Source organism: Eleutherodactylus coqui, chromosome 4, assembly GCF_035609145.1.
Source record: "Eleutherodactylus coqui strain aEleCoq1 chromosome 4, aEleCoq1.hap1, whole genome shotgun sequence".
Lineage (NCBI taxonomy): Eukaryota > Metazoa > Chordata > Amphibia > Anura > Eleutherodactylidae > Eleutherodactylus > Eleutherodactylus coqui.
The window spans coordinates 288,378,304-288,450,392 of NC_089840.1; the positions used below are offsets into that span (position 1 = coordinate 288,378,304).

At 47.8% G+C, this 72,089-nt stretch overlaps 2 protein-coding genes across 6 annotated transcripts; one reads left to right on the forward strand and one right to left on the reverse strand.

Moving 5' to 3' along the window:
* The first annotated feature begins 8,569 nt into the window (after positions 1-8,569).
* On the forward strand, positions 8,570-24,524 carry RGS10 (regulator of G protein signaling 10). 2 transcript variants are annotated; one of them, XR_010792650.1, is made up of 6 exons: positions 8,570-8,935; positions 10,175-10,293; positions 21,217-21,303; positions 21,906-22,049; positions 22,157-24,259; positions 24,317-24,524. XR_010792650.1 is itself a non-coding variant. In XM_066601363.1 (5 exons), exons 1-5 carry the CDS (start codon positions 8,887-8,889, stop codon positions 22,304-22,306), a joined length of 549 nt encoding a protein of 182 aa, XP_066457460.1. In that variant the 5' UTR covers positions 8,570-8,886; the 3' UTR covers positions 22,307-24,524. The 2 variants fall into 2 exon arrangements, 1 of the variants encoding a protein (XP_066457460.1); XM_066601363.1 differs by having other exon boundaries at positions 22,157-24,524.
* A 6,358-nt stretch (positions 24,525-30,882) lies between these two features.
* GRK5 (G protein-coupled receptor kinase 5) lies at positions 30,883-57,513 on the reverse strand. 4 transcript variants are annotated; one of them, XM_066601364.1, is made up of 16 exons: positions 57,455-57,513; positions 54,691-54,786; positions 52,990-53,102; positions 52,720-52,797; positions 51,738-51,838; positions 51,118-51,210; positions 50,979-51,042; positions 48,293-48,433; positions 45,704-45,894; positions 45,207-45,244; positions 42,721-42,810; positions 42,437-42,645; positions 41,982-42,119; positions 35,243-35,380; positions 34,545-34,676; positions 30,883-31,378 (listed from the first exon to the last, which is right to left on the reverse strand). In XM_066601364.1, exons 1-16 carry the CDS (start codon positions 57,504-57,506, stop codon positions 31,280-31,282), a joined length of 1,773 nt encoding a protein of 590 aa, XP_066457461.1. In that variant the 5' UTR covers positions 57,507-57,513; the 3' UTR covers positions 30,883-31,279. The 4 variants fall into 4 exon arrangements, with proteins under 4 accessions (XP_066457461.1, XP_066457463.1, XP_066457465.1 ...); XM_066601366.1 differs by having other exon boundaries at positions 54,691-54,823; positions 57,455-57,498; XM_066601368.1 differs by lacking the exons at positions 52,720-52,797; positions 52,990-53,102; positions 54,691-54,786; positions 57,455-57,513 and having other exon boundaries at positions 51,118-51,214; positions 51,738-51,832.
* Between the last annotated feature and the right edge of the window lie 14,576 nt (positions 57,514-72,089).

A 72,089-nucleotide genomic window follows, 5' to 3' on the forward strand; every position in this document is an offset into this window, starting at 1 on the left:
GGGGCCCGATGGGGGCAGAACCCCATATCATGTGATGCAAAGTCCTGCGTAATATGTAAGCGCTATATAGGTAACGGTGCTTGCTTGTCCTAAAGGGGAAGGGTACAACGGGATCCGTCATCTTAAAAGCTGTTAGCTTTGCTTCACTGTAAGGGTTAATTAGGACAATCAATGTCCAGGCAGCCAACTGACATGAAGATGAGTGTACCGTATCATCCCTGACCCCAGGAGCCCACAATCTAATCTCCCCATCACACACAATGTATCACTCCCATCATCCCTGACCCCAGGAGCTGACAATCTAATCTCCCCATCACACACAATGTATCACTCCCATCACCCCTGACCCCAGGAGCTCACAATCTAATCTCCCCATCACACACAATGTATCACTCCCATCATCCCTGACCCCAGGAGCTCACAATCTAATCTTCCCATCACACACAATCTATCACTCCCATCATCCCTGACCCCAGGAGCTCACAATCTAATCTCTCCATCATACACAATGTATCACTCCCATCACCCCTGACCTCAGGAGCTGACAATCTAATCTTCCCATCACACACAATGTATCACTCCCATCATCCCCGACCCCAGGAGCTCACAATCTAATCTCCCCATCACACACAATGTATCACTCCCATCATCCCCGACCCCAGGAGCTCACAATCTAATCTCCCCATCACACACAATGTATCACTCCCATCATCCCTGACCCCAGGAGCTCACAATCTAATCTCCCCATCACACACAATGTATCACTCCCATCATCCCTGACCCCAGGAGCTCACAATCTAATCTCCCCATCACACACAATATATCACTCCCATCATCCCTGACCCCAGGAGCTCACAATCTAATCTCCCCATCACACATAATGTATCACTCCCATCACCCCTGACCCCAGGAGCTCACAATCTAATCTCCCCATCACACATAATGTATCACTCCCATCATCCCTGACCCCAGGAGCTCACAATCTAATCTCCCCATCACACACAATGTATCACTCTCATCACCCCTGACCTCAGGAGCTGACAATCTAATCTCCCCATCACACACAATGTATCACTCCCATCATCCCTGACCCCAAGAGCTCACAATCTAATCTCCCCATCACACACAATGTATCACTCCCATCATCCCTGACCCCAGGAGCTCACAATCTAATCTCCTCATCACACACAATGTATCACTCCCATCATTCCTGACCCCAGGAGCTCACAATCTAATCTCCCCATCACACATACAATGTATCACTCCCATCATCCCTGACCCCAGGAGTTTACAATCTAATCTCCCCATCACACACAATGTATCACTCCCATCATCCCTGACCCCAGGAGCTCACAATCTAATCTTCCTATCACACATAATGTATCACTCCCATCATCCCTGACCCCAGGAGCTCACAATCTAATCTCCCTATCACACACAATGTATCACTCCCATCATATCTGACCCCAGGAGCTCACAATCTAATCTCCCTATCACACACAATGTATCACTCCCATCATCCCTGACCACAGGAGCTCACAATCTAATCTCCCCATCACACACAATGTATCACTCCCATCATCCCTGACCCCAGGAGCTCACAATCTAATCTCCCCATCACACACAATGTATCACTCCAAACATCCCTGACCCCAGGAGCTCACAATCTAATCTCTCATCACACACAATGTATCACTCCCATCATCCCTGACCCCAGGAGCTCACAATCTAATCTCCCTATCACACACAATATATCACTCCCATCATCCCTGACCCCAGGAGCTCACAATCTAATCTCTCATCACACACAATGTATCACTCCCATCATCCCTGACCCCAGGAGCTCACAATCTAATCTCCCCATCACACACAATGTATCACTCCCATCATCCCTGACCCCAGGAGCTCACAATCTAATCTCCGCATCATACATACAATGTATCACTCCCATCATCCTTGACCCCAGGAGCTCACAATCTAATCTCCCCATCACACACAGTGTATCACTCCCATCATCCCTGACCCCAGGAGCTCACAATCTAATCTCCCCATCACACACAGTGTATCACTCCCATCATCCCTGACCCCAGGAGCTCACGATCTAATCTCCCCATCACACACAATATATCACTCTCATCATCCCTGACCCCAGGAGCTCACAATCTAATCTACCCATCACACACAATGTATCACTCCCATCATCCCTGACCCCAGGAGCTCACAATCTAATCTCCCCATCACACACAGTGTATCACTGCCATCATCCCTGACCCCAGGAGCTCACAATCTAATCTCCCCATCACACACAATATATCACTCCCATCATCCCTGATCCCAGGAGCTCACAATCTAATCTCCCCATCACACACAATGTATCACTCCCATCATCCCTGACCCCAGGAGCTCACAATCTAATCTCCCCATCACACACAATATATCACTCCCATCATCCCCGACCCCAGGAGCTCACAATCTAATCTCTCATCACACACAATGTATCACTCCCATCATCTCCGACCCCAGGAGCTCACAATCTAATCTCCCTATCACACACAATATATCACTCCCATCATCCCTGATCCCAGAAGCTCACAATCTAATCTCTCATCACACACAATGTATCACTCCCATCATCCCTGACCCCAGGAGCTCACAATCTAATCTCCCCATCACACACAATGTATCACTCCCATCATCCCTGACCCCAGGAGCTCACAATCTAATCTCCCCATCACATACAATGTATCACTCCCATCATCCCTGACCCCAGGAGCTCACAATCTAATGTCCCCATCACACACAATGTATCACTCCCATCATCCCTGACCCCAAGAGCTCACAATCTAATCTCCCCATCACACACAATGTATCACTGCCATCATCCCTGACCCCAGGAGCTCACAATCTAATCTCCCCATCACACAGAATGTATCACTCCCATCATCCCTGACCCCAGGAGCTCACAATCTTATTTCCCCATCACACACAATGTATCACTTTCATCATCCCTGACCCCAGGAGCTCACAATCTAATCCCCCAATCACACACAATGTATCACTCCCATCATCCCTGACCCCAGGAGCTCACAATCTAATCTCTCATCACACACAATGTATCACTTCCATCATCCCTGACCCCAGGAGCTCACAATCTAATCCCCCCATCACACAGAATGTATCACTCCCATCATCCCTGACCCCAGGAGCTCACAATCTAATCTCCCCATCACACACAATGTATCACTTTCATCATCCCTGACCCCAGGAGCTCACAATCTAATCTCCCCATCACACACAATGTATCACTCCCATCATCCCAGACCCCAGGAGCTCACAATCTAATCCCCCCATCACACACAATGTATCACTCCCATCATCCCTGATCCCAGGAGCTCACAATCTAATCCTCATCACACACAATGTATCACTCCCATCATCCCTGATCCCAGGAGCTCACAATCTAATCTCCTCATCACACACAATGTATCACTCCCATCATTCCTGACCCCAGGAGCTCACAATCTAATCTCCCCATCACACATAGTGTATCACTTCCATCATCCCTGACCCCAGGAGCTCACAATCTAATCCCCCAATCACACACAATGTATCACTCCCATCATATCTGACCCCAGGAGCTCACAATCTAATCTCCCTATCACACACAATGTATCACTCCCATCATCCCTGACCCCAGGAGCTCACAATCTAATCTCCCCATCACACACAATGTATCACTCCCATCATCCCTGAACCTAGGAGCTCACAATCTAATCTCCCTATCACACACAATGTATCACTCCCATCATCCCTGACCCCAGGAGCTCACAATCTAATTCCCCATCACACACAATGTATCACTCCCATCATCCCTGACCCCAGGAGCTCACAATCTAATCTCCCCATCACACACAATGTATCACTCCCATCATCCCTGATCCCAGGAGCTCACAATCTAATCTCCCTATTGCACACAATGTATCACTCCCATCATCCCTGACCACAGGAGCTCACAATCTAATCTCCCCATCACACACAATGTATCACTTCCATCATCCCTGACCCCAGGAGCTCACAATCTAATTCCCCATCACACACAATGTATCACTCCCATCATCCCTGACCCCAGGAGCTCACAATCTAATCTCCCCATCACACACAATGTATCACTCCCATCATCCCTGATCCCAGGAGCTCACAATCTAATCTCCCTATTGCACACAATGTATCACTCCCATCATCCCTGACCCCAGGAGCTCACAATCTAATCTCTCATCACACACAATGTATCACTCCCATCATCCCTGACCCCAGGAGCTCACAATCTAATCTCTCATCACACATAATGTATCACTCCCATCATCCCTGACCCCAGGAGCTCACAATCTAATCTCCCTATCACACACAATATATCACTCCCATCATCCCTGACCCCAGGAGCTCACAATCTAATCTCCCCATCACACACAATGTATCACTCCCATCATCCCTGATCCCAGGAGCTCACAATCTAATCTCTCATCACACACAATGTATCACTCCCATCATCCCTGACCCCAGGAGCTCACAATCTAATCTCCCCATCCCACACAATGTATCACTCCCATCATCCCTGACCCCAGGAGCTCACAATCTAATCTCCCCATCACACACAATGTATCACTCCCATCATCTCCGACCCAGGAGCTCACAATCTAATCTCCCCATCACACACAATGTATCACTCCCATCATCCCTGACCCCAGGAGCTCACAATCTAATCTCCCCATCACACACAATGTATTACTCTCATCATCCCTGACCCCAGGAGCTCACAATCTAATCTCCCCATCACACACAATGTATCACTCCCATCATCCCTGACCCCAGGAGCTCGCAATCTAATCTCCCCATCACACACAATATATCACTCCCATCACCCCTGACCCCAGGAGCTCACAATCTAATCTCCCCATCACACACAATGTATCACTCCCATCATCCCTGACCCCAGGAGCTCACAATCTAATCTCCCCATCACACACAATGTATCACTGCCATCATCCCTGACCCCAGGAGCTCACAATCTAATCTCCCCATTGCACACAATGTATCACTCCCATCATCCCCGCCCCAGGAGCTCACAATCTAATCTCCGCATCACACACAATGTATCACTCCCATCATCCCCGACCCCAGGAGCTCACAATCTAATCTCCGCATCCCACGCAATGTATCACTCCCATCATCCCCGACCCCAGGAGCTCACAATCTAATCTCCCCATCACACACAATGTATCACTCCCATCATCCCTGACCCCAGGAGCTCACAATCTAATTTCCCCATCATACATACAATGCATCACTCCCATCATCCCTGATCCCAGGAGCTCACAATCTAATTTCCCCATCATACACACAATATATCACTCCCATCATCCCCGACCCCGGGAGCTCACAATCTAATCTCCCCATCACACACAATGTATCACTCCCATCATCCCTGACCCCAGGAGCTCACAATCTAATCTCCCCATCACACACAATGTATCACTTCCATCATCCCTGACCCCAGGAGCTCACAATCTAATCTCTCATCACACACAATGTATCACTCCCATCATCCTTGACCCCAGGAGCTCACAATCTAATCTCCCCATCACACACAGTGTATCACTGCCATCATCCCTGACCCCAGGAGCTCACAATCTAATCTCCCCATCACACACAATATATCACTCTCATCATCCCTGACCCCAGGAGCTCACAATCTAATCTCCCCATCACACACAATGTATCACTCTCATCATCCCTGACCCCAGGAGCTCACAATCTAATCTCCCTATCACACAGTGTATCACTCCCATCATCCCTGACCCCAGGAGCTCACAATCTAATCTCCCCATCACACACAATGTATCACTCCCATCATCACTGACCCCAGGAGCTCACAATCTAATCTCCCCATCACACACAATATATCACTCCCATCATCCCCGACCCCAGGAGCTCACAATCTAATCTCCCCATCACACACAATATATCACTCCCATCATCACTGACCCCAGGAGCTCACAATCTAATCTCCCCATCACACACAATATATCACTCCCATCATCCCCGACCCCAGGAGCTCACAATCTAATCTCCCCATCACACACAATGTATCAGTCCCATCATCCCTGACCCCAGGAGCTCACAATCTAATCTCCCCATCACACACAGTGTATCACTGCCATCATCCCTGACCCCAGGAGCTCACAATCTAATCTCCCCATCACACACAATGTATCACTCCCATCATCCCTGACCCCAGGAGCTCACAATCTAATCTCCCCATCACACACAATGTATCACTCCCATCATCTCCGACCCCAGGAGCTCACAATCTAATCTCCCTATCACACACAATATATCACTCCCATCATCCCTGACCCCAGGAGCTCACAATCTAATCTCCCCATCACACACAATGTATCACTCCCATCATCCCTGACCCCAGGAGCTCACAATCTAATCTCCCTATATCACACAATGTATCACTCCCATCATCCCTGACCCCAGGAGCTCACAATCTAATTTCCCCATCATACATACAATGTATCACTCCCATCATCCTTGACCCCAGGAGCTCACAATCTAATCTCCCTATCACACAAAATATATCACTCCCATCATCCCTGACCCCAGGAGCTCACAATCTAATCTCCGCATCCCACACAATGTATCACTCCCATCATCCCTGACTCCAGGAGCTCACAATCTAATCTCCGCATCCCACACAATGTATCACTCCCATCATCCCCGACCCCAGGAGCTCACAATCTAATCTCCCCATCACACACAATGTATCACTCCCCTCATCCCTGACCCCAGGAGCTCACAATCTAATTTCCCCATCATACATACAATGTATCACTCCCATCATCCCTGACCCCAGGAGCTCACAATCTAATCTCCCTATATCACACAATGTATCACTTCCATCATCCCTGACCCCAGGAGCTCACAATCTAATCTCCCATCACACACAATGTATCACTCCCATCATCCCCGACCCCAGGAGCTCACAATCTAATCTCCCCATCACACACAATGTATCACTCCCATCATCCCTGACCCCAGGAGCTCACAATCTAATCTCCCTATCACACACAATATATCACTCCCATCATCCCCGACCCCAGGAGCTCACAATCTAATCTCTCATCACACATAATGTATCACTCCCATCATCCCTGACCCCAGGAGCTCACAATCTAATCTCCCTATATCACACAATGTATCACTTCCATCATCCCTGACCCCAGGAGCTCACAATCTAATCTCCCATCACACACAATGTATCACTCCCATCATCCCTGACCCCAGGAGCTCACAATCTAATCTCCCCATCACACACAATGTATCACTCCCATCATCCCTGACCCCAGGAGCTCACAATCTAATTTCCCCATCATACATAGAATGTATCACTCCCATCATCCCTGACCCCAGGAGCTCACAATCTAATCTCCCTATATCACACAATATATCACTCCCATCATCCCTGACCCCAGGAGCTCACAATCTAATCTCCCTATCACACACAATATATCACTCCCATCATCCCTGACCCCAGGAGCTCACAATCTAATCTCCCCATCACACACACAATGTATCACTCCCATCATCCCTGACTCTAGGAGCTCACAATCTAATCTCTGCATCCCACACAATGTATCACTCCCATCATCCCCGACCCCAGGAGCTCACAATCTAATCTCCCATCACACACAATGTATCACTCCCATCATCCCTGACCCCAGGAGCTCACAATCTAATCTCTCATCACACACAATGTATCACTCCCATCATCCCTGACCCCAGGAGCTCACAATCTAATCTCCCCATCACACACACAATGTATCACTCCCATCATCCCTGACCCCAGGAGCTCACAATCTAATCGCCCCATCACACATAATGTATCACTCCCATCATCCCTGACCCCAGGAGCTCACAATCTAATCTCCCCATCACACACAATGTATCACTCCCATCATCCCTGACCTCAGGAGCTCACAATCTAATCTCCCTATTGCACACAATGTATCACTCCCATCATCCCTGACCCCAGGAGCTCACAATCTAATCTCTCATCACACACAATGTATCACTCCCATCATCCCTGACCCCAGGAGCTCACAATCTAATCTCTCATCACACACAATGTATCACTGCCATCATCCCTGACCCCAGGAGCTCACAATCTAATCTCCCCATCACACACACAATGTATCACTCCCATCATCCCTGATCCCAGGAGCTTACAATCTAATCCCCCAATCACACACACAATGTATCACTCCCATCATCCCTGACCCCAGGAGCTCACAATCTAATCTCCCCATCACACAATGTATCACTCCCATCATCCCTGACCCCAGGAGCTCACAATCTAATGTTAACCTGAAATATAGATGTTGCAGATGTTGCCCCTGGGTAGATTTGGGCTGGGGGTGAGCGGTAAGCACGTGGCACGGAGGCGGCTCTAGGGGAGGATCAGTGAGGGAGTGCTGGGCTCCTCTGCTGCATCTCCTGATAGTCAGAGTCTCTACAAGTCTGCACAGAGACCTTCCGCTGTCCCCACCCAACTGCTTCTAGAGCCCGGGAAAAGGATACCCCGGGGGCAGCAGAGGGTGGAGATGTAATACCCCCATGTATGTGATCTGCCACCTGCTCACCCCCCATCACCCCACAAGAGTGAGGGCAGAGACTTGTCCTAGGAGGGAGGTGCAGACCGCTGTGGGTGGGAAGAGACCGTCTGTGACTCAGAAACTGGCACAGAGGGTGCTGGAGACATCCAGTAAGACGGGGGGCTGAAGGGAGGCTTTATTCATCCGCACTTGTGTCACCCTGCAGGACATGTTCACCCGGGCAGTCGGCAGATTGGGCAGGAAGAGACCCCCGTCAGGTCAGTGGCAGCGGCTCCTGTTTCTGCATTTCACAGAGCAGGAAAGAGACCAGAGATCCCGGCCAAGAAGTTACTGAAACTCCTGTGTGAGGTCCCCGGCTTCCATCTCTGCTGCCCGCGCCCCATCCTGCATCTATTCATCCTCTCTTTGCCCCCTGCTCCACCTGTCTAGTGCCCTCTTATCTCCTGCACCCCCTGCCCTCTCCTTGCTTATCCCCATCCATCCCCTGCATCCCTTATCCTGCTCCCCCATATCACCTGTACACTCCGGCCCCCAATCCCATCTTCACTTCCTCTCTGTCTCCCCATCCATCTCCAGTGCCCTCTTATCCCCATCCATCTCCTGAACCCCCTGCTGTTCCCTCTTATCCCCCTGCATCGCCTATCCTGCTCCAACATATCACCTGTATACTTTGGCCCCCAATCCCATCTTCACTTACTTCCTCTCTGTCTCCTGCACCCCCTGCCCTATGCCCTCTTATCCCTATCCACCGCCTGCACCCTCTGCTGTGCTCGCTTGTCCCCATCCACCGCCTGCACTCCCTGCTGTGCCCTCTTATCGCCATCCATCTCCTGCACCCCCTGCCCTGTGCCATGTTATCCCTATTCACCTCCTGCACCGCCTGCCCTGTGCCCTCTTATCTGCATCGCTCTCCTGCACCCCCTGCCCTGTACCCTCTTATCCCCATCCATCTCCTGCACCCCCTGCCCTGTACCCTCTTATCTCCATCCATCTCCTGCACCCCTTGCCCTGTGCCATGTTATCCCCATTCACCTTCTGCACCACCTGCCCTGTGCCCTCTTATCCCATCTACCCCTTGCCCTGTGGCACAGTGTTGGCGTGACTTGTTGTGTCTGTACAATCCACTCAGAACATGAAATGAGGAAGCGAGGTTTCTAGCAGCGGAAGTCACCGGAGTTTCGTGCTCTTCTGAACTTCTTGCAGCGTTCGCCTTTTCTGCTGACGGCTTCTCACTCTGATGCAAGAGCTGCGGTCGTGCGTTTCCTTCTGTCTGCAGCCCCCATTGTCACTCAGCAATATATTATCCTTCATACCTGAGTATCAGCGGGGTATGAGCGGCGCCCCCTACAGGTCTGCTGCATACATGCACCCCTCTCTGTTCCCCTCAGTCCTGATGGGCCCACTAAGAGCAGGGTCAGAGGTCGCGTAGCGTTCGGACTCGGGGTCATTCTGTACAATTATTGTAGAAGCTAAAAGTTTTTTCTATCATCTTTCAGAAATTCACAACAATGAAGGTTCCTCGAATGTCCAAGATCAGAACCTTGAAGGAACCCAGAGCTGGGCAGCATCGCTGGACAACCTACTGCAGGACCCGGCCGGGGTGGCAGAGTTCACAGTGAGTCACTGGAGAAGACGTTGTAGAATATTCTGCCACAGTGGATGTATTGTGCCCCGTGGCATGGAGACCGTCAGTATGGAGGCCCCAGGTGCCAAGTGTCGCCAGAGAGTAAGCTGAGAGGGTGGACCGATACGTTCTGGATCTGGTCGTTACACTAGTCACATAATGTGGGGGGCTCTTAGGGAATCGTTGTGTAGGATTCCACCACGGCCCCCCAACAGCGTCTCCGTACAATGACCCCTAATTTACAGGGGAGAAGATTCTACCTCAGGAAGCAGCCGGTGTGAAAGTTTACGAGAGCCATGCTCGATATGGTAGAACACAGTTCTGCTCTCACCTCACCCACCATCCACACTGCACTTCATCACCCATCATCCACACTGCACCTTATCATCCCCACTGCACCTCGTCACCCACAATCCACACTGCACTTCATCACCCATACTGCACCTCATCACCCATCATCCACACTGCACCTAATCATCCCCACTGCAGCTCGTCACCCACCATCCACACTGCACTTCATCACCCACCATCCACACTATACCTCATCACCCATACTGCACCTAATCACCCACCATCCACACTGCACCTAATCATCTCCACTGCAGCTCGTCACCCACCATCCACACTGCACCTCATCACCCACCATCCACACTATGTCTCATCACCCATACTGCACCTAATCACCCACCATCAGCACTGCACCTCATCACCCACCATCCACCTCATCACCCACCATACACTCTGCACCTCATCATCCCCACTGCACCTCGTCACCCACCTTCCACACTGCACCTCATCACCCATACTGCACCTCATCACTCACCATCCACACTGCACCTCGTCACCCACCATCCACACTATACCTCATCACCCATACTGCACCTCATCACCCACCATCCACTCTGCACCTCATCACCCACCATCCACACTGCACCTCATCACCCACCATCCACACTGCACCTCATCATCCCCACTGCACCTTGTCACCCACCTTCCACACTGCACCTCATCACTCACCATCCACACTGCACCTCATCACCCACCATCCACACTATACCTCATCACCCTAGAAGATTCGACCTCATGAAGCAACCGGTGTGAAAGTTTACAAGAGCCATGCTTGATATGGTAGAACACAGTCCTGCTCCCACCTCACCCATCATCCACACTGCACCTCGTCACCCACCATCCACACTGCACTTCATCACCCATACTGCACCTCATCACCCACCTTCCACACTGCACCGCATCACCCACCATCCACACTGCACCTCATCACCCATACTGCACCTCATCACTCACCATCCACACTGCACCTCATCACCCATACTGCACCTTATCACCCACCATCCACACTATACCTCATCACCACCCATTGACACTGCACCTCATCACCCACCATCCACAATATACCTCATCACCCATACTGCACCTCATCACGCATCATCCACACTGCACTTCATCACCCAGCATTCACACTGCACCTCTCCACCCACCATCGACACTGCACCTCATCACCGATCATCCCTGACCTCAGGAGCTGACAATCTAATCTCCCCATCACACACAATATATCACTCCCATCATCCCTGACCCCAGGAGCTCACAATCTAATCTCCCCATCACACACAATGTATCACTCCCATCATCCCTGACCCCAGGAGCTCACAATCTAATCTCCCCATCACACACACAATGTATCACTGCCTCCATCCCTGACCCCAAGAACTCACAATCTAATCTCCCCATCACACACAATGCATCACTCCCATCACCCCTGACCCCAGGAGCTCACAATCTAATCTCCCCATCACACACAATGTATCACTCCCATCATCCCTGACCCCAGGAGCTCACAATCTAATCTCCCCATCACACACAATGTATCACTCCCATCATCCCTGACCCCAGGAGCTCACAATCTAATCTCCCCATCACACACAATGTATCACTCCCATCATCCCTGACCCCAGGAGCTCACAATCTAATCTCCCCATCACACACACAATGTATCACTGCCTCCATCCCTGACCCCAGGAGCTCACAATCTAATCTCCCCTTGTCACCCACCTTCCACACTGCACCTCATCACTCACCACCCATACTGCACCTCATCACCCACCATCCACACTATACCTCATCACCACCCATTGACACTGCACCTCATCACCCACCATCCACACTATACCTCACCACCCATACTGCACCTCATCACGCATCATCCACACTGCACTTCATCACCCAGCATTCACACTGCACCTCTCCACCCACCATCGACACTGCACCTCATCACCGATCATCCACACTACCCCTCCACACCCACAATATACACTATACCTCATCACCCATACTGCACCTCATCACTGATCATCCACACTGCACCTCATCACCCACCATCCACACTATACCTCATCACCCATACTGCACCTCGTCACCCACCATCCACTGCATCTCATCACTCACCATCCACACTGCACCTCCACACCCACCATACCTCATCACTCATACTGAACCTCATCCCCCACCATCCATACTGCACCTCATCATCCCCACTGCACCTCGTCACCCACATTCCACACTGCACCTCTTCACCCACCATCCACACTGCACCTCATTACCCACCATCCACACTATACCTCATCACCCATACTGCATCTAATCACCCACCATCAACACTGCACCTCATCACCCACCATCAACACTGCACCTCATCACCCACTATCAACACTGCACCTCATCACCCACCATCCACTCTGCACCTCGTCACCCACCTTCCACACTGCACCTCATCACCCACCATCCACACTGCACCTCATCACTCACCATCCACACTGCACCTCATCATCCCCACTGCACCTCATCACCCACCATCCACACTGCACCTCATCACTCACCATCCACACTGCACCTCATCACCCACCATCCACACTGTACCTCATCACCCACTATCAACACTGCACCTCATCACCCACCATCCACTCTGCACCTCATCACCCACCATCCACTCTGTACCGCATCATCCCCACTGCACCTCGTCACCCACCTTCCACACTGCACCTCATCACCCACCATCCACACTGCACCTCATCACCCACCATCCACACTGTACCTTATCACCCACACTGCACTACATTACCCACCATTGACACTGCACCCCATCACCCACCATCCACTCTGAACCTCATCACCCACCATCCACACTGCACCTCATCACCCACCATTGACACTGCACCTCATCACTCACCATCCACACTGCACTTCATCACCCACCATCCACACTGCACCTCATCATCCACACTGCACCTCTCCACCCACCATCGACACTGTACCTCATCACCGATCATCCACACTACCCCTCCACACCCACAATCTACACTATACCTCATCACCCATACTGCACCTCATCACTGATCATCCACACTGCACCTCATCACCCACCATCCACACTATACCTCATCACCCATACTGCACCTCGTCACCCACCATCCACTGCATCTCATCACTCATCATCCACCATCCACACTGCACCTCTACACCCACCATCCACACCATACCTCATCACTCATACTGCACCTCATCACCCACCATCCATACTGCACCTCATCACCCACCATCCATACTGCACCTCATCATATACCATGCACATTTTTCGCCTGGTGTCACTCACCCCTCCGCCACTGTCCCTTGTCTCCTTCCCGGCTCCTGTGCTGGGAGTCTCCTTGCTACCGCCACAAATTGCAAGCATTATGCAAGGCCGGCAAGGAGACTAACAGCGGGTGACCGACTGCGGCGGAGCAGGGACGGGAGAAGGCAGAGCACTGGGGGCAGTGACATCGGGGGAATGCAGCAGAGAGGGGTGGTGGAAATGACAGTGCCGACGACGGCAGGGGAGAAGGTCATAGAATCATAGAATGGTAGAGTTGGAAGGGACCTCCAGGGTCATCGGGTCCGACCCCCTGCTCTGTGCAGGATCACTAAATCATTCCAGACAGATATTTGTCCAGCCTTTATTTGAACACTTCCAGTGAAGGAGAACTCCCCACCTCCTGTGGTAACCTGTTCCACTCATTGATCCCCCTCACAGTCTAATATCTAATCTGTGTCTCCTCCCTTTCAGTTTCATCCCATTGCTTCTAGTCTTTTCTTGTGGAGATGAAAATAGGGCTGATCCCTCTGCACTGTGACGGCCCTTCAGATATTTGTAGTCAGCTATTAAGTCTCCTCTCGGCCTTCATTTTTGCAACCTAAACATTCCCAGATCCTTTAACCGTTCCTCATAGGACATGATTTGCAGACCGCTCACCATCTTGGTAACTCTTCTCTGAACTTGCTCCAGTTTGTCTATGTCTTTGTTAAAATGGGGTGCCCAGAACTGGACCCAGTATTCCAGATGAGGTCTGACTAAGGAAGAGTAGAGGGGGATAATGACCTCACGTGATCTAGACTCTAAGCTTCTCTTAATACATCCGAGAATTGTGTTTGCCTTTTTGGCTGCTGCATCACATTGTTGACTCAGGTTCAGTCTATGAACTATTAGTATACCCAAGTCTTTTTCACACGTGCTGCTGCTTACCCCAATTCCTCCCATTCTGTATGTGCTTTTCTCATTTTTCTTGCCCAGATGTAGGACTTTGCATTTCTCCTTGTTAAATACCATTCTGTTAGTCGCTGCCCACTGTTCAAGCTTTTCTAGATCTTTTTGAATCCTCTCTCTCTTCCCTAGTGTTAGCTATCCCTCCTAGCTTTGTGTCATCAGCAAATTTGATCAGTTTCCCATCAATTCCCTCCTCCAGATCATTTATAATAATGTTGACCAACACTGGGCCTAGGACAGAGCCTTGTGGTCCCCACTTGATACATTCTTCAACTAGGATGTGCAGCCATTTATGATCACTCTTTGAGTACGATCACTCAGCCAGTTGTGAATCCACCTAACAGTTACCTTGTCAATCCCATATTTGGTCATTTTTTCAATAAGTATGGTATGAGATACTTTGTCAACTGCTTTACTAAGGTCAAGAAAAACTATATCCACCGGATTTCCTTAATCAACCCAGTCAGTGATACCTTCATAGAAGGAAATTAGATTAGTCTGGCATGACTTGTTTGTTACAAACCCATGCTGGCTCTGGTTAATTACTCCATTCTCATCCAAGTACTTGCATACATGCTGTTTAATAATTTGTTCAAAGATCTTTCCCTGTATAGAAGTCAGGCTCACAGGCCTGTAGTTTCCTGGATCCACCTTCTTCCCTTTTTTGAAGATAGGGATAACATTTGCCCTTTTCCAATCTTCTGTGACTTCTCCTGTTCTCCAGTAATTTTCAAAGATTATGGCGAGGGGTTCAGCAATTACCTCCGCTGCTTCCTTTAGTATCCTAGGATGTAATTCATCTGGACCTTGAGACTAGGTCGCCAGGGGAAGTATGAGAGCGGAGCAAAGAGGCCAAAGTGGAGCTGGCTTAAGGGGTTGCCGGGCGGGGAGTGCCGATGCCTGCAGGGAAGAAGGTCGTCAGGGGTAGAAGTATAAGAACAGAGCCAGGAGGCTAGAGCGGTGCCGCCTTCAGGGGTTGCCAGGCGGGAATATTCACAGCAGGGGAATGCAATAGAGGGGAGGGAACTAACAGCGCTGAAGCTGGAAGTGAAGAAGGTCGCCGGGGAAAGTATGACAGCAGAGCACAGGGCACACATGGGACACTGGCAGGGTACCAGCAGAGACAGCCTTGACCCATTCTTCACCCCAGCCAATCAAATTGTGGGCATTGGTTGTGGCCTTGCAGCTTGTCTCCACCCATTCTTCTGCCATCCTGAGCTTTCCTGGCATTTTAAAGCTGCATTGCACGTGAATAATACGTAATAAATGTGAGGTATTAGTTGGATTTTGACCACAAACCTGAGCTCACAAGCATGGTGGACTACATGTATCAGAAGGTCTGGCGCTTTGTATCTACTCTGTGCAGCCACCCACTCTATATTAAGAGGCTGTGTGAGTGGCTGTCTCATCGGTGTCCAGCACAGGTGTAATCGGCTCCCTCATTTGGCAGTATGGCCGCCTGCATGCTGAGGGGATGCAGTTATCTGCCCTCCTGTATTAGGAAGGATCCGGCCGTTCGCTGTGATTGTTTAATTGTATAAAATGAACGACGAGCAAAAAGTGACCGATTCTCGTTTATTGTTCAGTCATTGGCTGCGGTTAGACCGGGCGATTATCGTTCACTTTCACTATTTCAACAAGAATCGTTCCGTCTAAAAGTGCCTTAATTGGCGTGAAACGCAGAGACGTTATCAGATATGTGTTATTTCTCTGTGAGATCTGGAGACACAGCAGTACTGCTCAGTAATAGTGTGACGTAGTGGTGAGAGTACTAGTGATATTAGTACTGCTCAGTAATAGTGTGACGTGGTGGTGAGAGTACTAGTGATATTAGTACTGCTCAGTAATAGTGTGACGTGGTGGTGAGAGTACTAGTGATATTAGTACTGCTCAGTAATAGTGTGACGTGGTGGTGAGAGTACTAGTGATATTAGTACTGCTCAGTAATAGTGTGACGTGGTGGTGAGAGTACTAGTGATATTAGTACTGCTCAGTAATAGTGTGACGTAGTGGTGGGAGTACTAGTGATATTAGTACTGCTCAGTAATAGTGTGACGTGGTGGTGAGAGTACTAGTGATATTAGTACTGCTCAGTAATAGTGTGACGTAGTGGTGAGAGTACTAGTGATATTAGTACTGCTCAGTAATAGTGTGACGTGGTGGTGAGAGTACTAGTGATATTAGTACTGCTCAGTAATAGTGTGACGTAGTGGTGAGAGTACTAGTGATATTAGTACTGCTCAGTAATAGTGTGACGTGGTGGTGAGAGTACTAGTGATATTAGTACTGCTCAGTAATAGTGTGACGTGGTGGTGAGAGTACTAGTGATATTAGTACTGCTCAGTAATAGTGTGACGTGGTGGTGAGAGTACTAGTGATATTAGTACTGCTCAGTAATAGTGTGACGTAGTGGTGAGAGTACTAGTGATATTAGTACTGCTCAGTAATAGTGTGACGTAGTGGTGGGAGTACTAGTGATATTAGTACTGCTCAGTAATAGTGTGACGTGGTGGTGAGAGTACTAGTGATATTAGTACTGCTCAGTAATAGTGTGACGTAGTGGTGAGAGTACTAGTGATATTAGTACTGCTCAGTAATAGTGTGACGTAGTGGTGAGAGTACTAGTGATATTAGTACTGCTCAGTAATAGTGTGACGTGGTGGTGAGAGTACTAGTGATATTAGTACTGCTCAGTAATAGTGTGACGTGGTGGTGAGAGTACTAGTGATATTAGTACTGCTCAGTAATAGTGTGACGTGGTGGTGAGAGTACTAGTGATATTAGTACTGCTCAGTAATAGTGTGACGTAGTGGTGAGAGTACTAGTGATATTAGTACTGCTCAGTAATAGTGTGACGTAGTGGTGGGAGTACTAGTGATATTAGTACTGCTCAGTAATAGTGTGACGTGGTGGTGAGAGTACTAGTGATATTAGTACTGCTCAGTAATAGTGTGACGTAGTGGTGAGAGTACTAGTGATATTAGTACTGCTCAGTAATAGTGTGACGTAGTGGTGAGAGTACTAGTGATATTAGTACTGCTCAGTAATAGTGTGACGTGGTGGTGAGAGTACTAGTGATATTAGTACTGCTCAGTAATAGTGTGACGTGGTGGTGAGAGTACTAGTGATATTAGTACTGCTCAGTAATAGTGATTGGCGGTGCTGCGCTGCTGTAGTGGCGGTACTAGTGCTTGGTAATGGCGGTCTTGAATACTGACAGTAATTGTGCTTATCAATAGTGCATAGTGGTGAGAGTACTACTGGTAGCATTAATGCTGGAGTATTAGCAGTAACCCTGCATAGTAATGGTGCTCATCAGTGGTGTGATGGAGGAGTAACAATACTAGTGTGTAGTAATACTGCTTGGTAGCCGTGCGCTGGAGTACTGAACCGCAGTAGTGATGGACGCTACAAGCACCACAGATGGTTATACGGTATAGTGCATGTCACCTCAAGACCCAACACATTGACCTCAGCACTCTCCTCCAGACAGTCTCATCCCCGCTGAGCAGTCTCACTCCCACCATGCAGTCTCATGCCCACTGAGCACTCTCACACTCATCAGGCGCTCTTATCCCCACTGAGTAGTCTCATCCCAACTGAGCACTCACACTCCCACTGTGCAGTCTCATCCCCACTGAGTACTCTCACTCTCATGAGGCACTCTTATCCCCACTGAGCAGTCCCATTACCACTGAGCAGTCTCATCCCCACTGAGCACTCTCACTCTCATCAGGCGCTTTTATCCCCATTGCGCAGTCTCCTCCCCACTGAGCACTCTCACTCTCATCCCCACTGAGTACTCTCACTCTCATGAGGCACTCTTATCCCCACTGAGCAGTCCCATTACCACTGAGCAGTCTCATCCCCACCGAGTACTCTCACTCTCATCAGGTGCTCTTATCCCCACTGAGCAGTCCCATCCCCACTGAGCAGTCTCATCCGCATTGAGCAGTCTCATCCGTATTGAGCAGTCTCATCCCCACTGAGCAGTCTCACTCTCATCAGGCGCTTTTATCCCCACCACGCAGTCTCATCGCCACTGAGCACTCTCACTCTCATCAGGCGCTCTTATCCCCACTGATCAGTCTCATCCCCACTGATCAGTCTCATCCCCACTGAGCAGTCTCATCCCCACTGAGCAGTCTCACTCTCATCCCCACTGAGCAGTCTCTGGGCTGTGGCCGGGATGTTTATATGGAAGGGCCAAAAACGTCTCTTCTGTTTACTCCTGAACATAAAAAATCGTAGATTTTCTCAGCGCAAGTATTTCTCGCTCGCTCTGCGTCCCGGACGCCATCATGAGGGACGAGCAAATCTTATACCGCAGGCAGGACGGCGTGATAACAGCCCCTCCCCCACTGCTGGCCCATATTCACACATGGGGGCAGACGTATTTGCACAGGTTTCTGTCTACGGACGGGCGGCTGGTAAATTGCAGGGTGACTCAAGGCGTTTTCTGAGACGCGGCGATCATCAGGGTACGGGCTCTTACACGCAAACATAAACACGTGCAGAACGCAGTGAATAGAGATCATTGATTTCATTCACAGCTGCATATTTTTGACTTCTATCTTGAAATCTGCGTGTTCGCTGCGTATTTACGGGAAACATCAAAGCGTTTTTTTTTTTTAATTGCGTGTAAAAAAACTGACGATAGGCAGAAACGGGCAGGAAAATAGCTTGTTTCGATCCATGAATAAGCTGCGTATTCACGGACTGAAATACGCATACGCCCGTATGAAACGGTGTATTCCCATAGGCGAGCCGTTCACCAGAAGCGGCACATCACCGTCTACTGTTTGGTGGCCCGGAGTGGTACTGCAGCTCTCGTCCTTCCGCTTCAATGTTGTTCTGCTCCCAGCTCTGTCAAGCATCGGATCGGTGGGGGTGATGCGGGATGTTGGACTCCCACCAATCTGGTATTGATGACCTATCCGGAGGAGAAGTCATCAATGGTTTAGTAGCAGAACCCCCTTTGAAACAGGATGGGTCAATGGCATTCAATGTGAATAAAGTTTTCCATTGGGTACTAATAATCTGCCGCACCATCTGTCCAAGGGGGTTAAATTGGGAGGGGCACCAAGAGAGTTTAAGGACCCTTTTGGAAGGGCACCAATTGCCCATGCGGGCGCCGATCAATGATACAACAAGTCAATCGATGTTCATTTAAAACAATCAGCCTACCCCATACCAACTACAACTACCCAACACCAGCCACTGCCCACCACCAGCACACATACCTGCTTGGGGTGGGTAATACTAGCAGTTGTCGGAGGTTGGAGTATGTGTGCTGGTGGTGGGCAATGGCTGGTGTTGGGTGGTTGTAGTTGGTAGTGGGTATGCTGAATGTTAATGGCAGTGGTGGTAGGCAATGGCTGCTGAAGAGGTGGGTAATACTAGTAGTTGTTGGAGGTCGGAGTATTATCCACTACCACCACCCACCAGCAACACAACCACTACCATTTCCAACAACTACTGCCATAACCTGCTAGTAGCAGCTCTCACCCACTACTAGCTACGACCACCACTGCCATCACCCACCACCAGTGAGCATCACTCACCATGAAATCTAGCACTTCCTATCACCAGCCATTTCCCACCAGCATGCCAGTTACCACCACCTACCAGAAGCCACTGCCAACCACCAGCATACCCACTACCACATACAAATGCTGCCATTCCCCATCTTCAGCAGCCATTTCCCATCATCACTGCTATTACCAATTAGCATATCCACTACCAACTACAACCACTCAACACCAGCCACTACCCACTACCAGCACACATACTCCGACCTCCAACAACTGCTAGTATTACCCACCTCCAACAGGAATTATCCACTACCACCACCCACCAGCAGCTAGTGCCAACCACCACTGCCACCACAAACACACCCACTACCATTTCCAACAACTGCTGGCATCACCTGCTAGTAGCAGCTCTTGCCCACCACTGCCTACCACGACGACTGCCATCACCCACCATGCTACCACTTTGCACCATGTCTGCCATTACCAACCACAAGCCATTGCCCACCAGCATGCCCAGTACCTACCAGAAGCCACTGCCCATCACTACATCCACTACTTCCAACAACTGCTTCCATCAACCACCTCCAGCAGCCATTGCCCATCACCATTGCTATCACTCACAACCCATGCACCAGAAGGGGTCTGTTTTGCTCATATACCATCTGTAATATGTCATATATTGATATAATGGCACCAGCGGTTCTCTTACTCGTTTTTCGTATGCAGCTTCTGTCTGTTTCCTGCATCTTTGCTGTTTTCACGAATCTATTTCTGGCTTTTGCTTAGGATTTCTTGAAGAAAGAGTTCAGTGAAGAGAACCTGCTCTTCTGGTTGGCATGTGAAGATTTCAAGAAGATAGAAGATCAGGAGGAGGTAGGTGCACAGATTGTAGGCTAACTGCTTCCAACGATGACACCAGGTGGAGAAAAAGCTTTTCTTAGGGCTTACACCCCCAGAGCAGAGAGGGAAACCTACAGAGAAAATTGAGGGACCGACCTCAAAAGACTTTCCACCTGCCTGAGATGACCATGGCTGGACGTTGATTATTGCAAAGTGACAAGAGCTTGGACATCCATCCTTGGGATGTTTTCTCCTTTGTGTTGTCCATAACACATCATGATGATCAGCGGTGGAGGAAGTGTTGCCCCACACTCTAGGACACTCAACCTCCATGGTTCAGCCTTCGTTGGAGGATATGTGTCCATAGATAGGGTTATGGTTATTGTCCTTTGGTTTCTGGGCCTTGTCTTTACTGAGGTGGTGGGGAGTTCTCCTTCAATGGAAGTGTTCAAACAAAGGCTGGACAAATATCTGTTTGGGATGATTTAGTGATCCTGCATTGAGCAGGGGGTTGGACCTGATGATCCTGGAGGTCCCTTCCAACTCTACCAGTCTATGTTCTTCTTCCCTGACACCTCCGGTAGAAGTCGCATCTCACAATCATACGAAAATATTTTCTATTTTTCCTTGCTCAGATGCAAAGTAAAGCGAAACACATATACAGGACGTTCCTCTGCAGCAAAGCCACGTCTCAGGTCAACGTTGAGGGTCAGTGCGAGGTCCGGGAGCAGATGCTGAAGCAGCCTCATCCTCTGATGTTTGAGAAGCTCCAGGAACAGGTAGGAATCCTGCAGAACCCTTGGCCTCTCCTGGACATTACGGCTGTGGCATGGAGTCTGTTTTTTTTATTAATGGCTGCTGATGGTATTTTCTTCTATCCATACAGATCTTCAAACTCATGAAATATGACAGTTACAGACGATTCCTGAAGTCAGAGAAGTTTCAGAAACTCCGGACATCTGAGGAGGAATTGAGAGTGGCCTCTGGAGCTGGAGAATCCACACCAAAACGAGCATCGAGAATCTACAACACATGATTCCCCTCCGTCACATGATACCAGTCATGTGATTCCCCTCAGTCACATGATACACACTGATCACCTGATATGCGCCGATCATGTGATTCTCCTCTAGTCAGGTGATGCTGCTATTGGATCCTGTGCTCGGAGATCGTAGAGGACTGTAACTTGCCCAAGCACACGCCGTGGCTTTGCTTCCAGGCACATATGGGACAATGATTACACATATAAACACACGAAGGGAGAGTTATTAAGGCCAACATTTCATACACTGGTCCTAATATTATCCCTGCCGATGCACGCTGCCTCTACTATATGAAGAGGCGCCCGCCCCTCTTCATATATACTATGCTGACAAAAGTATTGGGATGCAAATAGAAGGTGATGAAATTCAGTTTGATTGACATTTTTCAATACAGTGTTGGGCCGCCTTTGGCCTCATTGACTATAGTAACCCTCTTAGGCATACTTTCCACAAATTCCCATAGATGTGTTGGGGGATTTGCCTCCATTCCTCAAGAAGAGCGGGGGATGATGGCTGTGTTGGGTGCACAGATATGGCGTTCTAGTTCATTTCAAAGATGATCGATGCAATTGAGATCCGGACTTTGGGTCGGCCAATGAAGTTTGCAGACGTTTTGCTCCTCAAATCAAGCCTCAACACTGCGTGATGTATGACATGGCGCTCGGTCATGTTGGTAGAGACATGGAGCTGTACCAGAGTATTGCCACAGGGCAGGTGATGCCACATTGTCCCGAATGTCTCTGTACCCATTGGTGTTGATGGTGACTTCACTATAACCAATGGCCCTAGTGCTTCCCAGCAGAAACACCCCCACACCATAACAGAGCTTCCTCCAAACTTCTCTGTTGGGTCGATGCAATCGCGTAGAAACAGCTCTTCAGGCAACCGCCACAGTCAAGGGCGCCATCCGATCGGAAGATGGTGTACTGTGATTCATCTGTCCACAACACTTGTTTCCACTCACTTACAGACAGTTGTTCCAAGCCCCATCGCAGGCGCCGCTGTGCATCCACTGCTGGGATGTTGTGTGCAGCCGCTCGTCTGCCATTCCCTACAGATGTTTCTGGTGCTAATGGATGTCCAATGGTCTGTGAGACCTCATGAGCGAGGACAGACGATGTGTTTGATGTCTTCACAGCTCCTACAAGGTTTCGTTGTCCACGTTCTGTCAGTTTACGAGGTCTCCCTGAAGGTGGCGGCACTGCACACACCGGATGGTCTCCAATTCTGAACAACATGGGCAGCAGTGGACTTCAGAAGGTCCAGAAGTGCTGCAATGTCCCTTTCTGATTGGTTGGTGACATTTCACCACCAGACCCCGTTGTCAGCTCTACACCTGGTGACATCCCACCACCAGACCCCATTGTCATCTCTACACCTGGTGACATCCCACCACCCGACCCTGTTGTCAGCTCTACACCTGGTGACATCCCACCACCAGACCCCATTGTCAACTCTACATCTGGTGACATCCTACCACCAGACCCCGTTGTCAGCTTTACACCTGGTGACATCCCACCACCAGACCCCGTTGTCAGCTTTACACCTGGTGACATCCCACCACCAGACCCAATGGTCATCTTTACTCCTAGTGACATCCCACCACGAGACCCCGTTGTCAACTCTACACCTGGTGACATCCCACCGACAGACCCCTTTGTCAGCTCTACACCTGGGGCATCTGATGGTTTCTGTACTAGGATCTCCTGTGTGATCCTCTCCTTTATACCGAATGTTCACACATCACCTGACCGCACAGGATGGTGGGGGGGCCAATACTTTTGTCATCATAGTGTATTAGCCATATCTCAGCTCCTCAATGTGCGCAGAGAGAAATCGATGCCAGCTCTACCTGGCATGGATTTCTGGTATAATTTATGCCAGGTTCCAAACAAGCTATTCCCTCTTTTCAGGAAAGTGGCGTAGAGTAGCATACGTGGCGTAGAGTAGCATACGTGGCGTAGAGTAGCATACGTGGCGTAGAGTAGCATACGTGGCGTAAGCGGGTCTTGTGCCACATTTTGCAACTTTTTTATGCCCAAAAAAGCTATGGTAAATCTCCCCCACAGTGCAGTATATGACACCGTCTAGGAGGAGGGCTCGGAGCTGGGACATCATAAGGTTATCCACCGCCCTGCCGTCTCTTCGCCGCCTGAGGCATCTATTATGCATCCAGACATAAAAGGAATTAAAATGTGTTTACTGCTTAAATAGTTGAAATGATCATTGACTCGTCTGCTGCAAGAACCACCCCGATACCAACCCAGCCACGGTATTATCTCTAAAGCCCAGTGGGACCCAAAACTCATACAGCACAGGTCACCGGACCCCAACACTAGTCACGTTATGCTCCCCACGGTCACATTGTCATCTCTCTAGCCGAGTGTAACCCTGACGTACTGCATGGGGCACACGGCCAATAATCCCCCCAGCCATAAAGTAGGTTATCAGTCCCACTATCCTCTCCTTCATCACGCTTCCCCCTCCTAGTCGCATTATCCACTCTCTATAATTACACTCTCCTCTCCACAGTCACGTTATCCTCTCTTTAACCAGACTTCCCTGCCTGAGTTCACAGTTTCCTCCCTACCGTCCTATTGTCTTGTCCTCCCCATGACCGCGTTACCCTCTCTTTATAGTTGCACTCTCTTCCCCACGGTCATATTACCCTCTCTTTATAGTTGCACTCTCTTCCCCACGATCACGTTACTGTCTTTTAATAGTTGCACTCTCTTCCCCACAGTCACGTTACCCTCTTTTTATAGTTGCACTTTCTTCACCACGGTCACATTACCCTCTCTTTATAGTTGTACTCTCTTCCCCACAGTCACGTTACCCTCTTTTTATAGTTGCACTTTCTTCCCCACGGTCATGTTACCCTCTCTTTATAGTTGCACTCTCTTCCCCACAGTCACGTTACCCTCTCTTTATAGTTGCACTCTCTTCCCCACGGTCATATTACCCTCTCTTTATAGTTGCTCTCTCTTCCCCACAGTCATGTTATCCTCTCTTTATAGTTGCATTCTCTTCCCCACGGTCACATTACCCTCTCTTTATAGTTGCTCTCTCTTCCCCACGGTCATATTACCCTCTCTTTATAGTTGCTCTCTCTTCCCCACAGTCATGTTATCCTCTCTTTATAGTTGTACTCTCTTCCCCACGGTCACGTTTCCCTCTCTTTATAGTTGCACTTTCTTCCCCACGGTCACGTTTCCCCCTCTTTATAGTTGCACTCTCTTCCCCACGGTCACATTACCCTCTTTTTATAGTTGTACTCTCTTCCCCACGGTCACATTATCCTCTCTTTATAGTTGCACTTTCCTCCCCACGGTCATGTTATCCTCTCTTTATAGTTGCACTCTCTTCCCCACGGTCATGTTACCCTCTCTTTATAGTTGCACTCTCTTCCCCACGGTCATGTTACCCTCTCTTTATAGTTGCACTCTCTTCCCCACAGTCATGTTATCCTCTCTTTATAGTTGCATTCTCTTCCCCACGGTCACATTATCCTCTCTTTATAGTTGCACTCTCTTCCCCACAGTCATGCTATCCTCTCTCTATAGTTGCACTCTCTTCCCCACGATCACGTTACTGTCTTTTAATAGTTGCACTCTCTTCCCCACAGTCACGTTACCCTCTTTTTATAGTTGCACTTTCTTCACCACGGTCATGTTACCCTCTCTTTATAGTTGCACTCTCTTCCCCACAGTCACGTTACCCTCTCTTTATAGTTGCACTCTCTTCCCCACAGTCGTATTACCCTCTCTTTATAGTTGCACTCTCTTTCGCACAGTCATGTTAACCTCTCTTTATAGTTGCATTCTCGTCCCCACGGTCACATTACCCTCTCTTTATAGTTGTACTCTCTTCCCCACGGTCACGTTTCCTTCTCTTTATAGTTGCACTTTCTTCCCCACGGTCACGTTTCCCCCTCTTTATAGTTGTACTCTCTTCCCCACGGTCACGTTTCCCTCTCTTTATTGTTGCACTCTCTTCCCCACAGTCACGTTACCCTCTCTTTATAGTTGCATTCTCTTCCCCACGGTCACATTACCCTCTCTTTATAGTTGCTCTCTCTTCCCCACGGACATATTACCCTCTCTTTATAGTTGCTCTCTCTTCCCCACAGTCACGTTATCCTCTCTTTATAGTTGCACTTTCTTCCCCACGGTCACGTTTCCCCCTCTTTATAGTTGTACTCTCTTCCCCACGGTCACGTTTCCCTCTCTTTATAGTTGTACTCTCTTCCCCACGGTCACATTACCCTCTCTTTATAGTTGTACTCTCTTCCCCACAGTCATGTTATCCTCTCTTTATAGTTGCACTCTCTTCCCCACAGTCACATTATCCTCTCTTTATAGTTGCACTCTCTTCCCCACAGTCACGTTATCCTCTCTTTATAGTTGCATTCTCTTCCCCACGGTCACATTACCCTCTCTTTATAGTTGCACTCTCTTCCCCACAGTCATGTTATCCTCTCTTTATAATTGCATTATCTTCCCCACGGTCACATTACCCTCTCTTTATAGTTCTACTCTCTTCCCCACGGTCACGTTTCCCTCTCTTTATAGTTGCACTTTCTTCCCCACAGTCACGTTTCCCACTCTTTATAGTTGCACTCTCTTCCCCACGGTCACGTTTCCCTCTCTTTATAGTTGCACTCTCTTCCCCATGGGCACATTACCCTCTCTTTAGGGTGGTTTCACACGGGCGAGAAAATCACGCAATTTTCAAGTGATGCGAGTCAGTAAAAAAGCAGGTTATGAAACCAATGATCTCCAATGGTCTCCTTCCCATTAGCGATGTTATCACTGATGCCATGTTGCGGTATGCCCTTTCTATCTGCGATGTGCGGTTTTTTATCTCCCCATCCCATGTTTCCCTATGGGCCTCCTTTTTATCGCATCACAACAAACTTGCATTGTGATGCGATTTTAACATTATAAAGTCCTACTGACTTTCACAAAAAAAAAAATTGCGCAATAAAAATGCGCGAGAAAAACGCGAGCGGCATCAAAGATTTTGTGAGAAAAAGCAGCAGCGCTGCCGCACAAATATGGTGGGGAAAAGACAAGATTCTCTCAGGGCAAAATCGCGATCGCCGGTGTGAAACCAGCCTTCCAGTGGCGCCATCGTCCCCACATTCACGCTATCGTCTCTTTATAGGTCGCACTGTCCTCTCATTAATCGCGCTTCCCAGAAAATGGAGTCACTGCATCTCAATAGGGCCAAGTGTCACCGTAGTATATGGGTTTCAGGGGCCACTGTCACTGCTGTGGGGGGCAAAATTGCTGCTAGGGGCGGCTGTGGAATGTCACTATTATACTGGGGGCCACTCTGGGGGATGTCACTATTATAATGGGGGCTGCTGTGAGGGACACAATTACTACTGGGGGCCACTGTGTGATGTCACTATTATACTGGGAGACGCTGTGTGGTCTCACTATTATACTGGGGGCCGCGCTGTGGGATGTCACTATTATACTGGGGGCTGCACTTTGAGATGTCACTATTATACTGGGAGACGCTGTGTGGTCTCACTATTATACTGGGGGCCGCGCTGTGGGATGTCACTATTATACTGGGGGCTGCACTTTGAGATGTCGCTATTATACTGGGGGCCACTCTGGGGGATGTCACTATTATAATGGGGGCTGCTGTGAGGGACATAATTACTACTGGGGGCCACTGTGTGGTCTCACTATTATACTGGGGGCCGCGCTGTGGGATGTCACTATTATACTGGGGGCCACTCTGGGGGATGTCACTAATATAATGGGGGCCGCTGTGGGGGCACAATTACTACTGGGGGCCACTGTGTGATGTCACTATTATACTGGGGGCCGCTGTGTGGTCTCACTATTATACTGGGGGCTGCGCTGTGGGATGTCACTATTATACTGGGGGCTGCACTGTGAGATGTCACTATTATACTGGGGGCCGCTCTGGGGGATGTCGCTATTATAATGGGGGCCGCTGTGGGATGTCACTATTACTGTGGGGGCTGCTCTGGGGATGTCACTATTACTGCGGGAGTTGTTCTGGGGGATATCATTATTATACTGGGGGCCGCTGTGGGATGTCACTATTATACTGGGGGCCACTGTGGGGGATGTCACTATTATACTGGGGGCCGCTGTGGGATGTCACTATTATACCGGGGGCCGCTGTGGGGGATGTCACTATTATACTGGGGGCCGCTGTGGGATGTCACTATTATACCGGGGGCCGCGCTGGGGGATGTCACTATTATAATGGGGGCCGCTGTGGGGGCACAATTACTACTGGGGGCCACTGTGTGATGTCACTATTATACTGGGGGCCGCTGTGTGGTCTCACTATTATACTGGGGGCCGCGCTGTGGGATGTCACTATTATACTGGGGGCTGCACTGTGAGATGTCACTATTATACTGGGGGCCGCTCTGGGGGATATCACTATTACTGTGGGGGCCGCTCTGGGGATGTCACTATTACTGCGGGAGTTGTTCTGGGGGATATCATTATTATACTGGGGGCCGCTGTGGGATGTCACTATTATACTGGAGGCCTGGCTGGGGAATGTCACTATTATACTGGGGGCCACTGTGGGGGATGTCACTATTATACTGGGGGCCGCTGTGGGATGTCACTATTATACCGGGGGCCGCGCTGGGGGATGTCACTATTATACTGGGGGCCGCTCTGGGGGATGTCACTATTACCGCGGGGGCCGCTCTGGGGGATGTCACTATTACCACGGGGGCCGCTCAGGGTGATGTCACCATTACCGCAGGGGTCACTCTGGGAGGTGTCACTATTACCACGGGGGCCGCTCTGGGGGATGTCACTATTACCGCGGGGGCCGCTCTGGGAGGTGTCACTATTACCGCGGGGGCCGCTCTGAGGGATGTCACTATCACCGCTGGGGTATGTTTACATGTGGCGGAAATGGGCAGAGCTGTTTCAAAATAGACAGGGTGCAGATTTTGGATGCAGAAATGCTGCAGAATTCGCCATGCACGCCCCTCTGGGTAATATACAAATAAGGGAGATGGGATAAAACCTCCACAGTGCCACCTGCTCTCACACCGGGCTTTCTTCATGGGCAGCAAGTGCTTTTTCTACCAGCTGCAGGAATATGGCGTTAGCGCACATGACCATCACTAGTACAAAGCTGTTCTGCTCTTTTGCTGCAACCCCTGAAGTAGTCGCCCCATCCTGCAGGAGCAGACAGCCGCCTCCTGTGCCATTGTGTCTCCTACAGCAATCCTTCTCTTCTCTACTGCTGGAAGGCAAATGGCAGGAGCCACAGGCTGAGTCAGTGCAAATAATCCCAGAGTAGGAAGTTCTCCAGCTAGAAGGTAAAACAATGGCACAGATCCCCCGCGATCTCTCATGTACAATCTTGTAAGAGCGGTGTGTCCTCTACAAAGGTGCAATCAGTGTAGTCCAACCATGGTGGCCAACCGTGCATCCCCCGCCTAAAGGTGACCCAAGACACAGGCATGTCCTCTACCAATGTGGCTGCCACTTGGTTCTAGCAATCAGCTGGGGTCCTAAAGGTCAGACCCCATTGAATAGATGTTGATCCTAGCAATACGTTATCATTGTCTGCATCTTAATCAGAGTGAGCCAAGAGCTAATAAGAATGCCCACCCCTCTAGACCTGGCTCAGAAGATAGTCTAGAGGTCCAGTAAGTATACACACCCCTCCAGAAGTGGTGCAGTAAGTATGCCCACCCCTGCAGGCCTGTATCGGAAAATGGTGTGGCGATCCAGAAAGTGTGCCCACCTCTCAAGACCTTTCTCAGAAGATGGTGTGAAGGTCTCGTAAGTATACACACCCCTCTGGACATCCATCTTTACTGCATAGAACCTAAATCTTTACAGTACATAGTCCAGGACCAGGGATGGTGTGGAGGTCCAGTAAGACTTCTCCTCAACCTGACTCAGAAGACAGTGTGTAAGTCTAGTAAGTAGATACACCCCTCTAGTAATGGCTCAGAAGATGGTGTGAAGGACAAACAGTATGCACACCCCTTAGGACCTGGCTCAGAAGAAGGTGGGAAGGACCAGTAAGTATACACACCCCTACGGACAACCATCTTTACTGTAAAAAACGTAAATCTCTACAACATACAATCCTGAGCCAGCAGTGGTGTGGACGCCCATAAGACCCCTCCATAACCTGACTCAGAAGATAGTGTGAAGGTCCAGTAAGTATACACAACCCTCTGGACCTGGCTCAGAAGACAGGTTGGAGGTCCAGTAAGTATGTCTACCCTTGTGGACCTGGCTCAGATGACGTCATGGAGGTCCAGTAAGTATACAAACTCCTCCAGACCTAGCTCAGAAGACAGGGTGGAGATCCAGTAAGTCAGCACACCACTCCAGACACGGCTCAGGAGATGGCGTGAAGGCCCAGTAAGCATGACTCCCCTCCCAACATGGCTGAGAAGATGATGTGGAAGTCCAGTGATTATACACAGCCCTCGGGACTGAAGACAGTATGGTGTTCCGGTAAGTATATACACCCCTGTGGACCTGGCTCAGGAGAAGACTCAGAACGCTGAAGAACAGACAAGAGATTTAAAAAAAAATAAACCTTTTTCTTTAGTTGTAGTAAAAGGACACAAAGTGAGATGCTGTGCAAGTCCAAGGCGGCAGCGCCTGAGGCGTGGGACCAGTCCTCCACTCACACATGACACTACGGGATTACCTGTTACATGCAAATAGCAATGTCCTATTGTAACGTCACGTGAATGTGGGAGGTATCACTGTCCCTAACTCACGCCATTGGTGATAGAAGGGTCTGGAACCCGCTCCCCTGAGCACATCTTACTTCTTCCCCTCAGGTGGTGTCTGTCATCCCATCTAAGACACAGACGTCTCCGCTGGAAGCCACCATGAGGATCTGGGCTCCCCCTCTCCGCTGGTGTCACCACACCTGACCATGTTTTCTCCGCTGGCCGGCACCCGCTGCCACTAGCTGCTCCCTGTGGAATTGGAATTGATGTGGTTCGTGTTGAGGTGATGGTTCAAGGAGGTCGAGGTGTCTGTGGAGATGTTGGAGTTATTCTGGTGCTGGGAGGAAAAAAGACAAGAACATTACTATAAAATGTTGCCCCGAAAACCATAACCCATCCGTGGAGTAACCGAGAACCCTCACTGCCGAGGACGGCGCACGGAACCGGAACCTTCTAAAACCTAGAGTGACACATGGATATGTGACCCCTGCGTGTTTGATCTGTTCTAGAGCCTGTTAGTTATACTGTCATGAATAGATGATCTCTACATGTCACTAGAACCGGTTCTAGAATGTTGTTGTTATGTAAAGGTCACATGTTCAAATATCACAATAACCGGTTCTAGAACCGCTCTGTCATATATCTAGTATCACATCTTGTATGCAAACTAGAGGCGGTACAACAGGCTCTAGTACCCTGTTGTACCGCCTCTAGCTTGGATACAAGTTGTGATACGGGCGGACATGGAGGTTCTAGTACCTTGTTGGGCTGCTTCTAGCTTGGATGTAAGATGTGATACGGGCAGGCATGGAGGCTCTAGTACCCTGTTGTACCACCTCTAGCTTGGATACAAGATGTGATACGGGCATGGAGGCTCTAGTACCCTGTTGTACCACCTCTAGCTTGGATACAAGATGTGATACGGGCATGGAGGCTCTAGTATCCTGTTGGGCTACCTCTAGATTGGATACTAGATGTGATACGGGCAGGCATGGAGGCTCTAGTACCTTGTTGGGCCGCTTCTAGCTTGGATGTAAGATGTGATATGGGCAGCCATGAAGGCTCTATTGGCGATAAATCTGGTGACTAGGCAGCCATGAAAGTATGACAATGTTTTGGGGGCTCCTGTGACCCCCTTGTGTGTGCGACGGAGCATTATCCTGCTGCCTCTTGAAAGCCCAAACTAAACTGGATTAATCGCTGAAAACAATCTGGTTCAACTCTATAGCATCCAGTTTCATCATTCATGACATCACTGCAAATGGAGGCAACGGCGGGGTCAGAAGTCGTACATGTAATGGGGTCCTCGAGACCAAATGTCCTTCAGCCAAGTGCCGAACAATGGTTTCAACAGACATAGGGGTGTAACGATTGCACCCCCAGTCTGTGCATGCTGGACAATGAAACAGTTGGAGCTGCTGGTGCTTGTTGGACGATCAGACACTCCTCTCTACTGGTGTTCTGTAGGGGACGTCCTGAGCCCGTTCACCTTGTGTCCCCTAACACATCCACCGGTCTCAACACCTCCTAACAGTCTGGTCAGACGCTCCTCTCTACTGGTGGTCTGTAGGGGATGTCCAGAGCCCGATCACCTTGTGTGCCCTCACACATCCACTGGTCCCAACACCTCCTAACAGTCTGCTCAGACGCTCCTCTCTACTGGTGGTCTGTAGGGGACGTCCTGAGCCCGATCACCTTGTGTGCCCTCACACATCCACTGGTCCCAACAGCCCCTAATAGTCTGGTCAGATTCTCCTTTCTGCTGGTGGTCTGTAGGGGGCGTCCTGAGCCCGATCACTTTGTGTGCCCCCATCCACTGGTCCCAACACCTCCTAACAGTCTGGTCAGAACGGCCGGTGGGGGACAATTCATCGATGCGACCATCCAGCATCTCACACCCCAATAATGCGCCCCCTCTGGTAACTGGGTGAAATCTCTTCTCTGCGTCGTAGAGGCATCTAGTGGTCAACAAGCTCTACACAAGTGGAAGAAGAGGTCACTGCACACAAGGAGCCTCCGAGAGCCTCTTTTAGGGCCTCCGGTGACAAGACCATTCATCCAATCACCACAACTCTCATCATTTACAGATCTGCCTGAGATGGAACTGCAGGACTGGTTTTGCAGAAATACAACTTCTTCTGGGGGCTTGACTTTATTTTTGACAAAGATTGTTTTCATTGGTCACTGTATGACCTCCACATGACAGAAGTGTTCTAGAGCCAGTTATGGTGACTTATGAATCTATGACCGCTACATGACAGGATTGCTCTAAAATCTATTATAGTAACAGATGAATATGTGGCCTCTGCAGAAAAGTACTATAAAGTTTTGCTCCAAAACCAGAACCCGTCTCAAAGGACAGTTCTAGAACCTGTCAGAGTGGTATATGAATGTCTGACCACTATGTGGCAGGTATGAACCCATGATCTCTGCATGACACAAATGTTTTAGAACTTTCTGTCATAGGCTAGGGATACATGGCGACTTCGGCTGAGATGGCATGTAGCCCTGCGACCTCACACTCCCACTGAAGTAAAGGAGTTGCAAGTTGCTGTGACCACTGACCGAGAAGTTGCAAAAAATCCAAGCCCAATTTACGAGAGAAATGTACACCAGGGCAGAGGGACAAGTGATCTGAAGACCCTCCAGATAAGGTATGTGCTCCCCCCTCTGCAGAATCGGATGATAACAGCTACTGAAACCAACATTGAATGAGTCGGATCTGAATATTTCTCTCATTAATCCCGCCACCATTGGGCTAGGCAGGTCAGTGACGGTTCTTATGAGCACCATACATAAGAGCCCCGCCCCTAGTGATGACATCATTGATGTAATGAGTTGATCAGACATGAGATTTGCCTACCTTACACTACAGTAACACCATATATTACTGCTGACAACCAACCTGTATATCACGTCTGAGGGCTAGTCACAGTCCCGCCCCAAGTGCTGACATCACTGATATGACATATGATCAGACATGAGATCCACACACCTTATACTACAGTAATACCATCTATTACTGCTGACAACCAGCCTATATATCGTGTCTGAGAGGTAGTCACAGACCTGCCCCTGGTGATGACATCACTGATATAATGACATGTGATCAGAGATGAAATCCACCTACGTTACACTACAGTGACATCATCTATTACTGTTGACAACCAGCCTGTATATCGTGTCTGAGAGGTAGTCACAGCCCCGCCCTTGGTGAAGACGTCACTGATATAATGACGTGATCAAACATGAGATCCACCTACGTTACACTACAGTGACATCATCTATTACTGCTGACAACCAGCCTGTATATCGTGTCTGAGAGGTAGTCACAGCTCCGCCCCAGTGAATATAATCTATAAGCTCTCCCAGCTGACTGATACTGGCCGGTTAATGGAGTGTACGGTGAACCACTGACAAGTGTTTTGTATCAGCAGCCACAGACGATACCTGGTAGGTAAGAGACAGATGCACACAGGTGTACGAGTCACAGATCTTCTCACCTGACGCTTAAAAATACGATGCAGCAAACTTTTCTTGGGCGGCTCTGGGGGGTGACTCCGATTTAAATCTGGTGAGAGGGTCCCATTAGGGCCGAAAACATTTAATTCCTTAAAGCACTCTGTCTCTATCATCTGGAGGAATAAGAAGAATAGAAAAACTTCAGAGACAACGATGTTATTATCTTCAGTGTTGTGAACTTTGTGGCGGTGATTGTATATTACCAGTAGAAAGCCTCTGCAATCTATATCTAAATATATATATATACACACACATACACCTTAGCCTGATGTGGTGCGGTTTGTTATCAAAACAACTCTGCCCTCATGTGTATGCATTATGTAATTACACACTATGTCTCACTCATCATCCCCATAGCATCTACAGGGTAGGTCATAGAAAAGTAGGCCGGCTCTGCACTCTTATAAAAGTTGTCTAAAACAACATCTATCTTTGTCGCCCAAAGTGACCAATCACAGCTCAGCTTTCATTACCTATAGTGCTGAGGTATATGGTGGTATATTGTGTATGTGGCTGTGATATCTTGTGTACATGGCTTTGATTATATATGTTGTATGTGGCTGCGGTGACATACTGTGTATGTCATTATACGATGTGAGTCACTGTTTCCCCAGCTGATACATTTTCTAAATAATTATGTATACCTATCAGTATAACAGTAATGTATCCACATCCTCACCTCAGTCTGCCAGGGAATAGAGACAGAACCTGTAGAAAACTTTGTGTAGAAGTCGTCATCTGTTTGATCCAAGTTCACACCTTTCACGGTGGAGAATTGTTCTATGTCCAGGACATCTTTACAATACACGGCTCGAGGCTGCAACAAAACACCGACCTCAATGCAGTGAAGGGACCTCAATGTACCGGGGAGAACACCCCACACGAGAGACCCCCATGTACTGATGATAACACCCAACAGCAGCAAAATAGACCCACCCCAAAAAAAACCCCAAAAAACAGTTTACCAATGATAACCAACAGCAATATGAGAGACCATAATCTATCAGGGAGAAGAGCCAGCATCTACTCAGGAGTCCACAACCTACCAAGAACACTCAACATCCACATAAGAGACCACAACATGCTGGTGACAACAACCAGCACCAACACGAGAGACCACAATGTACCGAGAAGAACACCTAGGATCCATGAGAAACCACAACATACTGAGAACACCCAGCCACCCATATGTGAGAAACCACAACATACCAAGAATACCTAGCCACCCATCCATGAGAAACCACAACATATTGAGAACACCCAGCTACCCATCCATGAGAAACCACAATGTACTGAGAACATCCATCCAGCCATCCATGAGAGACCACAATGTACTGAGAACACTCAGCCACCCATCCATGAAAAACCACAACATACCGAGAACACCAAGCCACCCATCCATGAGAAACCACAATGTACTGAGAACATCCATCCAGCCATCTATGAGAAACCCCAACGTACCGAGAACACCCAGCCACCCATCCATGAGAAACCACAATGTACCAAGAACACCCATCCACGAGAAACCACAGCATACTGAGAACACCCAGCCACAAATCCATGAGAAACAACTGTAGTGGCCCGAAACACCTATTTTTGGCCCCTCCATAATTGTCATACATGTCATGTCTTTTATGTGGATGCACTGTGCAAAGTGCCTAGTCTGCTGTTATGTGTATTGCACAGCTGCAGCATGCAAGAGGTTAATGTCTGAAAGTGGCTGGGATATGTCTGGAAATGCATCAATATCTGTCTAGTCACGTGGTGTCTGTACCCTATAAATGTGAGTGATTGGGTGTGGTAGAGGTCTTTCATCATCTTCTATGGTTGAGAGTAGAGTGGAGTGCCGGCCACATGAATGTACTTTCAACCCTTATGTGGTGAAGTGATGGAAGAAGAGGAGAGGTATCTTAAAGTCCTCTATGCCAGGATCTGCCTCTGAAGAACGAGAGAAGTGAGGAGTCCGCCGTGAAGAGCTGTCTACAAGTACTGACTGAGTGTCTGTGGAATGTTCCTTCCCCTTTCCAGGAGCGGTACCTTACAGATAACTTGGCCTGTAGGACCGGTGTCATCCTGTGTCTCCTCCCTGAACTCGCATTCTCTGTCTTGCCTGCACTGGTGTGTAAATCTGTACTCTGCAAAGCTTCAAGTAAAGTTCACTGGTCATTGCCCATTCCCAGTGACCAAGTTATCACGTTTCAACCGTGTGTGGACTCTCTTCATTTAACCGCCGGGTAGAAGCTACGGTGCAAAGGAATGGTGGCGTCACGCGTGACAAATCTAAAATCTACCACACTTATACAGGTAACCGCTGTCCCAGCATTGCCTGGAAGAGGCCTAGCGGTGCCTTGGTCTAGGTCCCGTGCATCCCTCTGGGGAGGAGTCTGGTAAAGCCACCATGACAAGTGCCAACTCTACCCTGCCAGCTCCTCAGTGTGGGCCCCGTGTCTTGGTTGCTGTTCGGATGCTGCACTACAACTTACCGAGAACATCCAGCCACCCATCCATGATAGACCACAACGTACCAAGAACACCCATCCAAGAGAAACCACAATGTACCAAGAACACCCAGCCACCCATTCATGAGAAACCACAATGTACTGAGAACACCCAGCTACCCATCCATGAGAAACCACAATGTACCAAGAACACCCAGCAGCCATCCATGAGAAACTACAACATACCAAAAACACCCAGCCACACATCCAAGAGAAACCACAACATACCGAGAACACACAGCCACCCATCCATGAGGAATTACAACTTACCAAGAACACCCAGCCACCCATCCATGAGGAATTACAACTTACCAAAAACACCCAACCACACATCCAAGAGAAACCACAACATACCGAGAACACCCAGCCACCCATCCATGAGGAATTACAACTTACCAAGAACACCCAGTCACCCATCCATGAGAGACCACAACGTACTGAGAACACTCAGCCACGAGAAACCACCACACATCAAAGACACCCAGTATCCCCATGAGACCACAACCTATCAAGGATACCCAGCATCCACATGAGAGACCACAACATATCGAGAACACCCAGCATTCTAATGTGAGACCACAATATATCGAGGACATCCAGCATCTACATAAGACCACAACATATCAAGGACATCCAGCATCCACGAGAGACCACAACGTACTGAGAACACCCAAGCTGTAGAAAAAAAAGACATGGGCGCAAATCCACATATTATACAAGGATCTAGTGCTTCTCCGCAATATTTATAAACATGAGGTTCTTTGTTACATTTTGATCAAATTCTATAAGTCCACAAGTCTCTTTTAATGTGTCCCTACACTGTAAGGTGCAGCACCGCATGGTGACCCCTGCCACCACAATACAGCACCCGAAGGAGGAGCAATACCATATGCCCAACAACACCACTGTTGGCAGGCTCAGCCCCCATGGCTCTGTGTCACACCACCCCACGGACACAACACCATATTATTCTGGGCCACCATGCAGCACCGCATCATGTAAATGGGCCTCTAGAGTTTATCTATCCATATATTCACAAAAAATGCTCTGAGGACCAAGAAGGTAGTTGCCCTTTTTCAGTGTCCTGCTGATTCAAAACACCTGTGCCAAATGGGTTGGAGTGCTAGCCCAAGCAAAAACCAGAGGGGATTAGACTATGCAGATGCAATTAAGCTTCTCATTTCTGGGAACATATAGACAGGTAAGTCCTAGAGGCCTGTTCACATGGTGCGGGGCTGCACCCAGTAGTGTAGAGGCCAACTGAGAGGTCGCTGTGAAGTGTCTAGTGGGCTTATACAGTTTGATCAAAATGTAGTAGAGAATCTCATGTTTATAAATATTGCTGAGAAGCATAAGATCATTGTATAATGTGTGTATGTGCGCCCATGTCTTTTCTCTATAGCTTGACGATACCAAGAACACCCAATATCCACATGAGAAACGTCAAAGTACCACTCATAACAACCAACAGCAACATAAGAGACCACACTATACCAAGGAGAATGCCTAGGATTCCGGAGAAACCACAATGTAGAGAGAACATCCAGCGTGAGAGACCTTACCGTACAAGAAGATCACCACCCACATCAGAGACCATAACATACCAATGATAATAACCAAGATCAACACGAAGTCCACAATGTAGGAAGAATATCCAGCATGACAGACCTTCCCGTACAAGAAGATCACCACCCAGCATCCACAAGAGACCATTACATACTGATGATAACCAACATCAACACGAAGACCACAATGTACCGAAAACATCCAGCATGAGAGTCCTTAATGTATCAGATCACCATCCAGTATCCACAAGAGAGACTATACCATACCAATGATAACGAATATCAACACGAAGACCACAATGTACAAAGAGTACCCAGCACAAGAGACCTTACCGTACAAGAAGATCACCACACAGTATCCGCAAGAGAGACCATTACATATCGATGATAATAACTAACATCAACACGAAGACCACAATGCACTGAGAACATCCAGTGTAAGAGACCTTACCATACAAGAAGACCACCACCCATATCAGAGACCATAACATACCTATGATAATAACCAAGATCAACACGAAGACCACAATGTATAGAGAACATCCAGCGTAAGAGAGCTAAACGTACAGGAAGATCACCACCCAGCTTCCACAAGAGAGACCATAACATACCAATGATAACCAACATCAACACGAAGACCACAATGCACTGAGAGCATCCAGCGTGAGAGACCTTACCGTACAAGATGATCACTACCCACATCAGAGACCATAACATACCGATGATAATAACCAACATCAACACGAAGACTACAATACACCGAGAACATCCAGCATGAGAGACCTTACTGTACAAGATGATCACCACCCAGCATCAACATGAAACCATAACATACCGATGATAATAACCAACATCAACACAAAGACCACAATGTACCGAGAACATCCAACGTGAGAGACCTTACTGTACAAGATGATCACCACCCAGCATCCACAAGAGAGACCATAACATACTGATGATAATAACCGACATCAACATGAAGACCAAAATGTACCGAAAACATCCAGCGTGAGAGCCCTTACTATACAAAAAGATCACCATCCAGTATCCACAAAAAAGACTATAACATACCAATGATAATGAATATCAACACGAAGACCACAATTTACAAAGAGCACTCAGCATGAGAGACCTTACCGTACAAGAAGATCACCACCCAGTATCCACAAGAAAGACCATAACATATTGATGATAATAACCAACATCAACATGAAGACCACAGTGCACCGAGAACATCCATCGTGAGAGACCATACCATACAAGAAGATCACGACCCAGCATCCACAAGAGAGACCATAACATACTGATGATAATAACCAACATCAGCACGAAGACCAAAATGTACCAAAAACATCCAGCGAGAGAGCCCTTACTATACAAAAAGATCACCATCTAGTATCCACAAGAAAGACCATAACATACCAATGATAATGAATATCAACACGAAGACCACAATGTACAAAGAGCACCCAGCATGAGAGACATTACCGTACAAGATCATCACCACCCACTATCCACAAGAGAGACCATACCATATCAATGATAATAAACATCAACACGAAGACCACAATGTAAAAAGAGCACCCAGCGCGAGAGACCTTACCGTACAAGAAGATCACCACCCAGTATCCACAAGAGATACCATAACATATTGATGATAATAACCAACATCAACATAAAGAGCACAGTGCACCAAGAACATCCAGCGTGAAAGACCTTACCATACAAGAAGATCCCCACCCACATCAGAGACCATAACATACTGATGATAATAACCAACATCAACACGAAGACCACAATGTAGCGAGAACATCCATCGTGAGAGACCTTACTGTACAAGAAGATCACGACCCAGCATCCACAAGAGACCGCAACATATCAATGATAACGAACATAAACAGAAAGACCACAATGCACCAAGAACTTCCAGAGTGAGAGACTTTACCGTACAAGAAGATCACCACCCAGTATCCACAAGAGAGACCATAACATATCGATGATAATAACCAACATCAACATGAAGACCACAGTGCATCGAGAAAATCCAGAGAGAAAGACCTTACCATACAAGATAATCACCACTCAGCATCAACATGAGAGACCATAACATTCTGATGATAATAACCAACATTAATACGAAGACCACAATGTACTGAGAACATCCAGCATGAGTAACCTTACCGTACAAGAAGATCACCACCCACATTAGAGAACATATTATACCGATGATAATAACCGATTTTTTTTTTCACCGAGGCAGTAATTCTTCAAATAAATCTCAAAGCAATTTATATTAAAACTAACATTATTAGAAAAATTAAATTTTCTAATAAAGTTAGTTGATGATAATAACCAAGATCAACATGAAGACCACAATGTACCGAAAACATCCACGTGAGAGACCTTACTGTACAAGAACATCACCATCCAGTATCCACAAGAGAGACCATAACATACCAATGATAACGAACATCAACACAAAGACCCCAATGCCCAGAGAACATCAAGCGCGAGAGACCTTACCGTACAAGAAGATCACCACCAACATCAGAGACCATATTATACTGATGATAATAACCAAGATCAACATGAAGACCACAATGTACCAAGAGCACCCAGCATGAGGGACCTTACCGTAGAAGATGATCACCACCCAGCATCCACAAGAGAGACCATAACATACCGATGATAATAACCAACATCAACACGAAGACCACAATGTACCGAAAACATCCAGCATGAGGGACCTTACCGTAGAAGATGATCACCACCCAGCATCCACAAGAGAGACCATAACATACCGATGATAATAACCAACATCAACACGAAAACCACAATGTACCGAAAACATCCAGCATGAGGGACCTTACTGTACAAGATGATCACCACCCAGCATCCACAAGAGAGACCATAACATACTGATGATAATAACCAACATCAACACGAAGACCACAATGTACCGAAAACATCCAGCATGAGGGACCTTACCGTAGAAGATGATCACCACCCAGCATCAACATGAGAGACCATATTATACCGATGATAACGAACATCAACACGAAGACCACAATGTACTGAGAACATCCAGCGTCAGAGACCATACCGTGCAAGATGATCACCACCCAGCATCAACATGAGAGACCATAACATACCGATGATAATAACCAATATCAACACGAGAGACCACAGTACACATGTAACCGTGATATATGCGCACACAGTACACATGCAGTCCTGACATCTAAACACGCAGTATACATGTAACCATGATATCTGCACACACGCTGTACACATGTAGTCCTGACATCTCCTTGTTGTCATCACTACTGCATGTATTATTACTGCCCATACTCACATCAGGTATAAATGGAGGGTCCATGATTCCTGCTTCTAACCTCTTAAAGTTAATAACCTTGAAGAAGGGGTGACGCTTCACCTCCAGCGCCCGCCCCTCGTGGCACCCCAGACGCTGCTTCACATCCTTGTTGAGGAGCTATAATATAAAGGGTAATGAGTAAGAAAATAGAACAGCGGTGACAAAAAACATCACTCTTCATCAATCCCAGTCTAGAAGGACTAAAAGAAGATACAAGAGGTGGAGTAAGAGTCCTGACCACAAGAGCTTACAATCTATAAGGAGTAGGAGATACGAGAGATGGAGGATGAGTAAGAGTCCTGACCATAGGAGCTTACAATCTAGAATGAGCAGGAGATACAAGAGGTGTGGGGTGAGTAACAGTCCTGATCACAAGAGCTTACAATCTCTATGAAATCTGTAGGTGTAGGTGAAGACATTTGGCCATCACTCACCATCTTACACACAGACTTTGCCTCTTCAGAGAACTTGTGTGTATAAACCTCCTCGGTTTCCAAGACGCGTCTGTCCACCTCCTCCCTCTTGACTTTCTCCTTCCTTCCCCTGAATGGAGATTGTCCGGCAATCATCTCGTAGACTAAGCAGCCTAGACCCCAGAAGTCAGGACTAAACGTGTAGCGATGGTTATTGAGAACCTCAGGGGCTGGAAAAAAGAGTGAAGTCAGGTGACACGAATAACCCCTCCCAGGAGCTACATGCTGTACAGTAATGGACTCACCCATGTACCCCACGGTCCCCACGCGGCCGCGGATGGATTCTCCTTCTGGGATTTTCACCGCCAGACCCAGATCTGAGATCCGTATGTGACCTGCAAGGACAAAGAGCACAAAGCCTGAGGAAACCGGGAACCATGTGGCTGGAGCCGCAGCTGCATGCCCGAGGTCTCAGCTCCCTCCTCTATGTACCAGTAGCTCCTCCCAATCATCATATAACTCCTCCCAACAGCTATAAAGTCCCCGCCTCCATCAGAACTAAAGAGCATGGCGACTACACAAGGAACTTCTTTGTTTTGAACCAGTTTCTGAGAATGACGAAATACGAGGGGCTCCAACAGCCACCACTTCTGCCTCCTCCTATGTCCTAATAGCAAACTCCCTCAATTACTTCTATTTCCGAATTGGTTATTGGAAAAACTTTTGTGTTTGTGCTAGCCTAGCTGATGAAGGGTTTAGGGTGCGATGGTCAAATTGAAGGCTCAGTAAAATTGCATCATGGGATATTTACATGCAAAGTCTCTTCAGTTTTGTTGCATTTTCTTGCAAATTTTGGAATTTATAATTTATGCAAAAAATGTAATTCTTGTCACAGTTATGAACATCACCGCCAAATACTGATCCATAGTTGCCTAAAATAAAGTATGAAGGCAGAGGCACAAAAATAGCTGATGCTGCGTTTCAAAAAAAGTCCATGAAATATATGGCCACATGAATAGATCTACATTAGCTTCATACTACAGTACCCAAAACATGGACCAAATAGGGAGCTAAAATACGCTCCTCTGAGGCCGGCCTAAGAGCGGACTCGCAGGGAGTGGCTAATAGGCTTAATATCAGAGAAGCTTCCCTCACATCGGGATGCCATCCATAAACTATAACAGGCATGAACTTCAATAATATACGGCTAAGACCCAAGTGGGCATAAATATTGCTATTCGTACTGCAGAAAAACCCATATACCACTACCCAACTAACATGACAATCAGCATGTGCTTCTACCAAACCCCCTCGAACAGGCATGGCTCGAATACAACATCTGAGCTTAACTGTCCAAAGCACCACCCTAGGTAAGCAGTAGAGTCCGAATCCCACTTCCATGTGCATAGCACATATTGGAGCTCTCAACGTCCTTATGGGTAGTCGTACTTGTCCGTGGAACTTATGGAAAGACAATAAGCTGATGTGCGGCAAGAAGTCTACTGATGTAGAAGTGTTAGAGAACTATGTATCAAGAGTCTGCAAGCGCTTTTTAAGAGGGGAGGAAAAATGTTTTAGGCTGAGGAGGAGCAGAGTAAACCTGAGTCCCTTCTTCACCACGTCTGGTCTCTTCCATGATGTTGGCCAACCCCCTGAGGGTGAGGAAGCGCCCCCTCAGGAGGCATAGTAGAGAGAGAAGGGTAATCTTGGATTGTTATAGCAGGAAAGGCTTAGAGCTGAAGTAATAGTAGGAAGACATCCCTGGTTGCGAAGAACATATAAACAGGTCTCATGACAGACTTGCAGATGGACAGGGAATCTCCAGGTATATGGCAGATCGTGTTGGAGTAGTGTATCCAGAAGAGGTTGGAGGGGTTTCCTTTTCCTAAGAGTAAGGCGGGACAGGCTGGGGAGTAGCTGTATGTATTTACCCAGGTGATATAAAAGGCAGCACTCCCATGCCTTTTTCATTATGGTCTCCTTCACTTAATGAACTCGGCAGATGATGTTTCGAGGGTAATCCGGATCATCGGACCTGGGGTTGAGGGACCGATGAGCGCAATCCAGCTTCAGAGGAGAGTCCCAAGATAGAATTAAAGATATGGCGGAGCGTTTCCTCAAGGTTTTCTTGCTCCACATCTTCGGTGATGCCACATATTCTAATATTACTTCTCCTTCCACTATTTTCCACGTCATCTAGGGAATCTTCCAGAAACTGCATTTGATGATAGGTATGGGAAGATATCAATGACTCCTGTGCCGCCGCTCGGGCTGTTAGGCCAGTCAGGGCAGTCTCTACAGTAGTGACTCCTGTGTCTACTTGATGTAGCTCAGTACAGTTCAAGGGTAATTCCGTTTTATACGAGTTCTCCAACCTAGAGAGTAAGGGCTCATGCTCACGGCCGGGTCGGATTCCGCCTGTGAAACATCGCAGCAGAATCAGACCTGGCGCCCCCCAGAGACCTCTCCGGATCCGCTGCAAGTGTCTCGCCTGGAGCAGCACATAATGGATTGGCGCTGGGCGGTGACGCGGATTCTTGTGGTACTTCCTCTGTGCTCACAAGTTTGGGAAAAAAGTGACATTTATGGGGCCTTCTTGTGGTTTTCTTGATATATGAGAAATGCAGTGAATACGGATGCAATACATAAAAAACGGACCCAGTGAAAACCGTGCAGTTTTAACGGACCATAATTGCCTTCGCCAGTGTGAATGGGCCTGAGGCTGTATCGCCCATATGAATACACCCTTAAGGATCCCCCTTCCCCTACAGATGACATTCCATGTCCTCACCATAATCGTCCAGGAGGATATTTTCCGGCTTCAGATCTCTAAATGAAATAGAAGAAAAAGAGAGCGATTATTCAGAGTGCTCAACAGACGAACACAAGCACGCCCGGCAACCATCCCCACATCTCCCGGTGAGGGCGCAATCACACAGGAAGAATGCGGGCCGATATCATGCTTGTAAACTGCAAGTTCGATGAGATTTGCAAGAAAGTTGCACCGCCGAACCCACGCTTATCATGAGTGCGAAAAATCTGAATAAATTTCAATAGGAAAAAAAAACGGATTGGACGTGCGTGTGCATGCAAATGTGCTGCCATGTTTCTTCTCACCCATTGGAAAGAAGAGGTGAGATTTCTGTGGACTCGCAGGAAAATTGAACATACTGCAATTTTTGGGTCTCGCTGCATTGCAAAGAATGGGTTCTATTTTTGTGTGTCATGCAACGCGATAAAATCTCCAGTGTCAATACGCCCTAAATGCCTTCTTGACGGTAGACTCACCGGTACACAATGTTCTCACGATGAAGGTCGCCGAGACCGCACAGTATCTCCGCTGCATAGAAGGAAGCTCTCGGCTCTTGGAATCCAGGGTTTCCCATGTTATAAATGTGAAATTTCAGGTCGCCTCCATTCATCAGCGTCAGCACCAGGCACAGGGCGTCCTTTGTCTCGTAGGCGTATGCTAGATTCACCTGGTGTAGAGATAATCATAGCTTAGAGTGGCTCCTCTACCATATATACTGTCCGTAGGGTGAGACCACTGTGTGCGCAGCTAGAGGTGGCCCTACACCTTAGATGAATGTCGGCTGTGTGCTAATAATCAATAGCCAATATTATATGCCTGCGTTATACATAGACGCACGTCGCTTCTCTAATGTATTCGTTGTTCAGTTTATGCATGTCTAAAAACCGAACGACGCATCGGCCCGTGTGGACAGGCAGTTGTCCATCTATGAACGACGGCCTGTTTACTGTGAATGGAGGCGAGCGGGCTGGAATGATCCCGACGCGCTCCATTCACTGTGTAAAGCCACAGGAACGATCATCGCTGGGACGGCCTGTCGAGCATCTGAAAAGGTTGTGCTGTGTAAGACGAGATCACCGTCTGCGCGGAAGATCCGCGGTAAAACGCGTGCATTGACAGGCAGGCATTTTGCTTTTTCATTCACACTCACGGATACGAATTGCGTATTCGCGAGCGGAAGAAAAATTGCAGCATGGTCTCTTTTAGCTCGGATTCCGCGTGGACGGCCTCAATGGATGTGAGTGTTCTGTCGCCCATATGCAATTAACATTGCGTATGAGGGGCGGAAATGCTCTAAACTTCAAAGGAAAAGCCGGATGAAGGGGAGAGAGAGATCATTCGTCCGCACGGACGATACGCTGCCCATAGCGTACATCCACGCGAAAAAAACGGTCGCATCCACGATCATTCGCAGTTACTTTCTGTGAAAGATCGTAGGTCTACCGCTGCGGAATCCGACGCATTCATGTGAGCCCAGCCTAAAAGGACCCAAGCTGCTGCTCTCTTGCTCCCCCACAAAGTCTTAAGCCCAGCCCACTAATTAAAGTAGACTAGGGTCTGGCAATTAATGTAATTAATTAGATTAATCAGCATTTTTCTGTGGATACATACAGACTTTCATCAGAATTGTGAAATTGATATTAGCCTTGCCCCCTGTGTGCGGGAGTAATATCAGGCCGAGAGAAGTGGGATATAGCTGCAGAAGGAGAAGATATATGGCGGTGCTATGATGAGGAGAGGGTAAGAGGACAGTATAAGGAGGTTGTGATGACGGAAGAGAGTGCAGTATATGGGGGCTGGGATTCATTTCTGATATCAGTGTATTGTAAGGAATCCCTGTGAATGTGATTCCCTTATGTAAAAAAGTAATAAAAATTTTTTTCTTATGAAAGATCTTACATCCATAAATTAGCTTTTTTGGGGAGAACGTTTCCAGAAAGTCCTATCGTTCATCGCCCGGTGTCACCAAAAGAGGGTCTGGAGGAGAGAGACACAGAGGTTCGGGGGAGAGGGACACAGAGGTCCGGGGAAGAGGGACACAGGAGTCCGGGGGAGAGGGACACAGGAGTCCGGGGGAGAGGGACACAGGAGTCCGGGGGAGAGGGACACAGGAGTCCGGGGGAGAGGGACACAGGGGTCCGGGGGAGAGGGACACAGGGGTCCGGGGGAGAGGGACACAGGGGTCCGGGGGAGAGGGACACAGGGGTCCGGGGGAGAGGGACACAGGGGTCCGGGGGAGAGGGACACAGGGGTCCGGGGGAGAGGGACACAGGGGTCCGGGGGAGAGGGACACAGGGGTCCGGGGGAGAGGGACACAGGAGTCCGGGGGAGAGGGACACATGAGTCCGGGGGAGAGGGACACAGGAGTCCGGGGGAGAGGGACACAGGAGTCCGGGGGAGAGAGACACAGGGATCTGGAGGAGAGGGACACAGGGATCTGGAGGAGAGGGACACAGGGATCAGGAGAAGGACACAGGGATCAGGAGGAGAAGGACACAGGGATCAGGAGGAGAAGGACACAGGGATCAGGAGGAGAAGGACACAGGGATCAGGAGGAGAAGGACACAGGGATCAGGAGGAGAGGGACACAGGGTTCTGGAGGAGAGGGACACAGGGTTCTGGAGGAGGACAAAAGAGCCTGGAGGTGGAAGTATAGAGTGGTCTGGTAGAGATGGGATAGAAAGGTCTGGTAGAGAAAGATAGACTTGTCCTCCTTCTAGAGAAGGAAGAGAAGGGTCTGGAGGAGAGGGACAAAGGCGTCTGGCAGTAGCTTATTCACCTCTTCCTCTTGGGTCTGTAGGTGGGGGCAGAGGGGCCTGAAGGTGGCTTACTCCCCACTCCCTCCTGGGAACAGATGCATGCTAAGCTGAGCCTAACATGCATGCCTATGGGGGGTATTAAAAGTCACAGCTGTCAGCTAAATGTGTATTGACAGCTTAAGAAGGAAGCCCGTAATTACCAAAGGTCACGACTAGATGTCACACAGACCTCTACTGATGCTGGAGGCTCTAAATAGAGTTGACCTCTGTGTATACATGTATACTGTAACATAGCAGGGCTCTCACCACAAATCTGCTGGTGACTTTCTCCAGGATTTGCTTCTCGTTGAGCGCCATCGATTCTCCTTTTCTCTTTTTGATGCGTTTCTTCTCCAACCGCTTGCAGGCGTACATCTTCCCCGTGGCTCGGACCTGACAAGCGCACACCTAATGATGAGAGAACACGGACATGTCCACCACCATTACACCATAAAGCTCTCTGTAGGTGGGGTGGGAATGGAAGTGGTGGCTCTCTGTGGCCAGGTCTATGGCTGCTATGAAGGATTGGTCGCTATGATCCACCAGCTCGTTAGAACCGTCACTGTGATATTATAAAGTGGATGTAAAGTGGATATTGGAGGGAAGCTGGGGTGGGGAAGCACAGGGATAGGTGTATTTCTTTATGTCTTCCAGTGAGCAAATGTGGAGCTCGGAGACATTATTTTTTGGACGTCCATCCAGTAAAGCGGTCCCCACGAACTATAAACATATTTGTATAGCGACCTCGGAAGGATGGAAGGCTGAGTAAACCTTGAGCCGGCTACTTGAACCATGCAGAGATTGAACCCGCAACCTTCAGGTCGTGAGTGAGAGCTTAGGACTGCATTCTGCTGTCTTAACACTCTGTGCCACACAAGGCCCTATTTGAGAGTTAAGGATGAAGATGGTACTTGGGGGGTGAGGTATGGTATTTAAGGAATTAGGGTTGGATTAGGGGAAAATGGCTGGGAGTTAGGGATGGTATTTGGGGGTTAGAGGGCTGATATTTCGGGATTAGGGACAGTATTTGGGGACAGGGCTAATATTTGGGGTCAGGTTTGGATTAACGGGATAGGGTTAACAATTGGGGGTTTAACGATAGTATTTGGGGGTCAGTGTTGGATTTCAAAATAGGGCTAATATTTGGGTGTTGGGGGTGTGTTCTAGGGGGTTAGAGGTGGATTAAGAGGATAGGGCTAATATTTAGGGGGCAGGAATGGTATTTAGGTTAGTATTTTGGAATCTGTACCTAGCTTCACCAATTTGGACAACAAATGAGTTTTGTATTTGTCTGCCTACAAGAAGTTCCGCAGTGCACTGAAGAACATGTCATTACAGGATTAGTGCTGCTGCAGCATGACATATCCTCTGACCACCAGGAGGATATCCGTTCCAGTTAGAAGAGGATTAAGAGCACAGGGCAGACTAGACAGGTCCTAGTGGTGGGGCACCCAATAATTAGGGGGACAGACAGAGCAATCTACCACAAAGAACAGGACAGTCGAACAGTGTGTTGTCTTCCTGGCGCTCGAGTTGGGTACATAGCAGATCAGGGTGACAGATTACTGGGAGGGGCTGGTGAGGATCCAGCGGTCATGGTACACGTTGGTACCAATTCCAACGTTAGAGGTAGGTGGACGGTTCTTAAAAGTAATTTTGGGGAATTAGGATCTAATCTTAGGGCGAGGACCTCCAAGGTTGTTTTCTCGGAAATACTACCTGTACCACGAGTCACGCAATAAAGGCAGGGAGGTAAACAAGTGGCTCCGGAGTTGGTGCAGGAAGGAGAGGTTCGGGTTCCTGGAGAACTGGGCTGACTTTGCTGTTGGCTACAGACTCTACAGTAGGGACGGGCTGCATTTCAATGAGGAGGATGCAGCTCTGCTGGGGGAGAAGATGGATAGAAGGCTGGAGGGGTGTTTGAACTGGGGACTGGGGGAAATGGCAACCACAGAAATAGGGGGGAAGACAGTGCAGGCAGTGATCTGGGACCAAGTAATGGAAATTGGAGTGGAGCGGTGGGAAAGATTAGCACAGTTGGAACTGGCAGAACAGTTAATAGGGGTACACTTAAAATAAAAAAATAACCAAAACCTTCTAAACTTTATGGTGACTGATGCTAGACATCTGACCAATAAGGTGACTGATGCTAGAAGGCTGACCAATAAGGTTGACAAACTGGAAGTAATAATGTCTGAGGAAACTATGACATAGGGCCTTATTCTTTTTATTAAGGTCGTGGTGATGGGGAACTCACTAAAAGTACAAGAGGAGCCTGGAGTACATGTTTTATCACTGATTACTTCAGAAGGGTGGGTGATCCGGGGATTATTCCGATTGCAATATTGGACTCGGAAATGATTTTTTTTCCACTAAAATGATAAAAAAATTGTGTTTCTACCTCATTGGGGTTTCCTTGCCTTTCTCTGGATCAATACTGGGGGTGTAATGGGCTGAACTGGATGGACATACTGTATGTCTTTTTATTAACCTTACACACTATGTTACTAACATGGACGTCCTCAATGAGCACTGACTCCCATCAGCCATTTTTTAGTTATGTCTGTTTCAGGGACGTTGGATTAGCAAGACTCCAGCCATGAAGTAGAATTTAATTTATTGCTTTCTTCTGGTCCTGTGGACAATCCTAGAAGAGTCTCCTTACATTAAGCTGATCACAGAGTCTCTCACTGTTGTACTCTGAGGAGGAATCTGGGACCAAAAGATCAATCCTACTGCAGTGCTCCCAAAGGGGGCAAGAGACATTACACCATACTCATTGACATCAATGTTCAGATATGTCGGGTCCTCCACAGACAGACAATCTCAGTTGCTCTCAGTTCTGGACAATCTATGAGGGTCCTGAAGGTGGAACCCCACCCGTCGATATCAACTCACAATTTACTAATGAGGTAGAGAAGAATAAGCTGTGTAAAGCACCCGCAGAACTTACCTCCCCAAAGCCACCTTTTCCAAGAACCCTGTACTGTCGGAAAGTGTTTTTGGTAACCGGCTGCCTAGAAGAGAGGTCACTGGTGAGCACCGCAATACCTTTGGCAATAGTTAGCATTCATCAGATCCAGGTCTCTTACCTTTCCAGCCATTTCCACTGCAGAAATCGGTCAAAGTACATGCTGTCCAGGTAACACTGGAAGGGCTCCCGGCTGAGGAAATCATACACAGATCTGTCTCACGGGAAGAAGAGGAGGCATTTTATAGAGCAGAACTACAATGTACTGCAGTGTAATATACAATGGGAGCCCCTCACTATCTGAAGAGGTAACAAAATCTCATCAAGTTTAAAGCAAAGGGCAAGTTTCACTCTAACTGGCTGAAAGGGCAGGTAGGGAACATCTCATCTCCTCATCGGATCCCCTGCCAACATCTCTAGCAGGACCCACTTATCAGATTGTAGTACTCTGTGTAGGGAGATAATTGCTGCTGCGGGGTCCTCAGAAGGTGATCGGACACAATGCTTCAGGGAACAAGCACTTTAGTAAAATGTTTTTTGGAATATTCTTGGTGGAGCTGATGTTACTCTTGGCTGCTAGACTGCAAGTATCTAGACAATAATTTTCCTGTCCCATTGTCCCCTCTTGGCCACCTACGACCCAATTCTTCCTTTGGGACTTTTCTGCCCCCTCCAGACCCCTCTGTGCCCTCAGACCTCTCACACATTACACGATGATGTTGTTCTGCTGATAACACTTACTTTGCACAGTTGGAGAAGAGTTCTTTGTATGGATTGATCTCCAGCATTTCCTCCATCTGGTGCACAATGTCTTGGCCGACTTCAGAGACGTACACGGGGGACTGTAAGAGACGGAGGCCGTTATTAAAAGGGTTGGTCTACTCTCTACTGCTTCATATCTAATCTACTAGTCACCTATTAGATACCTGATCAGTGTTAAGTTGAACACTAGGGGTCACGTGACTGACAGCCATTATTATGGACACATCATAGTTTAAACTACGTTACTTTTTAGTAGGGAGAAGTGTAGATTGCTTTGTATAGAGACATCAACAAATGACTGGGCCACAAGGAGAAGGTCATTGACTGATGGGGCACTATGGACAGGACAAAACATGACTGGTCCACCAGGAAAAGGTGATGAGTGTCTAGGCCATGGTGGTCAGGACAATAATTGATGGTGCCAACAGGACAGACAATAAGTCACTGGGCCACTGGGTAAAGGTGATGAGTGACGGTGCCAATGGGACACTATGGACAGGACAATACATGAAAAGGTGATGAGTGACTAGGCCATGGTGGTCAGAACAATAATTGATGGTGCCAACAGGACAGACAATAAGTCACTGGGCAAAGGTGATGAGTGACGGTGCCAATGGGACACTATGGGCATACCAATAAATGTCTGGGCCACAGGGAACAGGAAAATAACTGACTAGGCCACCAGGGACTGGCACTGAATCAGTAGCTCACCATGAGTAACTGGGGGGTAGGAGTAGTTTGGAGAATGCTGTAGCTGCCATCCTTCATCCCACCAGTAATTGGGGTCAGCTTAGACACTTGTCATAGCATTGGATGGGACAAGCCAGCATATATGTATGCAGCATAATATCACAGGACTTCGGCTGGAGTCGTTTTGTAACAAGTACCCCATCTTGGTGTTTTTGCCCACGGTGTACTGCAGGCAGCGGCTGCACGGGGAGTTCTTGCAGGACTCGCTTACCTCTGGGGTGAGGTATTTCAGAATAATCTCTCGGCCCTTTTCTCCCAACTTTTCATCTGGAGTGACTTCATATTCTGCCTGGAGAAGAGAGGAATATGTGAACGGCAGTGAATACGGACAATGTGACCACCAGACCCCCAAGATAGGTAGGCAGGCAACATGGTTCCCACTGCTCCCTGTGTGCTAGAGCGAGGTCAGACATGACAACATGGGCACATGGTCTATCTTTGCCTTGCAAAACTCAGTAGAAAAAGATGTGTTCCACCTTACCACGGCATCCAGAAAGTGGATCAGACACTCCAGCTCCGGCTGAGACTCACAGAACTGACGGAACAGGAGCCTCCCGATGGGCAATTTTTCACACAGGTTGAAGTAGTCCTTATCTGTAATACATTTACAAGCTCTGACATTCACGCATTCATATAAAACACCTGCAGAGGGCACACTATGCAGGACATCAACAGAGGAGACGCCGCGCAGGGCTCCAGCAGGCGAGACGCCGCGCAGGGCTCCAGCAGGCGAGACGCCGCGCAGGACTCCAGCAGGCAAGACGCCGCGCAGGACTCCAGCAGGCAAGACGCCGCGCAGGACTCCAGCAGGCAAGACGCCGCGCAGGACTCCAGCAGGCAAGACGCCGCGCAGGGCTCCAGCAGGCAAGACGCCGCGCAGGGCTCCAGCAGGCGAGACGCCGCGCAGGGCTCCAGCAGGCGAGACGCCGCGCAGGGCTCCAGCAGGCGAGACGCCGCGCAGGACTCCAGCAAGCGAGACGCCGCGCAGGACTGCAGCACGCGAGACGCCGCGCAGGACTGCAGCACGCGAGACGCCGCACAGGACTCCAGTAGGCAAGACACCGCGTAGGACTCCAGTAGGCGAGACGCAGCGCAGGACTCCAGTAGGCGAGACGCCGCGCAGGACTCCAGCAGGCGAGACGCCGCGCAGGACTCCAGTAGGCAAGACGCCGCGCAGGACTGCAGCACGCGAGACGCCGCGCAGGACTCCAGTAGGCGAGACGCAGCGCAGGACTCCAGTAGGCGAGACGCAGCGCAGGACTCCAGTAGGCGAGACGCAGCGCAGGACACTAGCAAAGGAGATGCCGCGCAGGACTCCAGTAGGCGAGACGCAGCGCAGGACTCCAGCAGGCGAGACGCAGCGCAGGACACTAGCAAAGGAGATGCCGCGCAGGACTCCAGTAGGCGAGACGCCGCGCAGGACTCCAGCAGGCGAGACGCCGCGCAGGACTCCAGTAGGCAAGACGCCGCGCAGGACTGCAGCACGCGAGACGCCGCGCAGGACTCCAGTAGGCGAGACGCAGCGCAGGACTCCAGTAGGCGAGACGCAGCGCAGGACTCCAGTAGGCGAGACGCAGCGCAGGACACTAGCAAAGGAGATGCCGCGCAGGACTCCAGTAGGCGAGACGCAGCGCAGGACTCCAGTAGGCGAGACGCCGCGCAGGACTCCAGCAGGCGAGACGCCGCGCAGGACTCCAGTAGGCAAGACGCCGCGCAGGACTGCAGCACGCGAGACGCCGCGCAGGACTCCAGTAGGCGAGACGCAGCGCAGGACTCCAGTAGGCGAGACGCAGCGCAGGACTCCAGTAGGCGAGACGCAGCGCAGGACTCCAGTAGGCGAGACGCAGCGCAGGACACTAGCAAAGGAGATGCCGCGCAGGACTCCAGCACACGAGACGCCGCACAGAACATAAGAGGAGGAACAGTTAGTATTATTGTGCTTACTATCTCTGACCCTTCCCTATAAATTGGGCATTGTGCTTTATGATGAGAAGTCTTGAGCACCAGTAGTAATGGCACATCACCTGGATATAAGGGATTTCTCTGCCAGTGATTTCATGTGTTATGGAATATGAGCCAGAGGAGAATCTATGACCAAAACGTTTCTCTGTGTCTCCTCCTGTGCTGGGAATTTGTAAAGCTGTTGTCAGAGGACCCCCAAACTCATCCCCCCCATGCTCACCTGTGCTTCTTCTCAGCTCCTCACACTGACTGATGTGTGGAAACTTCAGGATTTCTTTCCACTTCTTGCTCTTCCCCTTGCGTTTTCCACCACCTCCTAGTGGAGACATAACACAGCAGCACACATCTCTGTCCTGTGCAGATAGTTTGTAACAATGTATTAATACAAGTGAACTATCTGTCTGGAGTCCACCAGGTTACATACATATTGCTTGTACTGTCTGGACTGGAAACAATTGTAGCAGATCCTCAGCAGTGAGGAGTATTAGGTCTAAACAATACTCTGGTGTTTACCAGCATGAGATCTGAGGACCCAGCTAACCACAATGTTCACCTTTTCACTACAATTGCCAAGTTAACCATTTGTAGTCACACGCTAAATTTCCATCCTCTTGATGATCATTGGACACAAACTGGACACCGAGTTGCTTCCTGCCTCCTGGGCTTCTCCATATCTGTACATCTCCACAAATATCCATTCATACATATCCATATATCTAATTAATAATGTATATCAGTCTGAGCTAAGTGACCCTATAGCATTCGGACACCCCGCCTCCGATTTATCCCACATCTCTTTTCAAAGAAAACTAAACAGCATCCCCAATGACAAAGGTGCCAATGGAGCACTCAAGTATGCTTGGAAGCCATGTTTTGGGAGTGTGAACCCTTCTATTTCTTCATAACCTTCCTGTTTCTTCTCTTCCCTTCATCTCTTCTTCTTTCCATTGCTTCCCTTCAATCTCGTTTCCATATTATGCATTTTCCTTTTTTCTGTCCTTCGCTCTTTTCTCCTTTCCTCTTTCTTCCCTCACATTTTCTTCTTTTCCCTCTCTTCTCCTCTATCTCTCCACTCTTGCCCTTTCCTCTCCACTTCCTTTCATTCTCTTTTCTTTTTCCCTTCTCTTCTCTCACTTGTTGTTCTTTTTACTCCTTATCTATTTTTCTCCTTCCTTGTTTCCTTTGCGTTGTCTTATAGTTGTTCTCATTTTCTTTATTCTCCCTTTATTTCTGCCTCCTTCCTTTTCTGCTTATTTCCTCACTTCTTGTTGCTCTTCTCTTAACCTTCTTTTCAGGCTCTCTTCTTTTTTTTCCTCTTGTTCCCTAACATTTTCCTCTTTTTCACTCTTTATTTTTCTACTCTATTTCTTTGTTCTCTTTTTCTCTTTAGTTTCTTCCTTTTCTTTTCCTTCCTTTCCTCTTGTTTCCTCACATTTTCTTCTTTTCACTCTTTTCCTCTCTACTTCCTTTCTTTGTTTTCTTTCCATTTTCTCTTCTTTTTCCTTTACTACCCTCACTTTTTTTCTATTTTTTCTCTCCACCTTCTTCCTTTTTCCTTTTGTTGCTTCACATTTTATTGTTTTCACTGTCTTCCTTTATTTATTTTCTCTGGTCCTTGTCTCTCTACTTCCTTTCTTTTCTTCTCCATCCATTTCCTCACTTCTTTTTACTCTTCTCTTATCCTCTAATTTTCCTCTCTTGACCTTTCCATCCCTTCCTTTCATTCTCCTTCCCTTCATTTTCCTCTTGTCCCCTGACATTTTCTGCTTTTCACTCTCTTCTTTCTTTCATCTCTACCATTTCCTTTCCTCTTGTTCCCTCACGTTTTCTTTTTACTGTTCTTTATTTTTCCTCTGTATTCCTTTACTCCTTTCCCACTCCCTCCCTTTTCCTTCATTTCCATTTTTTCCTCATTCTCTCACTTTTTTTCTTTTTGCTTTCTTCTCTCCTTTTCTGCTATCTTGTCCTTTCTTTTTCTCCTGTCTTCTCATTTTCTTTAAACCCTCCCTTTCTTTATATTTCCCCTCTTCTTTCTCCCTTTTGGCCTCTCCTGCCCCATCTTGTCTATTTTTGTTGTCTTTTCTCTTTCTCTTTCTTCCTTTCTCTCCTCAATTTCCATTCTTCCCTTCTTTTATATTCTAGCAGGGAGTCAGAGAAGCAGCCTGTTCAGAAAGTTTGGGCCCCCCAGCAATCATCACCAAGCAGAGGCATGAGGCAGCCACCGGCATCATACTGTGAATGGTCGGAGTGAGAGGCATTTGGGAATATAAGAAGGATACACAAGGAAATCTTTGTGGCATAGAAGTTTTCTGTAGGAAGATGTCTGGAAGCAGCAGAGTCTGGGGTGCTGATGGAAAGTTTGCTGGTCCCACATTTGGGTGACACCTGTGTAATGATGCTGGAGAAGCCACAGGAATACTTCCATAGTGGCAGAGGAAACCTGCAGGACTGGCATTCAGTGCCAGCCAGTGACCAGTCACTGGCATCACACAGATGGAAACTCCATATTCTTATCAGACATCCCTTCACAAGTGGCAATCCCAGACATGACAACTCAGGAGCGGACACCATCTGACAACCACTTACCTCTCTATGCTAAAGCTGGGTGACTGCAACCCGCCCCAGATTCTCACCCGAAGGATTCCCCTTAATACCCAGGCCTGTCAGAGAAAACACATCTCCATCTGCACCTGAGTATGCTGATGTATATGTCATTATGGCCTTCTACACAACATATCTATATGCACTGCATGTACATCATCCTGATACAGCATCAAACACAGACCCTCCCACAAAACACCCCAAATACACCGCACGCAGCAGAAAATTGTATGGAGGGGTTAACAGAAGCCGGGGAAGGGTTAATAAGACGTCATCTGGATGATTGGGGTCGAAGATGCTGTCATGTCACAGATGATGAGTGAGGAGGAGAGCAGGTGCACGCTCATCATCCATCATCTCACCCGCTGCTCGCCCGCTTTTACCTTCTCTGGCTTTCAGCAGGACTGTGTTGGCCACAATGTTTTCCAGCTCCATTGACAGCTCGGTGCACGGCGGCAATGCAGCAGCTTCACAGGCAGCAGGAAGGGAAGGAAAGGATAAGGGAGGAGGGGGCAGGGAAGGAGGAGGGAAGGGTGAGGAACATGCAGGGAGCAGCATCACATATTATATACAGGGCATGTATACATCACAGCGCAGGGGCATCACTATATACATCACAGCGTAGGGGCATCACTATATACAGGGCACGTATACATCACAGCGTAGGGGCATCACTATATACAGGGCACGTATACATCAGAGTGTAAGGGCATCACTATATACAGGGCATGTATACATCACAGCATGGAGCGTAGGGGCATCACTATATACAAGGCATGTATACATCACAGCGTAGGGGCATCACTATATACATCACAGCGTAGGGGCATCAGTATATACATCACAGTGTAGGGGCATCACTATATACAGGGCACGTATACATCAGAGTGTAAGGGCATCACTATATACAGGGAATGTATACATCACAGTGTAGGGGCATCACTATATACATCACAGCGTAGGGGCATCACTATATACATCACAGCGTAGGGGCATCACTATATACAGGACACGTATACATCAGAGTGTAAGGGCATCACTATATACAGGGCATGTATACATCACAGTGTAGGGGCATCACTATATACAGGGCACGTATACATCAGAGTGTAGGGGCATCACTATATACAGGACACGTATACATCAGAGTGTAAGGGCATCACTATATACAGGGCATGTATACATCACAGTGTAGGGGCATCACTATATACAGGGCACGTATACATCAGAGTGTAGGGGCATCACTATATACAGGGCACGTATACATCACAGCATGAAGTGTAGGGGTATCACTATATACAGGGCACGTATACATCACAGCGTAGGGGCATCACTATATACATCACAGTGTAGGGGCATCACTATATACAGGGCACGTATACATCACAGCATGAAGTGTAGGGGCATCACTATATACAAGACATGCATACATCACAGCGTAGGGGCATCACTATATACAGGACATGTATACATCACAGCATGCAGCGTAGAGGCATCACTATGTACAGAACATGTATACATCACAGTGTAGGGGCATCACTATATACAGGGCACGTATACATCAGAGTGTAAGGGCATCACTATATACAGGACATGTATACATCACAGCATGGAGTGTAGGGGCATCCCTATATACAAGGCATGTATACATCACAGCGTAGGGGCATCACTATATACAGGGAACGTATACATCAGAGTGTAAGGGCATCACTATATAAAGGACATGTGTACATCACAGCATGGAGCATAGGGGCATCACTATATACATCACAGCATAGGGGGATCACTATATACAGGACATGTATACATCACAGTGTAGGGGCATCACTATATACATCCCAGCATAGGGACATCACTATACACATCACAGCGTAGGGGCATCACTATATATAGGGAACCTATACATCAGAGTGTAAGGGCATCACTATATACAGGACATGTATACATCACAGCGTAGGGGCATCACTATATACATCACAGCGTAGGGGCATCACTATATACAGGGCACGTATACATCAGAGTGTAAGGGTATCACTATATACAGGAAATGTATACATCACAGCATGAAGCGTAGGGGCATCACTATATACAGGGAACGTATACATCACAGCGTAGGGGCATCACTATATACAAAGTATGTATACATCACAGCATAGGGGCATCACTATATACATCACAGCGCAGGGGCATCACTATTTACAGAGCACGTATACTTCAAAATGTAGGGGCATCACTATAAACAGGGCATGTATACATCACAGCATGGAGCGTAGGGGCATCACTATATACAGGATATGTATACATCACAGCGTAGGGGCATCACTATATACATCACAGCGTAGGGGCATCACTATATACAGGGCACGTATACATCAGAGTGTAAGGGCATCACTATATACAAGACATGTATACATCACAGCATGGAGTGTAGGGGCATCACTATATACAAGGCATGTATACATCACAGCGTAGGGGCATCACTATATACATCACAGCGTAGGGGCATCACTATATACAGAGCACGTATACATCAGAATGTAGGGGCATCACTATATACAGGGCATGTATACATCAGATTGTAAGGGCATCACTATATACAGGACATGTATACATCCCAGCACGGAGCGTAGGGGCATCACTATATACATCACAGCGTAGGGACATCACTATATACATCACAGCATGGAGCATGGGGGTATCACTATATACAAGGCATGCATACATCACAGCATGGAGCATAGGGGTATCACTATATACAAGGCATGTATACATCACAGCATGGAGCGTAGGGGCATCACTATATACAAGGCATGTATACATCACAGCATGGAGTGTAGGGGTATCACTATATACAAGGCATGTATACATCACAGCATGGAGCGTAGGGGCATCACTATATACAGGGCACGTATACATCACAGCATAAGGGCATTACTATATACAGGACATGTACACATCACAGCGTAGGGGCATCACTATATACAGGACACGTATACATCACAGCGTAGGGTCATCACTATATACAGGGCATGTATACTTCACAGCGTAGGGACATCACTATATACAGGGCACGTATACTTCACAGCGTAGGGCCATCACTATATACATCGCAGTGTAGGGGCATCACTATATACAGGACACGTATACATCACAGCATAGGGTCATCACTATATACAGGGCATGTATACATCACAGCGTAGAGGCATCACTATATACAGGACATGTATACATCACAGCGTAGGGGCAGCACTATATACAGGACATGTATACATCACAGCGTAGGGGCATTACTATATACATCACAGCATAGGGGCATTACTATATACAGGGCACATATACATCACAGCATGGAGCGTAGGGGCATCACTATATACAGGACATGTATACATCACAGCGTAGGGGTATTACTATATACATCACAGCATAGGGGCATTACTATATACAGGGCACATATACATCACAGCGTAGGGGCATCACTATATACAAGGCATATATACATCACAGCATGGAGTGTAGGGGCATCACTATATACAGGACACATATACATCACAGCGTAGGGTCATCACTATATACAGGGCACGTATACTTCACAGCGTACTGTCAACACTATATACAGGACATGTACACATCACAGCGTAGGGGAATCACTATATACAGGACATGTATACATTGCAGTGTAGGGGCATCACTATATACAGGACACGTATACTTCACAGCGTAGGGCCATCACTATATACAGGGCATGTACACATCACAGCGTAGGGGAATCACTATATACAGGACATGTACACATCACAGCGTAGGGGAATCACTATATACAGGACATGTATACATTGCAGTGTAGGGGCATCACTATATACAGGACACGTATACATCACAGTATGGGGTCATCACTATATACAGGACACGTATACATCACAGCGTAGGGTCATCACTATATACAGGGCACGTATACTTCACAGCGTAGGGGCATCACTATATATAGGGCACATATACATCACAGCATAGGGCCATCACTATATACAGGGCATGTATACTTCACAGCATAGGGCCATCACTATATACATCGCAGTGTAGGGGCATCACTGTATACAGGGCATGTATACATCACAGCATGCAGTGTAGGGGCAACACTATATACAGGACACGTATACATCACAGTGTGGGGTCATCACTATATACAGGACACGTATACATCACAGCACAGGGACATCACTATATACAGGGCATGTATACATCACAGCATGCAGCGTAGGGGCAACACTATATACAGGACACGTATACATCACAGCGTGGGGTCATCACTATATACAGGGCACGCATACTTCACAGCGTAGGGGCATCACTATATATAGGGCACATATACATCACAGCATAGGGCCATCACTATATACAGGGCATGTATACATCCCAGCGTAGGGGCATCACTATATACAGGACATGTATACATCACAGCACAGGGACATCAATATATACAGGAAAAGGGCATGTATAGATCACAGCATGCAGCGTAGGGTCATCACTATATACAGGACACGTATACATCACAGCGTAGGGTCATCACTATATACAGGACACGTATACATCACAGCGTAGGGTCATCACTATATACAGGACATGTATACATCACTACATACTGGACATGATCTGGTATATAATATACACCATCCAGTATAACATGTACATATATGACATACATAGATATCTATACACACATCACTATATACAGGATATATATTTTTAAATCTTTATATAGCGCCAACATATCACACAGCGTAGTACAATCAGAGGAAAGATGGATAGATATTACATACAGAGCAAAAAGGGGAGAGGGGGACACAAGAGCTTACAGTCTATGAGGGAATAGGGGGACACAAGAGCTTACAGTCTATGAGGAAATAGGGGGACACAAGAGCTTACAATCTATGAGGGAATAGGGGGACACAAGAGCTTACAGTCTATAAGGAAATAGGGGGACACAAGAGCTTACAGTCTAGGAGGAAATAGGGGGACACAAGAGCTTACAGTCTAGGAGGAAATAGGGGGACACAAGAGCTTACAGTCTAGGAGGAAATAGGGGGACACAAGAGCTTACAGTCTAGGAGGAAATAGGAGGGACACAAGAGCTTACAGTCTATAAGAGAATAGGGGGACACAAGAGCTTACAGTCTATGAGGGAATTGGGGGACACAAGAGCTTACAGTCTATAAGGAAATAGGGGGACACAAGAGCTTACAGTCTATGAGGAAATATGGGGGGAACAAGAGCTTACAGTCTATGAGGAAATAGGGGACACAAGAGCTTACAGTCTATGAGTAAATAGGGGGACACAAGAGCTTACAGTCTATGAGGAAATAGGGGGGACACAAGAGCTTACAGTCTATGAGGAAATAGGGGGGCACAAGAGATTACAGTCTATGAGGAAATAGGGGACACAAGAGCTTACAGTCTATGAGGAAATAGGGGGACACAAGAGCTTACAGTCTATGAGGAAATAGAGGGACACAAGAGCTAACAGTCTATGAGGAAATAGGGGGGACACAAGAGCTTACAGTCTATGAGGAAATAGGGGGACACAAGAGCTTACAGTCTATGAGGAAATAGGGGGACACAAGAGCTTACAGTCTATGAGGAAATAGGGGGACACAAGAGCTTACAATCTATGAGGAAATACTGGGGACACAAGAGCTTACAGTCTATGAGGAAATAGGGGGACACAAGAGCTTACAGTCTATGAGGAAATAGGGGGACACAAGAGCTTACAGTCTATGAGGAAATAGGGGGGCACAAGAGATTACAGTCTATGAGGAAATAGGGGACACAAGAGCTTACAGTCTATGAGGGAATAGGGGGGACACAAGAGCTTACAGTCTATGAGGAAATAGGGGGGCACAAGAGCTTACAGTCTATAAGGAAATAGGGGGACACAAGAGCTTACAGTCTATGAGGAAATAGGGGGGCACAAGAGCTTACAGTCTATGAGGAAATAGGGGGACACAAGAGCTTATAGTCTATGAGGAAATAGGGGGGCACAAGAGCTTACAGTCTATAAGGAAATAGGGGGACACAAGAGCTTACAGTCTATGAGGAAATAGGGGGGCACAAGAGATTACAGTCTATGAGGAAATAGAGGGACACAAGAGCTTACAGTCTATGAGGAAATAGGGGGAGACACAAGAGCTTACAGTCTATGAGGAAATAGGGGGATACAAGAGCTTACAGTCTATGAGTAGATAGGGATGAAACAAAAGGTAGCAGTGCTTGTACAACTGTCCCGGCCATCTTCTATATAACACCATATACATCTCATAATCCATTATAACATCTACATCATTCTACACTTAGATATAGTAATATATATATATTACACACATTACTATGTGAAGGAAATATATACATCACGTCATGCGGTATAACATATAGACATCACTACAGTATATACTTCTGTGTTTAGTGCATTAATCCTGCAGCGCCGTAGAGATGAAAACGGGGGTCTTTATACATTACATAACACAAAAACTAGTACGAAAACATGAAGTACATCGCCAGATGGTACAGAGGAGAGCGGACCCTGCCCCAAGGCTTACAGTCTACAGGAGAAGGGGAACAACATCTCATGACCCACTATAACAAATAGTCATCACTAGATATATATATATATATATATCATGATCCACTATAACATATACACACCACCATATACAGGACAGATCATATGTATATATCATGATCCATCAGAACAAACAAATACCGCTATACACCTCTCATGATGCAGTATAACATATAACATCACTATACACAGGACATGGATACATCATGGCATGCAGTATATCACAGGGACATCACTATAAACAGGACATATATATATATATATGTATTAGAGATGAGCGAGCGTACTCGGAAAAGCACTACTCGCTCGAGTAATTTGCTTTATCCGAGTATCGCTGTGCTCGTCCCTGAAGATTCGGGTGCCGGCACGGAGCGGGGAGCTGCAGGGGAGAGCGGGGAGGAACGGAGGGGAGATCTTTCTCTCCCTCTCTCCCGCCCGCTCTCCCCTGCTCCCCGCTGCGACTCACCTGTCAGCCGCAGCGGCACCCAAATCTTTAGCCCCGAGCACAGCGATACTCGGATAAAGCCAATTACTCGAGCGAGTAGTGCTTTTCCGAGTACGCTCGCTCATCTCTAATATGTATATATATATATATATATATATATATATATATATATATACACACATATACACACACACATATACACATCAGAGCATATATGTATCTTACGATCCAGTATATTATACACACATCACTATATGCATCATGTGAGACAGTATAACATAACCAACAAAATACTAATGACCACCTTCCATGAGTGACCGTGTGAGTTACATGTGATGATGTCACCAACATGTGATCAGTCACCAGGGCTGTGAGCTCTGCCCCTGATCACATGACGGTGATGTCATCACAGATCCTAAAGCATGCACAGCCTGATAGCAGCCGTGTGCTTACAGAACCTGTGATGATGTCACCATCATATGATCAGTCACATGCATGACGTGCGTGTAACAGAGCTGTGTGTCTGTGACATGCATGTAGCAGAGCTGTGTGTGTGAAATGCATGTAGCAGAGCTATGTGTGTGTGACATACATGTATCAGAGCTATTATGTATCAAACACCCTAGAGGCACAATGGCGGTGACATCATCACAGGTCCTATACCAGCAGAGCCAGATAGCAGCCGTATGCTTTCAGGACCTGTGATGATGTCACCATTATGTGATCAGTCACCGGGACTTCGAGCTCCACCCCTGATCACATGATACAGTGACAAGCCACGATGTCACCTCATCGAGTAGCTGAAGTTCGTAAATCTCGTGCAGCTCATATGCGAAAGCTACAAGCAAACATGTCTCCTCGGCAAGCAGCTAAATGTTCGTAAATCCCATGCAGCTTATATGTGAAAGCAACAAGCCAACATGTCTCCTCATCGAGCTGCTGAAGTTCGTAAATCACGTGCAGCTCATATGCGAAAGCAACAAGCCAACATGTCTCCTCAGTGAGCTGCTCGAGTTCATGAATATCAAGCATTTCATATAAGAGAAGAGGGAGCTAACATCTCACCTCACTGAGCACATCAAGTTCGTGAAGTCAACATACCCTGCAGACAGGGAGTCTGTCGCAATCACTTCATTCGTCATGTTTGCACTGTTCAGCAAAATTGCAAATAATGGCAATAGCTTACTATTTGTATGGAAATATTTAAACCAAATCCAATCCCTTTCGCTATATCATATTAGTAAGTATTGCACCACCAGAAACACTGGTACTATACCTTTAAATGGAGCCAGTGGGTATTGAGCAGAAAATAAATCCCTAGTACTTATTTCCTGTTGTAGCTTTGTTTTAAAAGGGGGATCCCATTGGGGTCATGTAGTGTCTTTGCTACATCCTAATGACTAGTCAAAGTGCCAATGGCAACTTGTCAAAGTACTAATGCCCACTTGTACGTCAGTGACGTAATGAGCAAGTTACATGCTCCACCCCTGATCATATGATGGTGACATCATCACAGGTCCTTCATCGAGTGAGTTACATGCTCCGCCCCTGATCACATGACAGTGACATCAGAGGTCCTTCACCCTAGCCACAGTTTCACCTTAGCGAGCAGCTAAATCATCAGAGCTCTGAGCTCCGCCCCTAATCACATGATGGTGACGTCATCACAGGCTGTTCAATATTTTGACCAACTCCAACCGTCATCGCGGGTCCTTCCATGAGTTACTTGTGATGATCGTTCACTATATTATATTACTAGCTTACCCGTCGCGCGTTGCTGCGAAGACAGACATACATACATTCGTTTTTATATATCTAGATAAGAACCAATCACAGCGCAGCTTTCAAGTTACCTCAGTGGTATAATATATAACAACCAATCGCAGCGCAGCTTTCATGTAACCTGAGTAGTATAAGAAGTAGCAACCAATCACAGCACAGCTTTCATGCAACCTCAGCAGTATAATATACAGCAACCAATCACAGCACAGCTTTCATGTTACCTCAGCAGTATAAGAAAAAGCAACCAATCACAGCACAGCTTTCATGTTACCTCAGCAGTATAAGAAGTAGCCACCAATCACAGCACAGCTTTCATGTTACCTCAGCAGTATAAGAAGTAGCCACCAATCACAGCACAGCTTTCATGTTACCTCAGCAGTATAAGAAGTAGCCACCAATCACAGCACAGCTTTCATGTTACCTCAGCAGTATAAGAAATAGCAACCAATCACAGCACAGCTTTCATTTTACCTCAGCATTCTCAATATCCAGCAATTGTCAAGCGAAACGTTCGGCGGATGCATCATTTTCTGGTTGAACACTCATCCCGTTGCTCGTAATGCCTTTTGCTTTCGTGCTTGAGATGGAAATCAAACGATCTTTGTCTGGGGGGCATAACTGTCGACGACACTCGCACGTGCGCCACCTATCGTAGGATAGATGTACTATGCCTATAATCTTCCCAGGAGTGTACTCAACAACTTCCCAAAGTCTCATGGCAATTGGATGAATGGTGTAGTAATGCATAAAGGACAGACAGACAGACAGACATACATTCATTTTTATATATATAGATGACATCAGGAAGTGAGAGAATTAGATTCCGTACGTAAAATTTGGACACTAATTCTTTTGCGCTAGAATTGAATAATCGAGTTGGGACCCATTAACTTTTCCTATTTATGACATAATCAATGCTTCTGCCAAATTTCATGTTTCTATGACATCGCGAAGTGAGAAAATAAGATTCCATACGTAAAATTTGGACGCTAATTCTTTGGCGCCTAGAATTGAATAATCGAGTTGGGACCCATTAGCTTTTCCTATTTATGACATAATCAATGCTCATGCCAAATTTCAAGTTTCTATGACATTGGGAAGTGATGGAATTAGATTCCGTACGTAAAATTTGGACGCTAATTCTTTTGTGCTTAGAATTGAATAATCGAGTTAGGACCTATTAACTTTTCCTATTTATGACATAATCAATGCTCGTGCCAAATTTCATGTTTCTATGACATCGCGAAGTGAGAAAATAAGATTCCGTACGTAAAATTTGGACGCCAATTTTTTGGCGCTTAGAATTAAATAATCGAGTTGGGACCCATTAGCTTTTCCTCTTTATGACATAATCAATGTTCATGCCAAATTTCATGTTTCTATGACATCGCAAAGTGAGAAAATTAGATTCTGTACGTAAAATTTCGACGCTAATTCTTTTGCACTTAGAATTGAATAATCGAGTTGGGACCCATTAGCTTTTCCTATTTATGACATAATCAATGCTCGTGCCAAATTTCATGTTTCTACAACATCGGGAAGTGAGAGAATTAGTGGCAATGATGGAAATCGAACGATCTACGTGGGGGGGTGTAACTGTCGACGATGCTCGCACGGGCGCCATTTATCGTAGGATAGTTGTACTATGCCTATAATCTTCTCAGGAGTGTACTCAACAACTTCCCAAAGTTTCATGGCGATCGGATGAATGGTGTAGTAGCGCATAAAGGACAAACAGACAGACAGACAGACACGCAGACAGACAGACACGCATACATTCAATTTTATATATATAGATAAGCGGTGCACTGCGCCACTAGAAACACTGGTATATAAATATTACTAATAATCAGTATCCCTATATACAGTACTGTGCAAACGTTTTTCAGCAGGTGTTGAAAAAATGCTGCAAAGTAAGAAAGCTTTCAAAATGTTAATAGTTTATTTTTTTTCAATAAACAAAATGCAAAGTGACTAAACAAAAAGGAAATGTAAGGCCGCCTGCACACGGGCGGAAATCCCGCCGCGGGATTTCCCGCGGGATTTCCGCCACTGAAAGTTTGCATAGGAGTGCATTACAATACGCACTCCTATGCAGACGGCCGCGGTTTGGCCGCGCGAAATCTCGCGCGGCAAACAAACCGCGGCATGTCCTATTTTTGTGCGGGGCTCGCACTCACCTGGCCGCCGGCTCCAGTCTGCGCATGCCGGCACATGAAAGAGCTGGGGCCGTCAGGCGCGGGAAAGTACGCGCTCGTCCCTGCAGGCTCTCGGGTCGGGTCCCGCGGCGAGAATTCTCGCTGCCGGATCCGACCCGCTCGTGTGCAGGCGGCCTAAATCATATAAATATTCGGTATGACCGCCCTCTACCTTTATAACAGCATCAGTTCTTCTCGGTACATTTTAGTCAGGTATATGATAACCCAATTATACCAAACAGGTGATAATCATCATTTCCATATGTAGGGTGAAACAAAAACAGCTTTGTAGGAGGCTTAAAACTGGGTGAGGAACAACCAAACTCTACTACACAGGTGAGGTTGTGGAAGACAGTTTTATGTGACAGCAACAAGACACAAGGTAGTTATACTGCATCAGCAATGTCTCTTCCAGGCAAAGATTTCACAGAAGATTGAGGGTTCATGATGTGCTGTTCAAGCTGCTTTGAAGAAGCACAAAGAAACGGGCAACGCTGAAGACTGTAGGTGCAGTGATCTCCCAAGGAAACGTAGTACTTCCCTTTGAAATTGGAAAATATTCAGTAGTGCCATCAGCTTAGAACTGGCAGAAACGAGTAGGACCAGTAGGACCAGTCTGGCCAGAAGTGGTCTTCATGTAAGAACTTCAGTCAAAAAACGAAACCTGCCATGTAGCCACAAGGCCAAGTGATTCAGCAATGCAGAAACACATAGGAACTGGGTTGCAGAAATATAGCATCAGGTGTTCTGAACTAACAAGTCACAACATGAAATACTTGGTTGGTGAAGGACTGGAGAGCAGTACAATATTGAGTGTCCGCAGACAGCAGTGAAGCATGGTGGAGAGCGGTACAATAATGAGTGTCTGCAGACAGCAGTGAAGCATGGTGGAGAGCGGTACAATAATGAGTGTCTGCAGACAGCAGTGAAGCATGGTGGAGAGTGGTACAATAATGAGTGTCCGCAGATAGCAGTGAAGCATGGTGGAGAGTAATACAATAATGAGTGTCTGCAGACAGCAGTGAAGCATGGTGGAGAGCGGTACAATAATGAGTGTCTGCAGACAGCAGTGAAGCATGGTGGAGAGCAGTACAATAATGAGTGTCCGCAGACAGCAGTGAAGCATGGTGGAGAGCAGTACAATAATGAGTGTCTGCAGACAGCAGTGAAGCATTGTGGAAAGTAGTACAATAATGAGTGTCTGCAGGCAGCAGTGAAGCATGGTGGAGAGCGGTACAATAATGGGTGACTGCAGGCAGCAGTGAAGCATGGTGGAGAACAGTACAATATTGAGTGTCTGCAGACAGCAGTGAGGCATGGTGGAGAGCAGAACAATAATGAGTGTCTGCAGGTAGCAGTGAAGCATGGTGAAGAGCTGTACAATAATGAGTTTCGGCAGGCAGCAGTGAAGCATGGTGGAGAGCGGTACAATAATAAGTGTCTGCAGACAGCAGTAAAGCATGGTGGAGAGCAGTACAATAATGAGTGTCTGCAGACAGCAGTGAAGCATGGTGGAGAGCGGTACAATAATGGGTGTCTGCAGGCAGCAGTGAAGCATGGTGGAGAACAGTACAATAATGAGTGTCTGCAGACAGCAGTGAGGCATAGTGGAGAGTGGTACAATAATGAGTGTCTGCAGACAGCAGTGAAGCATGGTGGAGAGCGGTACAATAATGAGTGTCTGCAGGCAGCAGTGAAGCATGGTGGAGAGCAGTACAATAATGAGTGTCTACAGACAGCAGTGAAGCATGGTGGAGAGCGGTACAATAATGGGTGTCTGCAGGCAGCAGTGAAGCATGGTGGAGAACAGTACAATAATGAGTGTCTGCAGGCAGCAGTGAAGCATGGTGGAGAGCAGAACAATAATGAGTGTCTGCAGGTAGCAGTGAAGCATGGTGAAGAGCTGTACAATAATGAGTGTCTACAGACAGCAGTGAAGCATGGTGGAGAGTGGTACAATAATGAGTGTCTGCAGGCAGCAGTGAAGCATGGTGGAGAGCTGTACAATGATGAGTGTCTGCAGCAGCAGTGAAGCATGGTGGAGAGCGGTACAGTAATGAGTGTCTGCAGGCAGCAGTGAAGCATGGTGGAGAGCGGTACAGTAATGAGTGTCTGCAGGCAGCAGTGAAGCATGGTGGAGAGCAGAACAATAATGAGTGTCTGCAGGTAGCAGTGAAGCATGGTGAAGAGCTGTACAATAATGAGTTTCGGCAGGCAGCAGTGAAGCATGGTGGAGAGCGGTACAATAATAAGTGTCTGCAGACAGCAGTAAAGCATGGTGGAGAGCAGTACAATAATGAGTGTCTGCAGACAGCAGTGAAGCATGGTGGAGAGCGGTACAGTAATGAGTGTCTGCAGGCAGCAATGAAGCATGGTGGAGGTTCCTTGCACATGTGGGGCTGCACTTCAGCACATAGAGTTGGGGATTTGGTCAGGAATAATGGTGTCATCACTGTTGAGAAATACAGGCACATACTTATTAATCATGCAATATCATCGGGGAGGCGTCTGATTGGATCCAATTTCATTTGGCAACAGGACAACGACCCCAAACACAACGCCAATGTCATGAAGAACTATCTTCAGTGTAAGGCCTGTTTCACATGACTGGATTTGAATTGCAAATTCCGCTCTTGCCGTCCGTGCAGACAATCCGTGGTAATATGTGGGCATTGTATAGTGGGCATGACGTTTTGAAGTTTCCTTCACACCTGCCGGTTCGGATTGCGTTTTCTGCGAGCAGAAGAAAAATTGCAGCATGCTGTATTTCATCGCAGATATACCAGTAGCTCATACGCAGTTACATTGTGGCTGTGGCTACCCGCGTCAGTTTAGGCTGCGTCTCCATGTAAGCAACTTTCAAAAGATGTTATTAGAAATGCATAAAGCTGGAAAAGATTGCAAAAGCTAAAGTCCATGGTTGCAGTGATTATCTATGAATGGTTGTCTTCAGACGGAGAACATTCAGGACTGTACTTTGTACCCTAAGAGAGTCCTGTTATATCACTCCAAGAGCACAACAGGAAGTCCTGAAAGAGGGGAGAAGGAACCCGAGTGGAAAAGCAAGAGAGCTACAGAAGACTCTACAGACTGCAGACCAAGAATGGTGATCATGGAAGAACAGCACAAAGCAAGCAGCTGCTGGACAAAAATACATTGTGGCCCAACTCAAGTTTGCCCGAAACCACCGGGATGTTCCTACAATGCTTCTAGGAAATGTTCTATGGAGAGATGAGACAAGAGTAGAACTTTTTATTACAAATGCACAATACCAAGGAGGGGAAGAACGACACCAACACCTCATCCAACTGTGCAAACTGGTTGAGAGGAGAACAGGGTTAGGAACTATGGTGGCGGAGGCGTCATGCTTTGGGCCTATGGTGGAGGAGGCGTCATGCTTTGGGCCTATGGTGGAGGAGGCGTCATGATTTGGGCCTATGGTGGCGGAGGTGTCATGCTTTGGGCCTATGATGGCGGAGGCGTCATGCTTTGGGCCTATGGTGGAGGAGGCGTCATGCTTTGGGCCTATGGTGGCGGAGACGTCATGCTTTGGGCCTATGGTGGCGGAGGCGTCATGCTTTGGGCCTATGGTGGCGGAGGCGTCATGCTTTGGGCCTATGGTGGCGGAGACGTCATGCTTTGGGCCTATGGTGGCGGAGGTGTCATGCTTTGGGCCTATGATGGCGGAGGCGTCATGCTTTGGGCCTATGGTGGAGGAGGCGTCATGCTTTGGGCCTATGGTGGCGGAGACGTAATGCTTTGGGCCTACGGTGGCGGAGGCGTCATGCTTTGGGATTGTAGCAGAGGAGTCGTGCTTTGGGCCTATGGTGGCGGAGGCGTCATGCATTGGGATTGTGGCGGAGGCGTCATGCTTCGGGCCTATGGTGGCGGAGGCGTCATGCTTTGGGCCTATGGTGGCGGAGGCATCATGCTTTGGGCCTGTGGTGGCGGAGGCATCATGCTTTGGGCCTGTGGTGGCGGAG

Bases quoted from the DNA above. Each gene is read 5' to 3' on its own strand.
- GRK5 (XM_066601364.1), bottom strand. From the start codon at position 57,506: ATGGAGCTGGAAAACATTGTGGCCAACACAGTCCTGCTGAAAGCCAGA. The intron at 48,434-50,978 runs GTAAGTTCTGCG...TCTCATCATTAG, and splicing joins GAAAAGGTGGCTTTGGGGAG to GTGTGCGCTTGTCAGGTCCG. The intron at 45,895-48,292 runs GTGAGAGCCCTG...TCTCTACACCAG, and splicing joins AAGTCACCAGCAGATTTGTG to GTGAATCTAGCATACGCCTA.
- RGS10 (XM_066601363.1), top strand. From the start codon at position 8,887: ATGTTCACCCGGGCAGTCGGCAGATTGGGCAGGAAGAGACCCCCGTCA. The intron at 8,936-10,174 runs GTCAGTGGCAGC...ATCATCTTTCAG, and splicing joins CAGGAAGAGACCCCCGTCAG to AAATTCACAACAATGAAGGT. The intron at 22,050-22,156 runs GTAGGAATCCTG...CTATCCATACAG, and splicing joins TTGAGAAGCTCCAGGAACAG to ATCTTCAAACTCATGAAATA.